Below are 72,089 nucleotides of genomic sequence, written 5' to 3' on the forward strand. Positions count from 1 at the left end.
TGATTAATGAATTTAGTCCATTCATTTTCAAGGTGAATACTGAGATATGGCTTGTATTCCCAGTCACTTTGGTTTATTTCTGACTTTTAATTTCATTTAGTTCCTCTTTGACTATTTCATTAGTATAGTTCTTCCCTTTGCTGCTTTTCACTTTTTTTTTTACATCATCCTCATGGAATATTTTGTTCAGAATGTTGTGTAGTGCAGGTTTTCTAATTGTGAATTATTTTAACTTTTGTTTATAAGGAAAATTTTTATTTCATATTCAAATCTGAAACTTAATTTTTCTGGAAATGAAATTTGGGAGTTGGTTTCCACTTTCTTTCAGAGCTTGAAAAGTGTTATTCCATGAACTCCTAACTTTGAGGGTCTTAGTTTAGTAATCAGTTGAGATCTGAATTGTTTTTTTCCAAAAGTAATTTGCTTTTTTCCTCTCATGGCCTGTATGATCTTATCCTTATTCTTTATTTTTGTTATTTTCATTATAATTTGTCTTAGTGTGGGTCTGCTATAGATTTGTACATTTGGGGGTCTATAAGCTTCCTGTATATAATTTTCCATTTCATTCTTTAGGCTTGGTAAATTTTCAGATATCTTATCTTTGAAAGTATTGTGCATTCCTTTGCCTTGCATCTTTGCTTATTCTTCTATCCCAATAACTCTTAAATTTGGTCTTTTCATGTTACCCCATAATACTTGAATATTTTGCTCATGGATTCTTATCATTTCTCTATATGGTCAAATTTATTTTCAATATTAAAGATTTTGTCTTCATTTTCTGAGTTTCTGTTTTCCAAATGTTCTTGTCTGTTGGTGATGCTTGCAATTGAATTTATAATTTGATATATTAATTCCTTCATTTGGAGGATTTCTGCTTGTTTTTTTTCATGATCTCTATATCTCTATATCTTTATTGAAATGATCTTTCAGTTCCTGTATTGTTCCTTTGATTTCACTCTTTATATCATCCTTTACTTTATAGATCAAATTAACTTGTATATTCAAAACTATTCCGTGAACATTGCTTCAATTGTGATGTCAATGGATTCTCTTCCTGGGTCATCTTGGTTGGTTTGTGACACTTTCTTAATTTTTTTTTTTTCATGTTGCTTGTGTATTTTTCCGTCTAGTTGTATGGATCTGAGACAATACAAATTCTACCCCATAGACCTATATTGTCACTGAATATTTTCAGTATCCTGGTTTCAAAAGGGAGACCAATATCAACAACACCCAGTGCAAACAAATTAATGCCTTAAAACTAATAGTTTCCAGCAAATTCACTGCCTTCTCACTATAAAGAGCAATGATAAATTCAATTACTGTAAACAATAAAAACAGAAAATTTGCCAAACAGGCTTACAATGTCAAGTAATGGATAAAGAAAGAACAGAGGCACTGCAAGACATGGAGTTCATTAGGGAGAAAGAGAAAAGCCAGAAGAAAAATTCAGGAAGAGTGGAAGAGAAATCAACAGAAATTGTCTGTTTACTGGAAAAAATATACAATAGGAATCTAGGGAGACAGAGAAGCAAGAGTAGGAATACGTACAAATAGAAGAAAAAAATTAAAAGTATAAGCCTATACAGACTATTCAGCAGAACTGCAAAACAGCATGCATAAAACAACACTTCAACAAACTAATGAAAAAAAAAAGTTTAAAATATAATGGAGAAATATTCCTGAGAAGAAAAGAATAAAAATAAAATAAATCTCTATGGAACATTGAACAACAATCTCTGCACAGAATGGAATTCAGAGGAGGACAGAATGAAGTCACATACCCTATTGACCCTCTTCAGACATTCCAGAAATTGAATGCTGTTCATCATTTTCTCCTCTTTTGAATCACATCAATAGATTGTGACTGTAAATGTAACAGGATTCAAATGAAACCATCATTTCAGTGAGTGTTTTCAGCAAGAAGTTGGGGTAAGAGTCTCCTGTACATTCCTAATAACCTTGCCATGAAGTAATTTAGACATCCGTCTGTATGGGTTTGCTCTCAGAAACTGATAGGTAACAGCATTCCCATGGAGAACCTGAAGAGGTGTCTTAATCAGTCTGTTGTTGAAGAAAAAAGGAGGCTGTCAAGGTGTGCATGGCATGAAATTTCAAGCAGCAGCTGCACTAGTCTTTGCCAAGAAGTAGCCTTGTGGGGCTGCCCCTGACTGAATGCAAATTAAGTGGTCTTGTACAGGTGGGCAGGGTAGAATTCAACATCAATGTTATATGGGGACACTATGAATGATGTTAAAGGAGAACTGTTCTTGTGCTCTGTATTTTATGCATTTCTTGTGTTTTAACTTGACAAAGTTTTACACTTCTCAGGTGGAAATGTGTGTAGAGGTTGTTAATAAATAACTCGGTTGCTACTGTGACTCAGCAGCAGTAGCAGTTCTCAAAAATCCTGGCTTTCATGTACTTGAGTAATGCCAGTTCCAAGCCTTTTGAATACTTAGAGGCTTTTTGAGCCTTTGATCAATGCTTGACAACCACCATGTGTACAGTTGGATGTAGGAAGCTGTTTTCTCTGCTCCTAAGTTTTCTGTGGACATTTGTGATTGGGTTCCTTAGGTAAAGTTATTAAATATGAATTTGTGTTTTGAAACTTTACATTTAAGGCAATAATAGCAAAGTTGTTGAGAAAGGGTCATGTTCCACATGGACGTAGGCAATTCATTGAGAATAATTGGAGATGTATTCAGGAATGCTTTCAGATATGATTTGGGGGTTTTGTAAATATCACAAGGCTTTTAGTGTTTAGAACAAATTTTCTTTTTCAATTTCTTTTTCAATTTCTTTTTCAATTAAATTTTTAATTTAAAATGTAGAATCTACATTTTGTTCTGCAGTAGAGTTTTTCCTGATTAAGTATTTATGAGCAGGTTGCCCTATTTCTTTTGAGAGATATTATTCTAGTTTGCCTTTCAAAATAGGCATTTGTGTAATTTCAAATGTGTGGGGACCAGTAATGTGGTATAAGGAGTGTGTTTGACTTTAGGGTATGTTCCATCAAATCTAAGTCAGGTGTTATGTAATCTGCAGTTCATTGCAGGCAAGAGGATGGATCCCAGAAGCTGCAGGTGCATTTAGGGCCTTTGAATGTTGAATTGTCCATGGGTCTTCTCTTTGCTGCAACACATCTCTACCCCATTTGTACTTGCTTATGTTTCCTTGGAGTTGAGGAATCTCCTAGTATTATTCAGGAGATATTCTTACCATTTTTTCAAAGTCTTTTAAAAATAATTAACTTTTCATTTTCAAAATCATTCTGTTGGAGCTACTCTAGAGAGAAGGCTTTAGCTTTTCTGCCATTTAATGTAAGGCCTTTGAGTCATCCTAAGTTTCCTGCCCTTCATTGCAATGCAGATATAAATTTGACTTTATGAAATGGATAATTGTGCTGATCACATCACTCTGAGGTTCTTCTTTCTTTGATCTCACAAACATTTTTGGGTTTCTCCTTGCCAGGACCTGTGACACTGTATGCGATCTAATTCCTCCAGGATCAGTACAGGAACCGTTGGCACTCCCATGGAGGGCCCTGTGTCTGAAGACCTAGAGTAAGGCCAAGAGGCTAGATCATCATGATAAGGCAAATTGGCCAGATGTGATTATCAAAAAGTCAGAGGGTGGAACCTTTGGAAATTTCAACATAAACAGTTTCTAGGCATGTTCTGGGTGTAGGTCTGCAGGAGCAGCTGCAGGGAATCCTGGCTTCCTCTGCAGGTTCACAGCCTGGGATGCTGGCTTATTCCCTCTCTATGTCCCTCCCTCACCCATGCTCAGTGACACGGTCCCTCCTTCCCTGGTTTGAAAGCACAGCCTCCACCCACCTCCCCTTAGCTTTTATCCTTCAAAAGTTTCAACTTTCACCTGAATGTGTTTTCCAGGAACAGAAGCGCACCCTGCCATACTGTGCTTGATGTTTTCAACCTCAAGCTTGTGGAAACACACATCCGATACTCCACCACCATTAGATATCGGCAGACAGCACTCCTGTGGCTGCTGGGATCCTAGGACAGTTCCCTGACTTGACCAAACCTTGAGTGGTCCTGGGGCTCCAGGATGGCAATGGCACTGGAGCCAGTACTAAGTTAGGTGATTCTCCTGAAGTGGCACCACTTCTGGCCCTCCAGGATCAATAGAACCTGTGGGGTCCGCATTCCTGAGCTCCATGAGGATTTCAAGGTGCCCCTCATGCCTGGTACTGACAAACACTAGCTGTGACCCTAGCAGCCATGGTGGGTCATGCTGAGTTGTGCTGACAGGTGGGAGTCACTGGGGTCCAAAGCCCTGGGAGGAGTCAGACAGTCCATTGGCCAGATGGGCCAAGCCCCTGACACACCTAAGCTTACTTCCCAAGCTCTAAAAACTTGGGATGGCCTTTGTTGAGAAGCACATGGCCCTAGGTCACAGCTTCGTCGTCTTCCCTCACACCACCACTGCTTATGTGCCTGTTTGAATCTTTTCTGAATCCTCTTGTCCCACAGGTTCTTTGGAATGCCAGAACACAGCAAAGTCATTGTGCTGTCAGTCAGCCTCTCTGTGACGTCAGGGTGGCTGGCTTGTCTTAGCAGGAGCCATGTGGAAACCTTGGCACTCAAGGCCCAGAAAGTCCTGCAGGGAAGCGAGTGCAGTCTCCTACCAGATCCAGGAATTTCCAGGTCTTTGTATCCACTGTAGACTCATGCCAGCCTTTTCCACCTTGAGCATCCTAATTCTCACATGTTTGCCATCCATTCACAGGAGCAGAGTGGCATTTCTTTGGAAAGAATCAAATCCAGGTTAGCAGAATTTTGAGAGGAAGTGGAGGTTGGCATATTCTATGGGGGGGACAATGTAGAAACTAATCTCATTGCCACGATTCCTGAAGGAAATTGCAGAAAACAGCACCAACAGGAAACCTGAATATTTGGCATCTATTTTTCCTATGCTTTATTGTTTTTTTGTCACTTTTCTTTTACACAATATTGATCACTGAGGCACATATCCACTGAGCCATATCATTTACCCATTTTATATTTATATTTATAGACATTGGCTGGCTTAAATGTTAAGTCCTCCATAATTTGCTGAGGTTACATTTGAAATCAGGTTTCTCCTGCCTCAGCATCTGTGTCCATGGGATCACAGGCGAGAACCTCCACACCACTGGGCTTTTCATTCAGGCCAGAAGTTTGCTGGTAATTTTTTTTTAGAGAATATCCAGGAGGAGGATGAGACAGACATCATGGGAGGAGTCAGACAGCCCATTGGCCAGATGGACCACGCCCCTGACACAACCAAGCTTACTTCCCAAGCTCTAAAAACTTGGGATGGCCTTTGTTGAGAAGCACATGGCCCTGGGTCACAGCTTCTCCCATAAATGACCTATTTTTCTGAAGAGCAGTTGTTTAGCATTTGAATCAACCCAAGCATCGTCTTAAGTAGGATGACCTGAGATTTTATTTTATCCAATAGATCCCTGCCTCTCCATCTTCTCCCCCATTCCACCCTGGATCACTGAGACTTTTTGATGGTAAGAGTCCATCCACCACATTTTATTCCCTTCAAAGACAGGGATAAGTCTTTATTTAATCACACATCCCTGGTCTGTCATTCTTCATAGGTCACTGAACTTTTGACAATATGACTTTCACTTTTAAAACAAGAAACTTATTCTGTACTGATGGAGTATTTTCCTGGGAGGTGCTGTGTGTGAGTCTGATGAGAAGAGGAAGCAATCACATACAGTAGTGACCCTCTTCAGAAATTACAGATATTCAATGCTGTTCACCATTTCCTCCTCTTTTGAATCACATCAATAGATTTAGATTGGCAGTGTAACAGGATTCAGATGGAAGCATCATGTCAATGAGTGCTCTCAGCAGAAAGCTGGGGTAAGAGTCTCCAGTACATTCCCAGTAACCTTGCCATGAATTAATTTAGGCATCGGTCTGGGTGGGAGAGCTCTCAGAAACTGATAGGGAGTAGCATTCCCATGAAAGAGCTCAAGAAATTTATTGTTGAAGAAGAAAGGAGATTTTTATCCTTTCATTCAGTCCAGAATGTTGCCAGTTAATTTTTTTGATGGTGAATATCCAGGAGGTGAGTGAGGGTGTCATACATGAATTTATTTTTTCTTTGTCTGAAGGGCAGGTGCTTAGGATTTCAATTTTCCCTATAATCTTCTTAAGTAGGATGAGCTGAGAATTTATTACATTCAAGTAGATCCTGACTCTTCACACACCCCATGTCACCTTGGATCACAAAGACTTATTTTGTAAGAGTTCATCCACAAAATTTAAAGGCAAGGGTAAGTTTTTCTGGAGTCGCTTATCCCAGGACTGTGTCTTAAAAGTTAAGTGAACTCCTGGCAGTATGTCTTTCACCTTAGAAACAATAAATGCATGTTGAAATGATGTGTTTTGACTATGAGGGTTTTCCTGCAAAGCTCTTCAAGGTAGTTAGATGATAAGAGGATGCAATCACATGACATTCTTACCTTCTTCAAACATTCCCCACATTCAATGCTGTTCACCAACTTCTCTGCTTTTGTATCTGCTATAGAATGTGGTTGGCAATGGAGCAGAATTCACATGGAAGCCTGATTTTAATGAGTTCTTTCAGTAGGAAGCTGGGGAAGGAGTGTCTAGTACTTCTCCAGTTACCTTGTCTATCCTAAGCTTAGGCCTCACTCTGGGAGGCACAGGTCTCAGAAAATGATAGGTAATAGCATTCCCATGAAAGAGCTATAGAGGTGTGTTATTCAGCCTATTGGTGAAGATGAAAAGAGAAATCAACGTGTGCATGGCATGAAATTACATGGAGCTGCTGCGCTGCTCTTTGGGACATAGTAGCATTGTGGGACAGGTACCTGACTGTGTGCAATTTACATGGCCTGGTCTAGGTGGGCAGTGTGGAAGTCAAACTCAATATGAACTTGGGAAAATAGTGGAAATGATAAGGCAGAGATTTTTCTTGTAATTGTATTTTCTCCATCTCATGTGCTTCAACTTAGCAAAATTAAACTCTTCCCTGTGAAAATGAGTGGATAGGTTGTGAATTCATATCTCAGTTTGACCTGATGTGTCTCTGCAGCAATAGCAGTTGTTGAAAAACCTGGCTTCCTTGTAACTGTGTATACCACTCAAGTCTTTTGAATATTTAGTGGCATTTTGAGCCTATGGTCAAAATCTTTCAGGCATGAATTTGGAAGTAGGAGGCAATTTTTTCTGCTTCTAAGTGATTCTGTGGAAATTTGAGATTGGGCTACTTGGGTCAAAGCATGAAACATGGATGCATGATTAATAAACTTAACATTTAAATAAACTATATCAATATCTCTCAGGATGGGACACTTTAAGTTGGATGATAATAGTTAAAGTTGCATATACAAATGCTTCAGATCTAATTTTAGGGTAAGTAACTATAAACTTGCTTAGTGTTGAGTAAAACTTTTCTGTTGCAATACATTCAGAATAGAATCTACAAGTTTGACTTGAAGTAAACTTTGATCCTGTTTAAGTATTTAATTATGATGAGGACTATTTATTTTGAGAGGCATCGTTCTATGCTGACTTTCAATATTAGCACTTGTGTATATTCCAATACATGGGGGCTGGTGCCATTCTGTAAAGAGTGTCCTCAATTTTAGGTTATGTGCCATCAAAGCAAAGTAATCCCTTGTGAAATCTGCACTCCACTGCAGACATAAGGATGGAGCCCAGAAGCTGCAAGTGCATTTATGACCTTGGAATATCAAATTATTGTGAGGTCTTCTCTTTGCTTAAATTCATCTTTGTCCCTTTAGTACTTGTTCATGTTACCTTGAGACTGAGGAATCTCATGGTATTTTTCAGGACATGATAAGTTACTATTTTACCCAATGTCTCTAAAAGAAATGAAATTTTCTGTTTCATTCAACAGAATGAAACAGAAACAAAGAATTCAACTTCTTTGTTTGAACTGCTCTAGAGTTGAGGCCTTAGCTCATATGATTCTGATTATTAGGTCTTGAATCATTGTACATGTCCTGCCCTTCAGTGGACTGCAGGTGTAAAGTTGACTAAGAAATTGATGAATGTGCTCATCACTTCACTCTCAGGCACTGGTTTCAATCACCTCCCAAACATCTTTTGAGCAACTCTGTGCCAGAGCCTGTGACACTCCATAGGATCTGTTTCCTCCACTGTCACATACAAGATCCCTTAGCACTGGAACAAAAGGCCCTGTGTCTGAAAGTCTAGAGGCAGGCCAAAGAAACAGATCCTCTTGTTAAGGCAGATTGATGATATGTGTCTGCATCTAATAGAGTAAGAGACAGTTGGAAGTGTCAGTAAACTGAGTTACTGGGCAGGGTCTGGTTGCAGGGCAGAAGCAGAATCTGCAGGGGATCCTGGATTTTTCAGCAGGTTCACAGCATTGGATGCTGGCTGGTCCCCTCTCTCCTTCCCTTCCTCCCCCATGCTCAGTGGCACACTTCCTGTGACACACTCTAGGGAGCAGGACTCTATACATGTACTCTTTGCCACAATTCTTCAAAGTTTCCAGCTATCACCTGTATTTTCTTTCCAGGAGAGGGGCACCACGGAATACTGAGCATGATGTTTTCAATCTCAATCTTCCTCTAACACACATTGGGATGTTCCACACACTCAGATATCAACAGATAGCACTGCTTGTGGTTGCTTGGATCTTAGGCCAATTCTCCAAGTTGGCAACACCTCTAGTGAGCCTGGGACACAAGAAGGAAAAAGCTGTTGGAGGCAGTGCTAAGTTGGGTGATCTTCTGTGCTCCCAGCTCTCTCAAGCTCTCCACAATTCATCAGACCTGTGGGATCCGCAGTGCCTGCAGCTTTCAAGGCACCCTGCAGGCTTGCTGCTGACAAGCACCAGCTGTGCCATCTAGTAGCTGAGGTGGGTAGTGCTGACAAGTGGGAGTCCATTGGGACCAAGGTCAGGAAAGGAATCAGACAGTCCATTGGCCACAGGGGCCACACCTCAATCACATCCACCCTACACTTTCTGAAGTTGAACTATTGGCATGGTCTTTGTTGAAAAGCACACAACCCTGAGTCTCAGTTTCTTCATCTTCCTTCACACTACAACACCTCATATGCCTGTCTTGAATCATTTCTTAATCCCCCTGTTCCAGGAGGTCTTCTGCCTAGCAGCACACAGTTGCCTCACTGTGCTGTCACTCAGCCCCTTTGTGATATCAGAGGACCCAGTTTATCATAGCACCCACTAAGTAGGATCCTTGTCACCAAGACCCAGAATGTCCTCCAGAAAAGTGTAAGCAAGTGCAGTCTCCTAGTTGATCCAGGAATCTCCTAGTATCCAGACTGATGCCAGCCTTTTCTACTTTGAGCACTGAGACTCTAACATATTTGCCATCTGTTCACAGGAGCTTAGGGAACACTGGCATTTCATTTGGAAGAAATAAAACTTGGATAACAGGATTTCACATGAAAGTGAATGTTGGCATATTATATGAAGTGACATTGTGAGATGTAACCTCAGTGCCATGACTCCTCATGACAGTTGCACGAAACAGCACCAACAGGAAGTTTGAATATTTGAGGAGAATTTTTCCATATTTTTTCCATTTCTCTTACTTTCTTTTTGTAAACCACTTTTATACTTGAGGCACTTATCCAGGAGCCATATGGTTTGCCCATATTACATTCATATGTACACACAGTGCCTGGCTAAATTTTTAAGGGCCTCCATATTTGCTGAGAAGGTCTTTGAACTAGATGTTATCCTGCCTCAGTCTTTCAAGTCCCTGAGACGATAGGCAAGAACCTCCACCCAAACTGGCCTTTTTATTCAGGCCCTTTGCTGGGAATTTGGAAATTGTTTTTGGTGGTGAATATCCAGGAGGTGTGAGGGGGTGTCATACATAAAGATTTTTTTTTCTGAAGGGTAGGTGCTTAAGACCTCAATTTTCCCAACAGTCTTCTTAAGTAGGGTGAGATAAAAATTTATTACATCTATGTGTATTCTGACTCTTCACCCACCCTGTACCATGCTGGATCATAAAGGTTTATTGTCGGGGTCTTAAGCCCCCTTGCTCTTCTCAACCAGTGACAAGGGAAGGGGACACTCCCCAACAAGGTCAGACCAGGATAGGTAGGGCCGACTGACTGCTGGCTCCCAGCCCTCTGGGCGGAGGACAATCAGATGCATCAGGGAGACCAGTCACAGCAGGAATTCATTTATTGAGGAAATCACACAGCTCTTATGTAGGGTGGGGGGCTAGGTGGGAACCAATCAGCTTAAAGGTCAGCAAGGCATGGAGGATACACACAGGTGAGAGTCCCATAGGACTATATGGCAAGCACGAGCTGATCACGTTCATGGAACTGTTGTTAACCAATCTCTGATGGTGGTCCAATTTGTCATCATTAACTATTGAAACTGCCTTTGAGACCTTGATCTTGCTCACCCACCAGGGAGTAAGGAGTCAGCCTGAGACAGTTAACGTGTCATTAGTCCCAACAGTTTATTTTGTAAGAGTTCATCCACAAATCCTTATTTTCCTTAAAGGCAGGGATAAGTTTTCCTGTAGGTGCACATCCCAGGAATATGTGTCTTCAAAGTTAACTAAGCTTCTGGCAGTATGTCTTTCACATAACAAACAATAAATTCATATTGAATTGATGGGTTTTGACTATAAGGGGTTTTCCTGCAAAGTACTGCAAGGAAGCCAGATGAGAAGAAGATGCAATCACATGCAGTTCTGAACTTCTTCAGATATTCCTATCATTGAATGCTGTTCACCAATTTTTCCACATTCACATCTGGTATTAGAATGTGGTTGGCAATGGAACAGAATTAAAATGGAGGCATGATTTCAATGAGTGTTTTCAGCAGGAGGCTTGGATAGGAATCTCTAGTACTTCTCTGATTCCCTTGTCTTCCCTAAACTTAGGCATCCCTCTGGAGGCACAGCTCTTAGAAACTGATATGTAAGAGCATTCCCATGAAAGAGCAGAAGAGGTGTGCTATTCAGCCTATTGGTGAAGAAGACAGGAGGTTTTAAATCTGTGTGTGACATGAAATTTCATGGTGCAGCTGCACTGTTCTTTGGCAAGTAGTAGAATTGTGGGGAAAGCTCCTGATGATACACAATTATGTGGCCTTGTCCAGGTGGGTAGTGTGGAAGTCAAACTCAATATGAGCTTGGAAAATAGTGAAGATGACAAGGCAGAGATTTTTCTTGACACTGTATTTTCCCCATGTCATGTACTTCATCTTAGCAAGATTAAACCCTTTCCTGTGGAAATGAGTGAGTAGGCTGTGAATCCATATCTTGGTTTGACCTGATGTGTCTCTGCAACAATAGCTGTTGTTGAAAAACTTGACTTCCATGTCACTGTGTATGATCACTCAAAAGCCTTTTGAATATTTAGTGGCACTTTGAGCAATTGTTCTAAGCTTGACATGCATGATGTGTACTTTTTGAAGTAGGAGGCAGGAATTTCTTATTCTAACTGATTCCTAGGAAATGTGAGATTGGGTATCAAACATGAATGCATGATTAAAATACTTAACAATTACATCAACTGTATCAAAGTCTCTAGGGATGCAGCACCTTGTACTAGGATCTAAGCAATTCATTGATAATAAAGTTGCATATACAAATGCTTTCTGATATGATAATGCAGGTGAGTACCGCAAAATGCTTATTGTGGAGTAAAACTTTTTTTCAACATTTTCAGATAGGTTCTACACTTTTGCCTTGAAGTAGACTTTTATCCTGTTAAGTATGTATTAAAGGGGAGGTTTATTTATTTTCAGAGGCATCATTCTATGATGCCCTTCAAAATTGGCACTTGTGTAAATTCCAATGCCTGGGGGCTGGTGCTATTGGGTAAGGATTGCCTTCAATTATAGGATATGTGCCATAAAAGCACATATTTTGAAATAGAGGAATCTTCTGGTATTATTCAGGACATGGTGAATCTTACTATTTTTATTTAATGTGTTCAAAGAAATGAGTTTTCCTGTTTCAAAACCTTTCTGTTGGTATTGCTCTAGAGTTAAGGATTTAGCTCTTCTGCTTTGAATATTAGGCCTTGAATCATCATAAATGTCCTGCCTTTCAGTGAATTGCAGAATTAAACTTGAGTTTATGAAATGGATAAATGTGCTCATCACTTCACTCTTAGACACTGGTTTCAATCACCTCACAAAATTTTTGAGCATCTCTGTGCCAGGGCCTGTGACACTTCATGAGATCTCTTTCCTCCACAGTTGCCTACAGTATCCTATGGCACTAGAACAGAGGAAACTTTGTCTCAAAGTCTAGAGTCAGGCCAAGGGTTAGATCAGCATGTTAAGACAGAATGGTGAGATGTGTCTTCTTCTAATAGAGTAAGGGGATGTTGGAAACATCAGCTAAAACAGTTACTGGGCATTGCCAGATGTAGGGTAGAAGCAGCATCTGCAGGGAATCCTGGCTTTTGCAGCAAGTTCACAGCATGGGATGCTGGCTTGTTCCCTCCCACCTTCCTTCCTCAATCATGCTGAATGACACACTCCTTCAGACTCTCTCTAGGAAGCATAAACCAACTCCCCTTTGCCTCCATACTTCAGAAGTTCCAGCTGTCACCTGAATATGCTTTCCAGGAAAGGAGGACACCACAACATACTGTGCACTATGTTTTCAGTTTCAAGCTTCCCCTAACACACACAGAATGATCCACACAATCAGATATCAACAGGCAGCAATGATTGTGGCTGTTGGGGTCCTAGGCCAGTTCTGTTAGTGGGCAAAACTTCGAGTGAGCCTGGGCCAGGAGGGGCAGTGCCAGAGGGCAATGCAATGGAGCCAGTGCTCAGTTTGGTGATCTTCTAGTGTGCCCGAAGCCCTCAGGCCCTTTGGGATCCATAGGACCTGTAGGGTATGCAGTGCCTGCAGTTCCTTGCAGGTTTCATGGCACCCTTTGTGCCTGGTGCTGACAAGCATAGGCTGTGCTACCTAATGGCCAAGGTGGGTTGTGCTGATAGTCAGAAGTTTGTGGGGTCCAAGGCCCCGGAAAAAGCCAGGCAGCCCATTGATATGATGGGCCATGCCCTCAACACACCCATTCCCTACTTCCTGCTGTTGAAATTCTGGTATATTCTTGTTGAAAAGCAAATGAAGGGGATCTCAGTTCCTTCGTCTTCCCTCACACCACCACATCTCCTGTGCCTGTCTTGAATCATTTCTGAATCCCCCTGTCTCAGAGGCTCTTCTGCCTGGCAGTGCACAGTGATGTCATCCTGCTGTCAATGAGCCCCTCTGTGACATCAGAGTGCACAGCTTGTCATAGAAGCTGCTAGGTAGGATCATCATCTCCCAAAGCCCAGAATATCCTGCAGGGAAGAGTGAACAAGTGCAGTCTCCAATTAATGCCGGAATCTCCAGACTTTGTATCCAAAGTAGACTGACGCCAGCCCTTTTATTTTAAGCATCCTAACTCATGTGTTTACCATTTCTTCACAGGACCATAGGGAACCCTGGCATCTCATTGGAAATAATCAAAACCAGGATAAGAGGATTTTAAGTGGAAGTAGATGTTGGCATATTGCATGAAATGACATTCTAGAAGCTAATCTCAGTGCCATCTCCTTCTTAGGAGTTTCAGGAAACCCCATCAGGAAGACTGAGTATTTGGGGAGAATTTTTTTTTTCTTTTTTCTCCCTTTTTTATTTTTTGTAAACCACTTTCATCCCTGTGACACTTATACAGGATCCATGTCATTTACCCATTTTATATTCATATTTATAGACAGTGTGTGGCTAAATTTTTCAGGGCCTCCAAAATTTGTTGAGACTACCTTTGAACTTGAGGTTCTCCTGCCTCAGCCTCTCCAGTCCCTGAGATGACAGGCAAAAACCTCAAGCCAAATTAGCCTTTTTATTCAGGTCAGAACGTTGCTGGTAAATGTTTTTGATGGTGAATATCCAGAAGGTGGGAGAGGGTGTTATACATGATTATTTTGTGTCTGAAGGGTAGGTATTTAGGATTTCAATTATCCCAAATGTCTTCTTAAGAAGGAATGGGCTGAGAATTTATTACAAGCAAGAGAACCCTGCCTCTCCACCTGCCCCATGCCACTCTGGATCACTAAAACATTTTCTTTCATTTAAAGAAAGGGATAAGTTCTTCTGTAGCCACACATCCAAGGACTGCCTGTCTTCAAAGATAACTAAACTTCTGGCAATATGGCTTTCACCTTAGAAACAATCAATTCATATTGAATTGATGGGTTTTGACTATGAAGGGGTTTTGCTGCAAAGCTGTGCAAGGAAGTCAGATGAGAAAGGGTGTAATCACATGCCATTCTGACCCTCTTCAGACATTCCCAACATTCAATGTTGTTCACCATTTTCTCCTTTTTTGAATCATGTGAATAGAATGTGGTTGGCAATGGAACAGGATTCAAATGGAGGCATATTTCAATGAGTGCTTTAAGCAGGAAACTAGGGTAGGAGTCTTTAGTACTTCTCTAGTACCCTTGTCTTTCCTAAGCTTAGACATCACTCTGGGAGGCACCTCTTTCAGAAACTGATAGGTAACAACATTCCAATGATAGTGCTAAAGAGGTGGGTTATTCAACCTACTGGTGAACAAAAAAGGAGAATTTTAAGATGTGTGTGGCATTAAATTTCATGGAGCAACTGCGTTGGTCTTTGGCGAAGAGTGAGGGTCAGGTCCCTGACTTGATGAACATTAGGTGACATGCTCCAGGTGGCAGGGTATAAGTGAACCTCAATGTCATCTGGGTAACATAGGGGTGATAATAAGGCAGAGATTTTCCTTGACACTCTATTTTCTCCATCTCTTGTGCTTCAACTTACCAAGATTAAAACCTTCCCTGTGGAAATGATTGATTAGGTTTTGAATCCATATCTCAGTTTGCCCTGATTATCTCTGCAGCAATAGTAGTTGTGGACAAACCTGACTTCCATGTACCTATGTACTGCCAGTCACAAGCATTTTGAATATTTAGTGGCATTTGGATTTTTGATCAAAGTTTGACAGACATGATGTGTACATGTGGATGTAGGAGGCTGTTTATTCAGTTTCAGAGGAATTCTGTGGAAATTTGAGATTGGGCTCTTTAGGTAAAGGCATCAAACATGAGTGCATGATTAAAAAACCTCACATTTAAGTCAACTGTATCAAAGTCCATAGGGATGGGGCACCTTTCAGTTAGATGTAGGAAATTCATTGATAATAGTTGAAGTCACATATACAAGTGCTTTCTGATATGATTTGAGGGGTGAGTAGCTATCCCAACATGTTTAGTGATGAGTAAAACTTTTCCAACATGATCAGGGTAGAATATACACTTTTGCCTTGAAGTAGACTTTTATTCTGTTTAAGTGTTTACTATGGGGAGCCCTATTTATTTTGAGAGGCACTATTTTATGCTGCCTTTCAAAACTGGCACTTGTGTAATTTCAAATGCCTTGGGGTCAGTGCCCTTTTGTAAGGAGAGTCTTCAATTTTAGGTTATGTGCCACCAAAGAAAAGTCAGCCCTTTGGGTTCTGCAGTCCATTGCAGCCAAAAGATGCAGCCCAGAAGGTGCAAGTACATTTAGTAACTTTGAATAGAGAATTATTGTCAGGTCTTATCTTTGCTTAAATTCATTCTTGCCCCCTTAGTACTTGCTTATGATACCTTGAAGCTGAGGAATCTCCTGGTATTATTCAGAACATGTTAAATCTTACTATTTTTGTTCAATATCTGTTAAAATTAATTAGCTTTTCAGTTTCAAAACCTTTCTGTTGGGACTGCTGTAAAGATGAGGCTTTAGTTCTCCTGCTTTTGAATATTAGGCCTTGAGTCATTGTGTATATCTTGCCTTTCAGTGCAGTGCAGGTGTAAAGTTGACTTTAAGAAATGCATGAATGTGCTTATCACTTCACTCTCAGGCATTTTTTTCAATTACCTCACAAATATTTTTTGATCATCTCTGTGCCAGGACCTGTGACACTCCATGAGATCTCTTTCCCTCCAGTGTTGGCTACAGGGTCCCTTGTCAGTGGCACAGAGGGCCCTGTGTCTGAAAGTCTAGAGTCAGGCTAAGAGGATAGAACATCATGTTGGTGAGTTATGTCAGCTTCTAACAGTCAGAGCAAGGGACAGTTGGAAATGTCAGCAAACAGTCACTGGGCAGGGTGTGGTTGCAGGGTAGAAGCAGCATCTGCAGGGGATCCTGGCTTTTGCAGCAGGTTCACAGCATGGGATGCTCTCTTGCTCCCTCTCTCCTTCCCTTCCTCCCCCATGCTCAGTGACACACTCCTTCCTACCCTGGCTAGGGAGCACAGCCTCCACACTTCTCCCCTTTGCCTCCATTCTTCAAAGTTTCCAGCTGTCACCTGAATGTGTTTTCCAGGAATGGAGGGCCACCACACCATATTGTGCACTATGTTCTCAATCTCAAGCTTCCCCCAACACACATGGGATGCTCCACACACTCAGGCATCAACACACAGCACTGCTTGTGACTGCTGGGGTCCTAGTACTATTACCTGACTCGGCAAACCTTTAGTGAGCCTGTGCTTGGAGGAGCAGTGCCAGAAGCAATGCTGCTGGAGCCAGTGCTAAGTTGAGTGATCCTCCCATGCTCCTGCTGCCCTCAGCCCTGCAGGATCCATAGGACCTGTGGGGTCCACAGTGCCTTCAGCTTCTTGCAGGTTTCAAGGCACCCTGCATACCTGGAGCTGACAAGCATGGGCTGCACCACCTAGTAGCCAAGGAGGATCAGGTTGACAGGGGGGAATTGGTGGGTTCCAAGGCCCAGGAGGGAGAGAGAGAGCCCATTGGCCAGATGGGTCATGTCCCCAACACACCCAACCCCCCAGTTCTGTTTGAAAGATTGGCATGTCCTTTGTTTAAAAGCACAAAACCCTCTGATCTCAGTTCCTTCATCTTCCCTCACAGCACCACAGCTCATGGACCTGTCTTGAATCTTTCTGAATCCCCCTCTCCCAGAGACTCTTCTGCCTGCCAGCACACAGCTACGTGAGGGAGGGCAATTCGACTGGGGCCTGTGCTTAGCTGGGTATTCCTCATATCCTCTCACTCTCCTCAGTACCTCCTGGATCCACTGGACCTCTGGTTCCCCAGGGCCTGCAGCAGGATTAGGTCTTCAAGACATCTAGCATGCCCTTAACTATGGACTGCTCCTCCTAGTGGCCATCAAGGGTAGTGCTCACAGATGGGTGTCAGAGGAGTCCCAGGCACCACCGGAATGAGGGAGATTGCCCATAGGCCAGATTGTCTGCCCCAACACACCCATGCTCCACTTTCAGTGTGTTAAGAAATTGCACATTCCCCTTGGACTCTGTCCCTTCGTTTTCCTTCACAGTATCACAGCAAATGTGCCTGTCTTGTGTCTTTTCTGTAATGGTCAGTTCTGAGAGACGTCTCTGCTTGCCCAGGCTTGGTGACTTCATAGTGCTTTCATCAGCCTGTCTGTGACATCAGGAGGTATCTGGAGAGCAGTTAGCATGTCATATGATGCACTGAGTGGATGATTGGCACCCAGTGCTCAGAAAGACCTGCAGTGAAGAGAAAGCAAGAACAATTTCCTACCAGAACTGGGAATATCCAGGACTTTGAATCCAAATTAGAGGGATGCCAGCCTTTCCCACTTTGCATGTTGTAGTTGTCACGTGTTTTCTGTCACTGCACAGTAGCATAGTGAACACAGGCATTTCATTGAAAATTATCAGAACTAGCTTAGCAGAATTTTGATAGGAAGTGGATGTTGGAATGTTCAATGAAAGTGACATTCTGGAAGCTTGTCTTGATTCCCGATGGGAAAGTGCCATGATTCCAGATGGGAATTTCAGAAAACAGGACTATCAGGAGGGCTGAAAATTTGCTGAGGTTTTCTTTTCAAATTCTTTTTTTCTTTTTCCTTTGGTACCACATATTGATCCCCAGGTCATTTACCCACTGAGTCATATCCTTTGCCTATTTTATATTTATATTTAAGACAGGGTCTGGATAAGTTGCTTAGGGTTGTGCTAATTTGCTGAGACTGGCTTCAAACTGGAGTTCCTCCTGCCTCGGCATCCCCAGTCCCTGAGATGACAAATGAGAACCTCTACCCACTCTGACTTCTCCTTTAGGTCAGATCTCCTTTTTGTTATGCCCAGAAGTGTTTCAAGATGTCAAAAATTCCTAAAAGAATCTGAACATATCTTGTCCTCCTCAGTCTTCTTAAATGAGTCTCCTCTATGGAGACCTGTGTTTTGGGGGAGGTGGAGAGGCACTGAATGGGACAAGGATCATCCTCTGGATTTCAGGAAGCATAAGTGCCCAGCATGAGAGAGTCAAGGTCATTCACAGGTCCTGTCATCCCATAATCAACTTCAGAAAGCTTTTGGCTCACCAAGACAGCAGGGACATGAGCACTAGAGCATAGCACCATCCCACCCCCAGAGCCATGCTATACAGCTTTTCAGTAGTATCTAGTTATACTCCAACACAAGGTTTTTCAAATACTGTTCATTAACAGGAACCTGCTTTTTGAAAGGCATCCAAAAGGCAAGAGATCTCATTCACCAATTGGTCTAACACAAGATTATGGAAGTATTCACCTGCTTTAATTTCCTTATGCTTAAGACTTTAAAATTTTATAGTTTAATTTTCCATTATTGGGAATGAACCCAGGGGTGCTTCACCACTGAACTGTATCCCTAGTCCTTTTTATATTTTGGGATGGAATTTCCCTAAGTTGTCTAGGCTGGCTTCAAACTTGTGAGCCTCCTACCTCATCCTCCCAAGTTGCTGTGATTACAAGTGTGTTCTACCACACCAGGTATGTGTCAATTTTTTAAATTGGTACATTACAGTTATACAAAAGTGGAATTCATTATGATATAGCCACACATGAACATAGCATATTTCATGTGTGGAACATTTTTATAAAAGAAAAATATAAATTATTATGTAAATAAGGCATTAGCAAATACATTTAATAAATTTCATTAATTATACCAGTGTCAATAATTTAATCCCAAATGCTGGATGTAGTCATGTTCACCTGCAATCCCAACAATTTGGGAGGCTGACACAGTAGAGTTGCAAGTTTCAGGCCAGCCTCATCAACTTAGGTCCCAAGCAACTTAGTGAGTCCCTGTCTCAAAATTAATAATAATAATAATAATAATAATAATAATATGGGCTGGGTATCTGGATCAATGGTAAAATGTCTCTGGGTTCAATACCTAGCATACACACACACACATATACACACACACATGGACATAAAAATCACACTTATCTTAATGAAAAACTGGACCATGTGCCTCCATATGAAGATTTACCCTTATAAACATGTTAATGTCCCCCAAAATATGGCATAAATTTAACATAATCTCAAAACAAACCTCAGTGGCTGTGTGACAGCTGAGAAAACTGATTCTAAATTTTTTTCAGAATATAAATTAAGTGATAAATATATGCAAATAATCAAGATTTTGTAGTGAAAACTTTTAACACACATATGTCTTATGAGATACAAAAATATGGTATAAATACCACTTTAGGATGTGTTACTGATAAAGAAATAATTAAGTAGACTAAAAAATAGAGCAGGAGATTTAGAAATAAACCAGGTTTATGGTGTCAGCTCACAGTGATCTTGATCAGATGAACCGATTCCAAACAATAGTAACAAACACACACACCTGAAGAAGCACACATTGTGCAGAATAGTTAGGTTACCAGTGGGTGCCTCCTGCTGTTGTGCTGGGTCCCCCTGCTCATCAGCCACTTTCACAGGACACAGTATTCAGCTGTGGAGATGGAAAAGCTTCCTTTAAGAGCTTCATAGTCCAGGGGGAAAACCCTTGGTTTCTTGGAGAAATGCTGGGGAGGTCCTGCATGCCATGGTCATGGACTTGGTAGCTGGGTTCCCACTAAACTGCCAGTTCTTGGTGGAATTCCTCTTCAAGATTTGCTAGTCCAGTGCACTGGACTGGTCAAAACCCATATGTCCTATTCCTTAAGAGAGGAGAGGCAATCTTTCCTGGGCAGGGCTGCCTGCACTAGGCACTAGGCAGTTTGGGGATAGCTTTATCACCACATGCAGGTTGCTCCCTCAACAAAGGAGGAACCAAAGTAGGGATGATGGAGTTTTGCCTCTTTTCTGCTAGTCACTCAGAGGCACAGTGACCTTGGCCTCCTCCAAGAAGCTGTCTATCAAAGAAGGCACCTCTTAGTGTGTTGGATAGTGCAATAAGAATGCTTTGTTAAAATATCATGTTGGCATAGACGTATTTTCAGACTGAGAGCTTGCTCTCCTAGGACTGGTGGAGAAGGTGTTAGTAAGCATTTTGAAACAGTTCAGTGACTTTCTTCACAGAGAACAGAAATGATGGCACCCAAATAAGTGGGCACATTCATGGTTTGTCTCCACTCTCTCTCCCATGGCTGAATGCCACTGGTCCAAACATTGAGGCAAAACACAATTGTTTTTACTGCACCTGACAAGATAATTCTGGTGAACACAAAGTTTGAAAATTTGGTTGAAAACTCTCAAAGAGAGTGTGAGGGAATGACATTCCCTTATGACTGCTGGAAAAGCCTGGTCTATGTATGGGCCTGTGGTGGGAAGAAGTGATTTGGGAAGATTCTACGTCAGCAACATGATAAGTAGCCCAATTTAAAATGGGAAAGTGAGAAGGGGGAACAAAGGTGTAAGTCCTGAAGGATGTGGGGGCAGAATTCTTGAGGACTGGCCCCACTGGGCTTGTTCACAGAGGGAACCATAGGACCTGGGTCCCTGCCAAATACCTTATATATCTCCTCTCAGTCATTCCTGAGCTGAATGTCACTATCCCCACTTCATAGATGAGACTGATGGGGCCTGACCCACTGCCAGGGGCTGTCAGGTGGCAGAGGTGGGATTTGATCCTTTCTGAACCACTCTATCTTGCCTCTATAAAAAAAAGCCAATTGAAAAATATTGATTGGAGAGATGGATGGATGATGCATGTTGGGATGGAGGAAACTGGTAATAGAAAGTGGAACTGATCGCAAAAGAAGAAGATTTTCATTTAGTATTCTTTGTTACCTTTTAAATATTAAAATAATTGTATGTTACTTTTCAAATGTACAATACATTACAATAAAGAGACCTAATAACCCCCAAACTGAATATGAAGTCACTTTTGAGGGATCTACAATCACCATAGTTCCTGTTTTCATTTTTTCAGAAATGAATAATTCTAACTCCATCATAATGCTTTGACTGCTGTTCCATTCTCATGCCCTAGAAAGAGTTGAGGCAAAAATGGTAGAAAATTATTTACAGGAAGAGTTGTAGAAAATGGTTAATACTACACTTTCATTTCATTATTAAAATTAAAAATAAAAATTTAGATTTTAGTTGGCAGATAAAAATGTTTCCACTTCTGTTGCACAGCATGTTTTCATATATGCATACATTGTGAAATGACTAAATCAAACTAATTAACGTACCCATTGCCTTATATACTTATTTTTGTGACCTGAACATTTAAAATCTACTCTTTAAGCAATTTTCTATTGTACAATGCATCATTATTAACTATGCTCACCATGCATACAAGAGATCTCTGAAATTTATTCCTCCTGTCTAACTGAAATCTTGTGTCTTTTGAAAGACATCTTCCCAATCCAACACCCTCAACAGATAACCCCTGGTATCCATCATTCTTCTATTTACTTCTATGGGTTCAACTACTTTAGATTCTAACTAATAAGTGAGATCATGCAGTAATTTTTCATGCTAAGTTCATTTCACTTAGTGTAATGTTCTTTGAGTTCATTCATGTTATCTCAAATGACAGGATTTCCTTGTTTTTTAAGGTTGCATAGTGTTCCACAGTGTATGTACTCCATTTTCTGTATCTGTTTGTCCATTGATGGACACTCATTTGATTTTGTGTCTTGGCTTCTGTGAATGGTGCTGCAATAAACACAGTAATGCAGGTGTCTCTATGACATACTGATTTCTTTTCTTTTGAACATATATGCAGAAGTATGATGGATCTTATCTTATCTTATGATGGATTATAAGATAGCTCTATAATTTTTTGAGAAACATCCATAATGTTTTCCATACTGCCTGTACTAATTTACATACCCACCAAGAATGTACAAGACTTTCCTTTCCTCCACATCCTCACCAACACTTATTTCTTGTCTTTTTGATAATAATATCTTAACAGATAGGAGACAATATCTCATTGTGGTTTTAAATTGCAATATTATACTTTAATAAAAGTTTTTTTTCTCCTCACCCCTCTGCACTGTCCTTGCAGGGAGTTAAGCTAGGGAACTCAGATTGATCTCCAAGATGACCCCAAAACTTTAGCAAGACTGAATGATATGAAAGAAAAACCTATATGTGTGGAAAAAGGACAGAAATTAGCAAAAGAGAGAGGAGCATGCTGCTATGTGGAATGTTCAGCTTTAACCCAGAAGGGACTGAAGACTGTTTTCGATAAGGCTATCATAGCCATTTTAACTCCAAAGAAACACGTGGTTAAAAAAAGAATAGGATGAAGATGTATAAACTGTTGTTTGATTATGTGAGAAACATCTTCAGTGGCCAAGGAAACTGTCAACTTCTCTCAGAAAGTGTGTGAAAATGGTACAGCTATATGAGACCTCTCTTAGATAATGAAGCAATTTAAAACTTGAAAGAAAAAAAAAAAAACTCCTCAGAATTCTATGAAGTTCATTAAGAATGTTTCTTAAAGATCTAAGAAGCAGCAAACAGCATCTGAAACCACAATCTATTATAAATACTTTATTTCAACTATAAGATACAATCTCTCAGGGGGTTCATAATTTAAAAAGTTACAATCACATCATGTCGGAACTACATAAAAAACAGTGCTGTAAATGGAACTGCTTGGCTTTGACCACACACATTTCTGCACAGGACTTGTGGAATCTGCACAAAGAAATATCTTCTCCCTTTGCTCTAATTAATTGTTCTTGTACATATAAGTTGCTTTCTATTCCACTATATCCAGAATGGTGAAATAACAAGCCCAGCCACGTAGCGAAAGGTCACTCCAAGTGTACAGGAGATGGGCCATACCTAAGGAGAGAATATGTGAGATCAAAAAAGAACAAACATTTTATTATTATTGAGCACAAGTTAAGTGTAACCTAAATATTTCTATATTAAAGCTTAATGTGCTTTCTTAAAGGAAAAAAAATGTTTTTACTATTTTGATTGAAGACTTGTAATAAAACCCTTAATAGATAATTGAGTAATCCTCATAAAAACAATATACTGAAAAGAAAATACATTTAGAACATTCAGAATTCAAAATATCTGTAGAAATCATGCAAAGGTAATTAAAACAAAAGTGAGGCAATATTTTCAATCACAAAATATTTTAAATGTATTCTGTCATATATAACTAATTAGAAAAAAACTTAAAAAGAACCTTAAACACTGTATGTTAACTATGTTATAAAAGTAAAATCTTAAAAAAATAAATAGATGTCTTAGTTTTGTTTTAAAAAAGCTGAATACCCAATTCTGAAACAAAGTATGGTTTTGGAGCAGCTTTGAATTGTTACAATATGTATTTGTAAAAATACATGTACACAAACACAAACACACACATACACACACACACATATGATGTGTATCAATTGTCCTAAAATATTGATATCCTAAGTTTGACAAATCTCAAGTTAGAATAATTTGTCATAGGATATTATCCCAATGAAGCTTAAACAAATATATAAAATATTATTACCCCAACATTAATAATGTTAATAAAATTTAATGTAATTGCTGTATAGAACTTACTGGAATATTATATGGTCTTTGAAAACAAACAATTTTTCCAAATAAGGCAAAAATCTAATTGGGTATTCCTTAATCATTGTTTATGATAACAGAATTCACAATATGGGATTCTAAATATTTATTTAAATTGGTGCTGTAGAGTTTGTTAACATGCAGATGTGAATACTTCAAAATTTTTGAATTGAAAATTTACAAGGAGTACTAAAGTTAAAATCACACTTCTCAATTTCAAAACTTACTACAAAGCTACAGTCATGACAAGTTGATACTGACATAAGAATAGATTTATCAAACACTGGAATTGAATTGAGAACCAGGATAAATACATATCTGTGGTCAATTTATTTTAACAAAGGTGTCAAAGCCCTTTGATGAGAAAAGAATCTTTTCAACAAATGGTGCTATACAACTAGATATTCACATGCAAAGGAGGGAAGTCGAACACTTAATCTCAGGTCACACACAAAAATTAACTCAAAAAATTAAAATGTAAATATGAGAACTAAAACTTTAAAACCCTTGAGAGAAAACAAAGACATGTATTTTTATGATTTTGAAGTAAATACCACTTCTTAGATATGACATTGAAAATACAAATGATCAAAAAAAAAAAAAACAAACAAACAAATAACCATAACCTGGACTTCATCAAAAGTGAAACTATTTTGTGGGGTGGGCATCAAAGGATATTATTCAGAGAGTAAAAAGACAACCTACAGAAAGGGAAAAAAATTTGCTCATAATTTACCTGATGAGAGTCTTTAATGAGAGTATATAAATTATTCTTGCAATTCAATAGAGATTAAGTGACTAAAAGTGGGCAAAGAACTTTGAGAGACATTTCTGTAAAGAAAATGTACAGGGGCTGGGGAGATAGCTCAGTTGGTAGAGTACTTGCCTTGTAAGCACAAAGCCCTGGGTTCAATCCCCAGCACCGCCAAAAAAAAAATGTATAAATGGTCAATATCATGAAAAGATGCTCACTAGTCATTAGGGAAATGCAAATTAAAAAAAAAGAGAGATACCACTTCACTAGACACACACCCTACTAAAAAATGAAAAAAAAATATTACAAAAAAATTTGGAGAAATTAGAGTGCTTACACTTTTGTGGTAGGAATGTAAAATCATGTAATTACTAACCAAGATCTCATGATCCACAAATCCCATTCTTGCATACATGTCCAGAAAAACTGAAAAAGATGTGTCCATGCAAAAATGTGTATATGAACATTTAACATACTATTTATAATTATCAAAAAGTGGACAAAATCCAAATGTCCATCAGGTGATGAATGTATGTACAAAATATGGCCTGTGCATACACTGGATTTTTATTCAGCTATGAAAATAAATGAATTATTGATTCATACTACACACATGAACCTCAAAAACATGCTAAATATAAGAAGTTGATCACAAGGGATTGCATACTATGATTCTATTTATTTAAATTCCAGGATATTAAAGAAGAATAAAACTATGACATTTGCAGGTAAATTGGATGGACCTGGAGAATATCATGCTAATCAAAATAAGCCAAACCCAAGAAAACAAAGGCCAAATGTTTTCTCTCATAAGTGAATGCTGATCCATGATGGGGGAGGGAAGAATAAAGGAACTTTGGATTGTACAGAGGGGAGTGAGGGGAGGGGAGGAGATGTGGGAGGGACAGGATGGTGGAAAGAGATGAACATTATTACCCTATATACATATATGTTTACACTACAGCTCTGACTCTGCATCATGTACAGTCAGAGTGCATTCTACTGTCATATATAACTAATTAGAACAATTTTTAAAAATATACAGAATAGAGAAATCCACAGACAGAAAGTAGATGGTTGCTTTCCTCATGCTTTGAAGATGGCAGGCAATGGGATATGACTAACAATGGGTATGGGGTTTCTTTTTATTGTGAATGAAAATGTTCTAAAATTGATGTTGGTGTGATTGTACATTATAAGTAAACAAAAATTCTCTGAATGGTAATCTCAAACTATGACTTTTATTATATGAATTGTGTATCAACTTTAAAATTTTAAAAAAGAAGATTCCAATCCAAATGTACTTAGGTATCTGGTTGGTGGAATTACATATATATTTTTAGTTTCTTCAGAATTCAATTCATTATCTAAGATATCCAATCAACATAATTTTTTAAATTTTTTTTAGTCATAGATGGACACAATACCTTTGTTTATTTATTTATTTATTATTTTTTAATGTGGTACTGAGTATCCAAGCCCATTTCTCACACATGCTGGGCAAGTGCTCTACCACTGAGTCACATCCTAGCCCTAACAATTGTAATTTGTAAAATAAGGAAAAATTTGAAATTCTAATATAAATATGGACAATTTTAATATTCACTTATAAAAGAAAGGATATAAAATAGTTGCACATTCTGCAGGTATGCAACATAAATAATACTAGTAATGGAAAATAGAATAAAATTAAAATAAGTATGCAAAAGTGATAAAAATCTACATGAATTTTAAAAACTTAACCTTTTGTGAATGGTAATGTTTATCTTTACAAGTATGGGAAATGACCACATTTGCCTCAAAAATTGAATTGGGGTTTTATTTGATGTTGAAAATCCTTCATTCTTCAAATCTTCACTGGATACATTTCCCCTATTTCTTCCTGGAACTTTCCCTTCTCCTAATTTTTCCCTGTTGTTCAATCTGAGTTTTCTTTTTCCAGTTGTGTTACTTTACCAAAATTGTTCATTTCCTATAATGTCCTAAAGTTTGAAAGTTTTAACTTTGAATAATATTTCTTAATAATTTAAACTTTTTATTAAGTTTTTGAATTTGTTTTGAATCTTTAATTGATTATATTATTGGTTTATAAATATCACATTTATTCATATCTCATTTTTGCATATTAAACATTCTCTTTTCTAATTTATTTCACTTTATTTTCATTGCTTGTCTATTTTAAACTTTATATATATGTAAGTTAGGTATAACTCTCATTTTTCTTTTTCATTCTTGTTACCATGGAGTGAAAGATAAAAGTTCCTCTGATTCAGCTTTATCTGATGTATATATGTATATATGTGTGTATATATATATATATATAAAACAGATATAAATACAACAGATATATATGTATATAAAGGTGACATCCTTCTGGGTGGCGAACAACCCCAAGGGCCCAGGGCTGGAGTGCCCCTCGGTAGAAGTGGGGAACCTTCTGGACAGGAAGGCGTCTCAGGGACCCTCAGGGACCGCCTTCACTGAAGCGGGCAGTGACAGCGAGTTGTCCCTGGGCCAGGCCTGAGAAGCACTGCGGCCTCTGACCCACCACTTCGCCCAGCCCAGCAGCGCGTGCCAGCAAACTCCACCTCTCGCTCCTCTGCACGCGCGGCTCTTGGCTCCACCCAGCGGACGCGGCTCTAGAGGTCGGTTCAGCACCCAGAAAAAAATTCTCAGCAAATGCAGGACGGCTAAGGGACCGACTTCCAACTTCCGAGAAGCAAGGGTGAGTCAGTGCCCCCACTTCCCCAGGCAAGCCGCCCGAGGCCACTGGGCCTGGTCTCCCAGTGTGTCAGGACGCTTCATTCAGCACCTAAGGCAGTGATCCTAGGCGAGGGTCCTCCGCCTCTGGCGGCTTTCCCTGGCCCTGGCGCCACGCCTGGCCGCCCACAGCCTCTGCTCCTAATGCTGGTGGCCCCAGCTGGCATTCGTTCCCTGGCTGCCAGGCAAAAAACCCCAGCAGAGCAGGCACGTGGGAGGCAGGAAATCAAGGCACCAGCAGTGCAACCGGTCATGCACAGAAGCCAGGCAGGTGTGGGTCTGAAAACAGGCAGTTTGTGCATTTACACCTGTGCTACCAGCGCTAGGAGGAGGAGGGGAAGGAGGAAGTCTGGGAGGAAGGAGAGGAGGAGCGGGCCAGAAGCCAGGACTGCCACCACCAGTTAGAGGAAGAGGTCTTGGGGTGGGACAGGCCCTCCTACCACTTAGAGTATCTTCTGTCCCCTTTTTAAAAGGGAATACAAAATAAAGGAAACAAGGATTAGAGGAAAAAAGGAAGAGAGTAGAATGTGGGCAGGGGGAAGTGTGAACAGAAAGGACCAGCGCATGCAGGGAAACCAGGGTCATGGGGGCAGCTCTTCCCAGCAAAGAGCGCTGCCATTTGGGCAGGTGCCATAGCTGCTGCCTGTGGCCGCATATGACACAGCTGCCCATGGGTGGGGCTCTCTCAGCGCTGGGAGCACATACCAAGAGTCAAGTCTGTGCCATCCGGATCCCATGCTCTTCCTGGGTCCCCAAAGGTGGCAGCAGCACTTCTGTGAAGACGAGTTGAATTGAAGTGCAGTTTCAGTCAGGGACTTGAGAGCCTAAGGACAGGGGCTTTCTGAACGTCGTGAAGACTACCAATAGATGGTGACCCACACTACCCCAGCATTTTGGAGAGGCACAGAGGACCAGCGTGGGGCGGCCACCTGTAGTTCAACTGTCAGATGAGGACTGCACTTGCCACCCAGCACTTAGCAAAGCCAGTTGCAGTAGTGGATGACCTGGTTTATTGGCTTATTGCCTTACTAAAGAGTAAAATATTTTTGACTCTAGTAGGAAATGTTTTTGCTAGAGGTGTTAAAAGAAGGAGCTATGGAGGGAACAAAAGATGTTCTTCTGTCAATTAGGGGCTGGGGTGGGACTGGAACCTCTGGAAGGTGGTCTGCTGCAGATTTGGAGCTCCAGGACTGAGATTGGGATTGAGTTCCTGTAATGGGACCATGAGTAAGGCAAGAGGTGGACAAAAAGAGAGACACGGTCACCCCACCCAGCTTACTTTGGCTTTGATTTTTCTCCCCGTCTGATGTGGGTTCCAAGGCACCAAGCTTCAGGACTGGTGGAGCTGCTGGGTTGAGTGTGTGTGTGTTTGTAACCGTGCCTGTGCACCCTTCACTCACCTTAAAATGTTTTATTGTTTTCATAAATACACGTTTGCTAAGTGGCAAGAGAGGGCAGAGAGACAGTATAGAACTTGTATATACTCAGGGCTCAATGCCAGAAATAAGGATGCACAGAGTCTGCCCAGTAGGGCAGGCCAGACAGCATTCTGGGCCCTGGAACACTTGGTTGATGGGTGTGAGGTGACAGGGGATCTGGTCCAGGCCTGGTGGGTCCTGGGCATGCCAGAGACTTCCCAGTCTAGTCTGAGATCCTGGGTGGCATTGCAGTGTCACCTGGGTTCAGCACACTTTGTTCAGGGCCTTGTGGGCAAATTCAGACAGCACAAAGGCTGCAAGGTGCACATCCGTGTTGTAGTATTTCAGCTTCATGTGCTTCACCTATGTCTGTATCAGCCATTGCTGGGACTCCTGGAAATTGGTGCTCTGGGTTTTGCTGCATAGCATGAAGCTGATTTGGCCACTGTGGTAGGTGGGAATGGTACAGCAGGCATAGGCCACCGTCAGGAAGAACTGCCACATCTCCTTGATGAGGTCCAGGTGCCGCTTGTGGCAGTTGCCCCTGGCAGCAGAGGATTGTAGCTCAGTGGTAGAGTCTTAGCTAGCATGGGTGAGAAACTGGGTTGGATCTTCAGTACCACATTAAAAATAAATAAATAAATGTTAAATTCTTTAAAAAGAGTACATTACATAGAATTATGGAATAATGTCACAACTAAGTTACTGACTTTGACAAAATATACTTGTCTTAGTTTCCTTAATTTTAACAGCACACATTTGTGAACATGTCTATGTAAATGTGTAAACTTAGTTTTGTTTCCCACTTGTCTTTGTTGTGCTACTACTACAGATACCATACTGAGCAGTTTCACCACAAGAATCCCTTTTGCTGTCATTTTATAACCTCAATCACCTCCCTCCCAGCTCCCTTTGCACTCAACCTCCAATTATCAGTAATCTGTTGTCTATTTCAAAAATGTTTCTATCTCAAAATATTACATCATTGGAATTATACAGTATATAAGTTTTTGAGTTTTAATTTATAAAAAATATAATTCTACTGATGAATATGTATGTATTGATGGAGTGTTTCTTTTTATTATTATCCATAAAATGAAGGTATCACAATTTGCCTTATAATTTATCTTTCAAAAATACCTGATTCTTTTCTGGGTTTTGCTATTATAAATAAAACTGTTATGAACATTTGTAGATAGTACTGGCATTTCAATGACTAAACTGAATCTGTAGATTAATTTGGGTAGTGTAACCATTTTAATAATATTAATTATACCAATCCATGAACATTTGAGGTCTTTCTACCTTGAATTGTTTTCTTTGGATCATTTCTTCAGTGTTTTGTAATTTTCATTGTAAAGGTTTTTCTCATCCTCAGTTAATTCATTTTCATGAAGGATATTGGCCCGTAGTCTTCTTTATTGTTGTGACCTTGTCAGATTTTAGTACCACATGATACTGTCTTCATAAAATGAGTTGGAAAGTGATACTTCCCTTTCAATTTTATACAATAGATTGAGAATTAGTGCTTTTTACCCCCCCCAAATCTGTTCAAATTCAGCAGTGAATCTAACTGAACTTGGATTTTCTTGCTCAGTCTTTCTATTCTTATTTCAATATTATAAATTATTACTGATGTATAAGATTTTCTATGTCCTTTTATTCCAATTTCGGTGGTTTTGTCTCCAAAACTTGCCTATTTTTTAAGATTTTAAAATTTATTGGCATATAGTCTTTAAAAGTATTTCTTAGTGATCTTTTAAATTTCATTCATGTCTGTTCTAATGTCATCTTCTCCATCTTTAATTTAGTTGAGTTTTCACCTTTTCTTTCAGCTGTTTAGCTAAGGCCTTTTGTTCATCTTTTCAAAGGACCAACTCTCAGTTTTACTAATCACTTGTATTGTTCATTTACTCACTACTCGTTTATACTCTGAGCCTTTCTATTTATTCCCATTAATTTGGGCATTTGATTCATTTTTTTTAGTAAGAATTTTAGGTGCATATCATGAGGGTATTTATGTAAGAGCTCTCTACTTTTTTAATGTAATCATTCATTCTGTAAATTTTTTCTTTTAGGCTACTTTAGGTATATCTCACAGATTGAAGTGTGTTTTGTTTCTATTTTCATTTAATTCAAGGAAACTTTAAATTTCCCCACTGTTTTTTTTTCAATGACCACTGTTCATTAAATAATGTGTTGCTAAATTTCCATGTATTTGTATAATTTCTGCTTTTTCTCTTGTTGATTTCTAGTTTTATTCCATTTGTGATGAGATAAGATGTAATAAACTATTTCACTTCAAAAAATTAGAAGTACTTGTGGAATATATGTGGTAGATTTTGGAAAAAGATCCACGTGTTGATGAAAAGAATGTGTAATCTGCATATGGCAGATGGAATATTCTGTGGACATTTGAGAAATCCACTTGATGTTATTAATATAACTATTTATTCATTGATTTTTGTCTGGATTTTCTATCTGTTGGTGAGAGTGTGGCATTAAAGATATTCACCATTTTATATCAAGGCCTATATCACCCTTTATGTATGGTACTGAAAGGCCCCAGCTCCATGCCTCAAACCCTGAGTCGAGGCTGAACCCCGCTCCCGTCCTTGGCGGATAAGGTTTCCAGGCTACCGCACATTCCTCAGACAAATATCCCTCTTAAGCACAGGGGCCCAGCAGTCCTGTTTGTCCTTGAGACAGTTAGCAGCACAGTTACATTGATTAGCAGGAACCATGAAAAAAAAAAATAACCTTACCCTTAGATGGCCAATAAGAAACCTGTTACTTACCCCGCGCGAAACCTGCCCCTTCACCCTATAAAAACCCTGTACCCCAAAGCCCAGTGTGCCACTTCACCGAAGCTCCGGCTGAGGTTTTGCTGCGCACCCGCAGGCGCCTGTGTACCTAATAAATAGCCTCTTGCTTTTGCAGCCAGTGTTCGCGTGATTTTCCTTGGACAGGGGGACGGAGGGTCTTTCATTTGGAGGTTCCACCGAGATTTCTTGCTGCCCCGAATCCCTGCCCGAGGAAATTCTGGAAGAACTACTGGGAGGTAAAGTGGCCAGCTCGTTGTCGTGTTTGTTTCGTGTTTCGTGTTTGTTTCTACGTCACTTGAGCGCAGCGTTTGTAAGATCACGCGTGGTCACTTTGTACTTTGGGCAGCCTGAGAAGCTCAGACTTCTCCCCTGCCACCCTGGGAGACGTCCTAGGGGTTTTGGTGCCCGATTCGTCGGGACTTGCTTGGTGCCCGATTCGTCGGGACTTGGTGCCCGATTCGTCGGGACTTGCTTGGTGCCCGATTCGTCGGGACTTGTTTGGTGCCCGATTCGTCGGGACTTGTTTGGTGCCCGATTCGTCGGGACTTGTTTTTGGCCGGAGGGGCTTGCACTCTCCGACCAAGACGCGCAGCGCTTGTAATCTGTTGTCTTGTCTGTGTTTTCTTGTGTCCTGTGCCTGTTTCTTAAATTCCTTTTTTACCAGCAAGACTGAAATGGGGCAATCCATGGTAACCCCCCTGAGTCTCACCCTCGACCATTGGCAAGACGTCCGGAACTGTGCCGGCAACCTGTCGGTCGAGGTCAAAAAGAAGAAGTGAGTAACCCTCTGCACTCTAAATGGCCAACCTTCAACGTAGGCTGGCCCAAAGAAGGGTCTTTGTGACTCTGTCGCATTTGAGTGACTCTCACATCTGAGCAGCTTTTGTGCTGCATTCTGGCAACTTGTTGCTTCTGGTTAACTCTTGGCCCCATTTGGGCATTGTGTTGCGCCTGGGCAACTCTTTGATATAATTGGAAATTGTTTGTTTTTATTGACAAAATACCAGCTAGCCAATTTTTGATTTAGCATGCTATGTGTCTGTCTGTTTGTGTATTGTACTATATGGTCTTTACTCTTGCCTTCTATTAAATTCTTCATTGTGTTAATCCAATCTTAGGCTTAGGGATACTCATTGCAGGGTACTTTGCAGTCCTTCTCCTTGTTCCTGAGAGATTTATTTACTCCAATCCCCCTAGGCAGAGAGCTCAGCAGCTCCATTCCTCAAAAGTAGTAAGAAATAATGTTTTGTGATCTTCTGCATTCAAACCTAACCTGATTTCTCAACCAGGAAGAAAAAGGGTTAAAAAGTCCTGGGTGATCCCCCCTCCCCTCTGCCTGGCCTTGTCAAAGCCTGCTCAGCGGGAAGGGGGGGGTAACCTGAAGAAAAGAAAAAAAAAGGTGTCCATTTTAAACTTCTGGGCTGGTGCACAGAACTAACTTATTTTCTAGGATTCTTGTTTTGTTTTGTTTTTCTTTAATGCTGTATTTTTGAGCTCATAATTTTGATCTTGCATACCTAGGTTAATGATTTTTTTTCTTTTTGATCAGTTCTATTTTTTATTCAACTAAAGTTTTTGAACATCTGTTACATTGCAATGGAGATTCACCTATAAATTACAAGGCCTTTGATTTTGTGTTATTTGTATGTCGTACTGTCTGGTGTTATGTCTTATCTGCATCAAAACTGAGCGCTCCTAAAATTAAAATTTAAAAATGGATCCAAATACTTTTATTCACGTGATTTAAAAAGGTTCAATTTAAATTGGGTAAACTAATAAAAGTAAAATATCTTTAGAAATAACTTGCAAGTCTCCAGGTGGTCAAACTAATGAAATGTTAATGTTAAACAATGTCTAATATCAATTGTTTCTAGGACTTTTCCTCAACAGGAAAGAGACAGCAAATACTGTTCAGGACACCTGCCTGCTTTCTTGGTTTTTACAGAATAAGAAAATTAGAGTTAACATGTATGGGATTACTCAAATGTGTATGTTGGTGACATTTGATTAATTTGCAAAATTAAAATGCTCATTGTTAAATAACATCAGGTACTCTTAACTCCTCAAATTCCATGGGGTATCATACTTAAACATTATTGGTGTTTTCATAGGTTAGTAAATTAAAAAGAGTTTAAAATTGCTTTGTGTCATTACTAAAAACAAGGTTATTAAGAGTTATGTTCTAACAGATAAAACCTCAACTTGGAGAGTGAGTGTTCCATCTGCTCCCTTACCACTTCCCCCTGCTCCCCCTCCAGTTCTGCAAAGCTCCAAGGAGCTCTTAGACTTGGATTTAGAGCTACCATCTCCCCTTTCACTGTGTTTCAGTTAGAGTTGTTTCAGAATGTGAACAGAAAGGGGTCAACAGGTAGGAAAGAGAGAATAAAAGGTTCTGGGTTTGAAAATATATTTAATAAAAAGAAAAAAAAATGTTTCTGGGTAAGAAAGTGCCTGTGTGATGGAATACATGAGGGTCTAAGTAAGTGCTAAGAAAGTCTGTGTGTAAGTAAAGGGCAAGTTTCAACAAGTCTGTGTGTAACTAAGTTGGTTGTGTGTATGTGAGACAGCTAAAGCTATTTAAGATTTTTCCTAAGGTGAAATACTAATGTTCTGATATAAGCCAAATTTTAAAATATATGGTAAAATAACAAGGATTTCTTAGAAAAACTAATTTACTCTTAACTTTGTGTCTATTAAGTTTTATTTTTTAAAACAATTAGTCTTAAAAATTGGGGTTTATACAATTATGGTTAAACAACTGTTAAGAGTATTGTACTATGTTACAGAGTCTAAATTTTTCTTTAAAAACTAAATTTAGTAAGATTAAAGTGTCAAGGTAACTGTGAAATGGTCACTCCTTATATATTAAATGTATTCATATTTTCCAGGTATACAAGTTTTTAAAGCAGGAAATTTGTCAAGCTGCTATTCTCCAGAATAAACTTGTCTGTACTGGTAATATTAAACTTAAAGAGTAAATTTTATTGGGGATTTATTTCTATCGTTTAATGTTCTATTATGGGACATATTATCAGTAAGGTATATGTAAAATTGGTTACTTATTTCACTGAGATAAAAATTTAAATATAAATATATATCTAAGAGTTAGTGACAGCCTGATTTGTTTAAAGGTTCATATTGTAAAAGGTAAAAATATTTTGCTACACAAAAGAAAAGCTAAAAGCTCTCTCAGCCTTTCTTTGATTGATTCCTGTTTCGGATATAATGTTAGACTGTGTTAACTAATGTTCATATGGACCTAGAAATCAATATATATAAACTTCTTAAATTGACATTTAAGAAAGAGTATAATACATTATAGCAAAAATGGGACAACAATGACTGAGATTGGGGTCCCTGACTTCATGACTGTAACATGCCTAGTGCCTGGAAGTGTTCCTGTGTAGGAGCACAAGATGCCTAACTGCTGTGGCAGTAACCTCCCTGGGGAGGCTCTGTACAGGAGTCCTATCAGCTCTTACATTGATATCAGGCACACAGCTCTTGGGCAGAAAAAAATTATTTTGCTAGATAACCAGTGTTTCATCAGTTCCCTTCTCTAGTTCCTGCCCACCTTACAGTAACTTTGGACAGTGAACTTATTTGAGAGCTACACAGAGTTCCTAACATTGCACTTTGCAGTTGTGGGAAAAAGTTACATAGATGGTCTAGTCTCTGTAACTCTCCTAAAAACAAAGAATAGTGCTTACATAGTCTCTAAAATAATAAGACATGTATAAATGTTGCTAACATAACTCTTTAGGTCTGCATTTCCATCAGAGAATAGAGCTCCATCTGATCTCAGCTTAATCTTCAAAATCTGTGTTTATAAACCTTTATTTTCTAATACTCCTTTGACCCTCACTGAACTTGAAAATTTGGTCATGCTGGTCATGACAAAAGGGGCAAAAATTAGTTGTAGGATTAAAACACTTAAAATCTGTAAAGAGTCACGCCTTACCTGAGATAAGGCTCTGCCTCCCCCCTTACTACATGTTAGAGTGACTCCAAGATAAGTCAGACTTCAGCTTATTTAAAGTTATAATCAAAAGATTGGTTTTTTTTGTTGTAAAATTACTATGATCTCAAATAGGAAATATAATGTGGTTCTCAGTCAAAATTCAAGATAGCTATTATACAAGCAGAATATATTTTTACTCTTGCTAATTTCATTTTGTAAAACTGTTACCTGTTAATGTTTTGCAGAAGTAGCTGCTTCAAGAACACGCAACCTAGGTAACTTGTGATAATAAGCCCAGTACTCTTACTTTATGACTGGTAAAACTGACTTGCTGGATGATTAAGATCAAACTTAGAGATTGGAATTAAATACAAAAGGCAAGATAGGCCGGTATTTGGATCTTTTGTCCTCAGTCAGCCTGAACCCATGAACAAGAGAACTTCTCTAAGGAGCTTTGCAACTCTGTGTCACACAACCTCCTGATCAAGGAGATTGTTGAGACTAGAGGATGAAAATCACTCAGTGCATCTGCTGCAGAGGAGGGTCATGGAAAAAGGGAGACACCCCTTAATGCTTCCAAAGGAAGTCACCTCATCAAGGAGACCCTGCCTAACCAGTGGCACTGGTGGAGCTAAGAAGCTGCTCTTAAGTTCTCTACGAGTGGCCCCTGTGGGAACTCAGCTGACTCTTTAACAAGACAGGAACCAGGTCAATTTGACCAACTTGATGTTAGACACCCAGCAAAACAGTTAAAACCAAAATATAACCATTCTTGGGCATTTAAAAAAATAACAGTTAAATGTAACTTAAGATATACACTTGTGTTAGTCCACTAGAATAAAAACTGGAAGCTACAAATGAAAGAAAGATTCTTCAGCAAATGTGCCTGATAACTATCAAGAGAAACTGCCAGAGTCAGAAGTTTTTAGTCAGTTTAAGGCCTACAGACCTTCCTAAGCTATACAGGTAGACTTGATCTATGTTTGCTCGTATGATTACCTAGCCCTAAGTAACAGAAGTATAGAGCTCTCTACTAAACACAGGTTATACCAATAAAGGGATATTTTACAAAATCAGATGACTTAAGTAGCTTAACTATATTTTTTGGGATATCTATGACATTAAGAGTTAAATGTTGTGTTTACATTCCTGATAACCTGGACAATGTTAAAGTTCCCAAATAAAGGCCTTGTCCTTTCCAGCCTTTGCTAGGTCTAGTTATGGGAACAATTTCTCAGTTCTTCCACCTCCTGGTGAGAGATTGACTTCTGTCATTTTCATGATACTCAGTGGCATGCTCCAGATGCTGCAATATTTACTTTGTACTAATTTCATTTCAGTACTCATGTCTTTTTGTTCTTCTATCATAAAAGCACCCACCCCCAGATAACTTTACAACCTGCTCTTCCCCAACCAGACTTCTACCTTGGACCCCTCAATTGACCCGATTTTTAAAAAAGGAACTCCAAACTGCTTGCCCCTCACTGCCCCCTTTCAGCTTCGAAGCAGCCAGAACGACCGACGCCCCCTTTTCCTTAAAGCAGTTGGGAGCTCCTATAGCTAAAGGGGGGGAAAGAACTGAAGAACAAAGGAGGCTTTAACCTGTGAAAGATGTGGGGTGCGCTCACTTCTTGGGACTTTTGGAATATCAGCCATGGCCCCCTTCTCCCTGCCGGGAGAAGTCTGTATTATTCCCTTTAAACAATCCAAACTATGGTCCTTACTCAACAGTACCAAATGATTAAGCAAACTGATAACCGAGGCAGGATGGACAAATGGATATAAGATTCTATCCATGATAAAGAAAAAGGGGGGGATGAAGGGCCCCAGCTCCATGCCTCAAACCCTGAGTCGAGGCTGAGCCCCGCTCCCGTCCTTGGCGGATAAGGTTTCCAGGCTACCGCACATTCCTCAGACAAATATCCCTCTTAAGCACAGGGGCCCAGCAGTCCTGTTTGTCCTTGAGACAGTTAGCAGCACAGTTACATTGATAAGCAGGAACCATGAAAAAAAAAATAACCTTACCCTTAGATGGCCAATAAGAAACCTGTTACTTACCCCGCGCGAAACCTGCCCCTTCACCCTATAAAAACCCTGTACCCCAAAGCCCGGTGTGCCACTTCACCGAAGCTCCGGCTGAGGTTTTGCTGTGCACCCACAGGCGCCTGTGTACCTAATAAATAGCCTCTTGCTTTTGCAGCCAGTGTTCGTGTGATTTTCCTTGGACAGGGGGACGGAGGGTCTTTCAGTACTATTCATTTTATGAAATTGGGGGCTCCAAATTTCAGGACATTTACATGTGTAATTGTTATAGCTTCTTGATGTATTATTCACTTGATCAATATATAGTGAAATTACTTGTTTCACAGATCTTGTTGAAAAGTCTATTTTGTGGAATATAATTACTGCTATCCATGTTTTAGAATTCCATTTGTTTTTAATACTTTTTCCATCTTTTCACTTTCAGTCTGTCTACATTTTAGATAAGTTTCTTATATGTAGCACACTGTTAAGTCTTATTTATTTTTTCATGTATTTAGTCAGCCTGTTGTTTAATCAGAGAATTAAGACTATTTAATTTCATAATTATTATTAAAATGTATGTGTTCCTGCCATTTCAGTGATTTTCTTCTGGTTATTTTGAATATTCATTGTTCATTTATTCTTCCTTTATACTTTCTAAGTTTGATGGCCTACTACACAAATATTTGATTCCTTCCTATATCACTTTAGCATGCTACCCTTTGACTGTGATTTATTCTTTCACATAGTCTCATAATCACAATTGTCTTTATTTCTATTGAGTGTAGATAGGGTTCTCTTAAATATCATCTATAATGCTGTCCTGGTGATTATGAATTCCCTCTGCTTATGCTTATTTTGTCATGTCTTTGATTATTCTTCAATTCTGAATGATAGCCTTGCTCTTATATTAATGTTCTTTGACAGTATTTTCTTTCAGGACTTGAAGCAACATTATTTCATGCCCTTATGGCCTCTAGAGATTTGGCTGTATAATCTGTTGTTTGTCTAATGGGTTTTCATTTATTGTAGCATGACTCACCTTCTTTTGCAAATTTAATATTCTTTTCTTCTGCATTTTTGGCAATTTACCTATAGCATATTATTTAGTTGTTCATCTCTGATTATTTCTACATTGGGGCTCTAAATATCCCTGAAACATGGATTTCCATGTCTTTCCTAATATTTGAGAAATTTGTGGCTCTTATTTCAATTTATATTTTTCCTATGCACTCTGAATGTAGCTTTTCACCTTCTGGTATGCTAATTATATGAATGTTTGATATTTTAATGGTGTTTTGGAGGTTTCTTCTTTTTATTTATTTGTCTGAATATAATATTTTGGCAAAATCATCTTTGAATTCAGATATTCTCTGTTCCTTTTGATCTAGTCTAGTATTTTGGTATTCAACTGAGTTTTTATCTAAAAAAGTTATTGAGTATTTCATTTCTAAGATTTGTGTTTGGTTCTTTTCCCCTGAATTTTCTCTTTATTTGATTTCTCATTTATATTCTGTATCTTTTTCCTTAAGTCTCTGGATTGTTTATTTGTATTCTCTCAGATTTTACTAAGTTTATTTGAATCGTCCTTTGAATTCTTTGTCTGGTATTTCATCCACATTGGTATTTTTGGAATGATAGTATGTAACTATAAATTTTAGAAGATGACACATTACCTTGCTTTTCTATATTGCTTGTGTTGCTATGGTAAGATTTGCTCATCTGCTGGGATGGATGTTTCTTGAATTTCATGTGGTGCCATCATAGTGCAATTTTCTTCTGTCAATGTGACATAGGTTTGTTGTATAAAGTGAGTTTATTTCAAACTTGACTCCACAGTGTAATCTTCTTCTATGTTCTTGTTTGCAATTTATGGATATATGTACAGAGTGTACTACATCATGGTCACAGAGACCTCTGTCTCTTTAAGACATGTAAAAATTGAATAACTCTAATACTCAGGCAGGTGTATTATAGGCAGTAGAGCATGTCATAGAACACAGAGAGAAAGGCAGAGAAAGAAAAGAAAATCAAGAATTCATCTTAGCCAAAGGGCTTAGAATATTTCTCAATAAGTTCTCTAAGGCTTAGGTTTATTTTGGGGGGTTTGTGGAGTCTAAAGTATATTCAAATCATAAACATTTCTTTGTGTATGTTATTTAATATTGTTATTAGCATAGCTATCTCCTTTTAAATCATTATTTGAATAAAGTGGAATGGTATTTTGGTTATGGGTAGTTCTTGTGAAATTTCTATGAATTTTCTCATTATATTGAATGATAGTATTTCCAACTATGTTCTTATCAAATTTCATAAATTTCAGCTTTTCAAGAAAATTAGAGATTTGGTACATAGCTAATTTTATTTTATAGAGTTCAATAGGAACTTACTTATAAATTTATAACAGTATAAAATATACAATATAATGGTATATTGAATACATTATATTTTTTCAGATTTAAATATATTAGTATTTATTTAGCTTTCACATACACATTTGTAATATAACATTCACTTTATATTTTATGCATGGTTAATAATATGTGCATTGTTCAATTTAATGCACATATTAAATGCACATATAATAATATGTGCATTGTTATATTAAAATTTACATACATTGATATAGTATTCATGTATACACACATATACCGATTCCACCATAATAATTTATTCAAGCCAGTTAATGTTGGCTTTTTTTGGTGCCATCCCTTTTTTGTATATTCTATAGAGACAGGTTCACATGCCCATCCTAGTGTTGGCTATTATCCTGATTAAATCACTCTTCTTCCTTCTCTTTACTTCATCAAATATTACCTCTTCAGAAAGAGTGCACAGAGAATTTAACAGACAGGTTTGTAAATATACAACTCTAACCTCCTCAGCACAAAACTTTATGATAGCTTACCTATATTTAATTTAATGTATAAAATAAAGCTAACTACATTGTGGAGGCACCTGTGTGAGACAATAAATATGAGAAATAAGTATCTATCTTTTTTTGACTTCTATTGCATTAGTTACTTTAAGAAATACACCTTTAGTTAAATTTTCCTTTTTGGTTACTAGATTTTTTAATCTGAAATATCTATTATACAAACATAGTTTTTTTGTGATAAAAACTATATGATGTTTTAAAACATCTTTTGGGATATTAATATATTTTTCCATTTCTTATTGCATGGTCTTAGTATCTTTTTGAAATTGCATTTCTTTCCTGCTTGGTTTTATTTTGTTCTATTTTAATGCAAGCTATTTCCAGCAAATATTTTAGAGTAGTATTGAAAATTTTATTGGAATGCAAGTGGAGCAGCAGTATATTTTAATTAGTGGACATTACTAAGGTGACTTTTTCCCTCCTGATGGAATAACAGCGGTGCTCAACATTTATAGCTCCTTTTTCTTGAATTGATCATTTCCTCTACAAAGAAAATTTTCAATATCTTAACTTTTGCACTGAAATCTAATAACCATTCTTCTTAGAACTGAGAATGTCCTGTTTTCTCATTCTTTAGCTCATGGAATTTTATTGCATGTATTAAGTAGAATTATCAATAATTCTTTAGTAGGAGCAGGGAGGGTGTTCACCAGGGGAGAGGTGTTGGTGGTGAGGCAAGGGAAGATTCAAGTGGAAGATTGCCCACTGGCTGGTGCATCCTGGAAGTTGCAATAGGAGCACCTGCCCCTACCCCAGCTTCCCAGGCCTTGGACTGGCACATCTTCATGGATGCATATGAACTGCAAGAGGTTACCTGCAATGGAGCTACTACTGTGGTTCAGGCTTCCCTATGCAAACCCATGCAAGAACATGTAACAATAAAGTGTATCAACCTGGAAAAATTCCAGACCATAATGTACGAACCATTAAAACAAATTCATGTCATGAGTCAGTGCAGCCATCCCAATGTAGTGACCTATTACAACTCTTTTGTGGTAAAAGTTGAATTTGGCCTGGTCATGAAATTGCCAAGTGGAGGCTCAGTTTTAGACATCATCAGTACATTGTCAACAGAGGAGAGCACACGAAAGGAGTGGAAGAGGCAGTAATAGCAACAATTCTTAAAGAGGTTTTGGGGGGTTTAGGCAACCTACACAGAAATGGTCAGATTCATAGAGATTCAAAAGCTGGTAATATTCTTCTGGTTGAGGATGGTTTTGTAAAAATTTCAGATTTTGGGGTAAGTGCATTCTTAGCAACAGGGGTGATGTTACAAGCAATAGAGTAAGAAAAGCAGTGTTTTCACCCCATTTTGGATGGCATTTGAAATTGTGGAACAGGTGAGAGCCCATGACTGCAAGGCTGACATGTGGACTTTTGGAATATTGTCCATTGAAATAGCAACAGGAACAGCATCTTATCACAAATACCCTCCCATGCACATGTTAATATGGACTCTGGAAAATGACCCACTCACTTAAGCAACCTAAAGAGAAGATAAATGATGAAAAAAGATGGCATGTCTGTTAGAAAATTACTTTCACCATGTTTTCAAATGCATTCTTCCAAAAGACTCATAGCAGCAGAACTTTTAAATGCAACTACTTCCAGAAAACCAAGAACAGAGAATAACTGATTGAGAAGCTGCTTACCAGAATGGCCAGATAGCCCAAAGAGAAGTTCCAGGGTCAAGAAGTCACCTCAAGAAAAACAAAGAAAAGGACTGGGAGTGGAGTGATGAGGAAATGGATGAGAAAAGTGAAGAGGGGAAAGCAGCTGCTTCTCAGGAAAAGTTACGAAGTGTAAAGAAGAAAATCTAGAGCTCTCAGTGAACACCACCAGCAGCCCAGAGCAAATACAGTCCTTCTTTGTTCATGATTCTCAGGGCCAACCCAATGTGAGTGAAGACTACAGAGAAGCTTCTTATACCACAAACTTCATATTAAGATTGAGAAGCTTCAGCAAGAAACTTAATGATATATAATTTGAGTTTATTCCAGGAAGAGATACAGCAGATGGTGTATCTTAGGAGCTCTTCCCTATTGACCGGGTTTATGGTCATCATGTAGTTATAGTGGCTGCTAACTTACAGAAGATTGTAAATGATCCCAAAGCTTTAAAATATTGACATTTAAGTTGGATTTTGGCTGTTATGGGTCAGAGATTTCTGATGAAGTGAAACTGATTGGGTTTGCTCAACTGAGAATGAGCTGATATTGGTCCTTGCTATTACGTTGATCTGTTGTGCCCCCCGTTCATACCCTCTCCCTGTCCATTTGCACATACCCCCCATTCCCAGCCCCAGCAAAATCAGAAGATTGAAGAGACTCACTTCGATGAAATGAAATAAAATTATTTTTAAAACATTTCAGCACTCTGAATTCTGTTTTATTATCTAGCAATCCACTGTATGAAAATGAGCAAATGCTACAGCTGCCTGATCCTGATTTTTCAGAGAGTTCTTTAATATTCTTAGCATTCAATTTAGATAGCCCATAAATGAAAATAATCTGAAATATACTCATGTGGTCCTATTTACTGGCAACAAAATGAATTTTCTATCAGAAACCTATTTCTCCTTTCATTGTTGTTATTTCTGTTATAATTCAATTGTACATCTAACAATACTGCTCCTTTTATGTTGTACTTAGAAGTTAATATTCTTATAAAAAGATTTACTAACCAAATTCTAGTTTTAAAAACTGTATATTTTATTTTTTATATATTTATGCATTACACATATTAGCTATAAGTAAAAAGGTTTTGATTATATGCTTCTTACAGTTGATCTCTTGTTATTTAAGAAAAATTTCAGGTCTATCCTTACAATATTTATAAATTTTAATTTTTGAAATGACTGAATTATGAACTAGGATGCTTATTATTTTTGCCTAAAAAGCAATTCACAATCTGATTGTCTCTTGGGAAAGGAAAGTGTCTTGCAAACTTTCACATGAAGAATGTGCCTGAGGCTGATATCCTTGGGAATAATTTCAGATCTAAAATTTCCTCTACATCGGGTGGCATATGGAAGATCTGCTTCATTAGAACAGTTAGAATGCTATAAAAGTTTTGCTATTCTGTTAGGTTGCTAACTCTATATCCCTCTATGATTTGGCTCTCTTTAAGAGATAGGATTTGTTATTCTTAAAGTAATAAACTTGAACATCCCAGAGTCTGTTTACTTTAAATTCTGAAAAAACATAGATGGAGTGAAAATAATAAGAAAGGGATTTGTACAATGACTAATAGATAAATTCCTGTTAAGTTTCAAGAATAAATACTTTTAACCCAAGTAGCCTTGTGCTAGACTATATGTTCTGGAACTAGTATACCTAAGGATTTTCACAGTTGGCATCTAAATTTTCAGGGAGGTGAGCTCCTAGGATGTCACTATGGTTCTTTCCTAATTAACACTAGATACATCCACTCTTTAATATACTTTAAAAAGCAAATATATATTAGCAATAAAGAAAAGTTTTTTAATAATTGCCTTGACATAATTGTTAAGGTATTCTAGAGCCATTTTCCATTCCCTTTTATTGTTTACACAATTATTCCTCCACGATGACCTCAAAGACAAAAGAAAAGTGAAATTGTATTGCACAACAAAAAAATTATTGATTAGATATCATAGAGCCATAGTCTGAAATAGGACAGATGCTTTGTACTTACTGAGAGATTTTTGTTCTCTTAGGGAGAAACTTGCACTGAAGTGAAAAAAGGCAAATAACGAAGAATATATATGATCTCTGATAAATAATCTGATCTATGGAAGAGCAGTGTATGATCTAGAACATCTTATTATATGATGCCCCTGTACTTCCTTTAATTTTTATCAGTGATTTATTGCCACATGTCTTCATAGAACTGGTGGTATGTACATGATTCTCATTCATTTCTGGGTAAGCAAAGAGAAATTTTCCAGGTCTAATAATAGATCTAAGTTGCTACTCACTGTCACTGTGGGAGGAAAGCTCTCATTAGAAAATAGATCTTGCTGGGTGAAGTACTGTTAATGGTCTTGATGTTTGTGTCTACCTCAAATTCACATGTTGAGATCCTAACCCACAGGGTGTTGATATTAGAAGGGGTTTGGAAGTGATTATGTCACCTATAGGATTTTTGTCCTCCCAAAACAGGCTTACAACTGCACGCTTGGAATACTTACACCATGTAGGACCCACTGAGAAGGCCCTGGAAACCAGGAAACTTGCCCTCAGCAAAGTCTGGACATTCTGGTATCTGGATCTTGGTCTACCCAGTCTCAGAAAAGGTAAGAAACTGAATTTCTACTGTTTGTAAACTAATTAGAATATGGTATTTTGTTTTAGCATCCCAAATTGTCTAAGACTGGTATCCAAATGTCAATATTCTAATGTTCAAATTCTGTTTCAACAGCTCCACAGAGTAAACTGGTTGGTAAATAATGTTCTAAGATTTTAATTATGTGATATATATTTTTAAACCAATAGTCTTAGTTTTTGAACCAACAGCATCTACACTTTTAAAAGAATCTAATAATCTATCTATTCATTTAAGTTCTTGACTCTTTAAGTGATTTTTAAGTATCATGATTCATTTTGTATGTGAAATTTCCCCTCTTGCTGGTTTAAGGCCTAATTCTTTTTGCTTTACTAAGTCACTTATGATTTTTTTTTCATTTCCAGTTGTAAAAGTGTTGTTGCTCTAATTTTCTTTATTATTTTAAGTTTTAATAACTTAACATTCTTATGTGTCCATTTAACCTTCAGAATTGATTCAGGAGGGATAGATTGTAAACATGATTTGAATTTTTATTGTTTGTTATATTTAGTTATACATGATAGCAGGATGCATTTTGATTTCTTATACATAATTGGAGTACAATTTTTCACTTCTCTGACAGAATATTTGTATTTGAGAAGAGTAACCTAGGGAACATGGAAAAATAATAGTAAAAATCAAGATAATGCAATATTAATAATTAAAATATACTGAATGTTAAACATCATTTAACAATTTTGCAAAGGTCAGTTTATTAAATCCTGACAGCATTTTCAAGTAATAGTTGTGTTTACTCTGAGATATTATTAATATTACTATTCAGTTGAATGTTCTGTATAGTTGAGATAATAAAAGTAGCAAGGAAATAAGTTCTTGTGGATATGAAATTCATAATTATACTCTGAAATATGTGAATTTTGCCCAATAAAATTTATATGAATTTATAAATTAAACTAAATATAGTACATAAAAAGATATAGAATAGCACCTGGATCATTTGCATTTGTAGGAGGTATAAAATCATTACCCTTTCAAAGATGTTCCCATCCTAATCCCCAAAATTAGAGAAGATTCAATGTTATATGATCAGAGGAAATTTAGGTTGTAGGGAGAATTAAGATTTCAATCAGATGATAAATAGATCACCCTAGAACAGCCAGGTTAACTCAATGAAATCGCAAGGGATTTTCAAACTTGAAAGATTTTAGAAGATACAAGAGAAAACATGATAGAAAGCAAATTTGGAATCATGCAAAGTGAAGCCTTATTCTGGTTCTCCTAGTGTAAAAGATCATCAGAAACCCCAGGGCAAGAATGCCACAAACTCCTAAAAGATAGAAATAGCAAAGCATGGGATTCTTTCTTCAGTCTCCAGGCTTTATTTTAATCTAATAAGTAAGTAATAATTTTTGCAACAGCAATCGGAAACACTTGAATGCTCAACAAGTATTAACTTTCATAAATCCCATAAATTTAAAGATGAATAAAATGAGCAAAACAGGAATAAGAAACATTCCTAAGATCATTTTATAAATGTTAGAATTAGAATATAATTGCAGATTGTCTAAATTAATGAATATCCTTAGTTGTAATCATAGTGCTAAAGTATTTGATGCATGTAATACTACCAGAAAAACTTAAAGAGAAACAGAACCTCATGTATACAGCTTTTATTAAATTTTCATTAATATAAATAAATCATTCAAAAATTAAACATTTCTAATTATCAGAGGTCGAAAGACATGTAGGTTAACTTCTAAACTCTCATTAGATTTTATAAAACCAATTTATGGTAAATTATAAAATATATACAGTATATTTTTGTACATTTTATGGTACTCAGTAATAAATTTTTTATCATTTAATAATTAATAAGAATATTTGCATTTTAATTCCTGAATAGCTTAAGTAACATTATGTCACATATAACTACAACAAAATCAAGTTGTATACATTGAAATAACCACTTTTTAGTGAGAGTTATATAAATACAAGTAGGTTTAGATTTCTAAATTCATATGGTAATTCACTGTACATAGTGTATACCAAATTTAGACTATTTTAGGAATCTTTTTTTTTTTGTAATGTGGGGAAGACAAAATTTGACGTTCCTATTTATATAACACTGATTCACTACAATATAGTCAAGGATAACAAAACTTTATATACATAGGAAATACAATATTCCAGAGAAAATATTTTTTAAAGTATCCTTCATAGGTATTTTTTAAACATTTATTGAATAAAATAAAAAATTATTCCTTTATATTTCAAGTTCCACATACACAAAACTGTGCATTAGAGGCGGCCATTTTATGAGTAGAATTATTTTATAAAATAATATTAAGTAAATATACTGTGCACTAGTAAAACAAATTTTATGTGTATATTTTTGTTGATTATATTTTATCATAACTAAAATAAAGATAAACCAATAGAATTGAATATATGGAAATACAGTAAAATTATTTCTAGACAAATACCAAAGGGACATGTCATCAATGTTTTAAATTTAAATATTTGATGTGAACCAAGCCTAAGAATTCTTTTCTTTCCTAACTGTGATAATTATAAGTTTAAGTAATAATTTTTCATGTTCTTGAACAATTTGAGAGAACTGTATGTATTCTTCTTTTCCCCAGAAAAAAAAGCATGAAACAAAATTTGTAAAATAACTTAATTTAAAATATGGGTATTTAAATACATAAGTATGTACTCAAACTGTAATTAAATAATTATTTGCTAAAATTAATTAAAATTGTTCTTATTTGCTGAATTGTTTAAAATTCTTATCTTTCATATAGTAACATAATGATCTTCTGCATCCTAGTAGGAATAAAATTTAAAATAATTTCTAACTCAGTTGCATGGTCTACTTCATTGCATTAACTTTGAAACATTTTATTGCATTTCTTTTTCAATGAGTCCTGGTATTAGACCACAATCTTTGTTAGCTTTCTTATGGTCAAATGTATATTATTTATGATAAACTTTAATAGATAACCGAATAGTAAAATAGTATTTTGTGGACTTGGTGACAAAATGGAAAAAAGATTTAAATTTGTGTTAAAACGCTAGTGATCAATGATTTCACTGTAGAATAAGAGATTAGACTGGACCCAGTGGTACATGCCTGTAATCCCAGTGGCTAGGGAGGCTGAGACAGGAGGATCATGAGTTCAAAACCAGCCTCAGCTAAAGCAAGATGCTCAGCAACCCAGTGAGAATTTGTCTCCAAATAAAATATAAAATAGGACTGTGGATGTGCCTCTGTGCCCCAATATCCACTCCCCACCAAATAAAAGAACTTAGGAAAAGGAATTTTTTTATTAAATTTAGTATGATTTGTCAAGTATTTCTGAAGGCAAAGTGAATACAATATTAGGGGGATCTTTAGGGTGGAAAGATTTGTTACAGATGGGTTAGTATCCCACTATCTCAGAGAAATACTTTGTACTGAAAATATTTCATTTAAAATGCCAAACTCTTGAACTACCATAAGTTTTCAGATGAGAAACAAGATACTAGGGAGAGGAGAGTGAGGTGTGCAGCTAGTGGGAGATGGGCCCAGCCTGCTTAGCATTTGAGAATTTACTCAACAACAGCCCACACCTGTGAGGCCACTGAGAAGTCACTGGGCAGAAAGGGGTGTACCCATGAGGTAAACATGATTGTGGCATAGACTAGCTCTGAGTGATACCCTGAATCCTGGGGGTCCAGTCCTGCAACAGGCATCTGGAAGAGAAGCCATCTTCACAAGATGAGGAGAAGGAAGTATACTTAGCAAATTAGCTGAACACAATAACCTCTTCCAGATTCCCGAAACCCAAGGCTGCAATTCTAAGCCTTTGCTCTTTCCAGTTTCACAGTTAAGAAGTGCTGCCAGTGCACATCAACACACATGAGCATGAAACACGACTTCTTCATAAATAACTGCTGGCCATGATTGGTATGGTGGTAGCCTATGCAGGAGGACCTTCCACTCCAGTGTAAGGTAATTCACTGATGATGTGCAGATTTCTCAGGGGGATTCACTGGGTTTCCCCCAGACTCCTCAGTTACCTTTGGAGAGTCAGAGTCATTGAAGCATAACCCCCACTTCCCAGGAAGAGCACCCTAGTCATCATACTGAATTTCAGCCCACAGCACTTTGGTGACATAGTTCACCAGCATCACCATTAGCTGCCCATAACCAGAGTAGTCAGTTGCACAGCGTCTGTCCAATCCAAGTGCCTGACACTAGCAGTGGCTTCATTAAAGAGCTTCTGCTGCTCAGCGGGAGGCAGCTCTGTTAAGGTCTGTGGAATTGGCTTAAACTGTCCACTTGTCATCCAGGCACCTAATAGACCTCCATCAGCCCCCCCACAGTGAGGAGGGCCTGCCACACATGCCTCTGAGGTCAAGGACCTCTGCGTGCCCTTGAGGGACTGACGCCTGCTGGAGCCCAGGGCAGCTGGGGCCCCACATTGTCCTCCCTGCCCCGCCCGGGACACCACCCAGCTCAGGCTCTGGCATGCTCACCAGAGGCTTCCCCAGGTCACCACATAGACCCCCCCTGTAAAGGAATTATTTAAGAGCAAATTGAATATTCATTATGGTTAACTGATTCTATGTGGTACATCTAAATTTGAGGTAAAATAAAATATATAACTACTGCTGAAAGAAAAGATAAATTGAAAGGGAGAATAATTCAATCTTATTAAATCAAATTTAATTTTTTAAAAATTTGAGTAATAAGTAAACATCATCTTTCTTTTGAAAACTTTTCAAAAGTCAAAAATCTTTTATTTCATACAGTTGATTTCGATTTTTACCTTTGTTCATATTTTATACCATTCTGATATGTACATGTTTATTTATTTTTGTACCAGGACCTGAACTCAGGGGTACTTAACACTGAAACATATCCCCAGCCTAATTTTTAAATTTTCATTTTGAGACAAGGTTTTGCTAAGTTGCTTGGGGTCTCACCAAGTTGCTGATGCTGTCCTCTAACTTGTGATCCTCCTGCTTCTGTCTCCTGAGTCACTGAGATTACAGGAATTCGCCATTGCACCCAGCCCCAATCTCATTGTTTAAATTGTGTTTAATCTACAGGATATTTTCTAGATAATTAATTTTTAATATGTGACTCCTTATCAGTTTCCTTTTCTTTCATGTTGCTTTATAAAAATAGTCACTATGACTTTTTGACTCCTTAATAACCCTTTAGTTCTCAGTTTAAATTTCTAATCCTCATAAAGAAAGATCAGTCTTTTCCAGTGCTGTGTCAAACCTGGTCTTCATAAATTTTGTGCAACTCATATTTCTACAGTGCTTTTTTTAAAGCAAATATTTCCTGTTTCCTTTACCAAATTTTAAACTTCTTGGGAGCAGGAACCATATACAGTTTTCTACTCTCAGGCTTTTGTGTGTGCCAGACACATAAAAGGTATGGTGGTACATATTTGGTAAATGCACGAATAAGTTGGGATGTGATACCATTTTATTTTGAAGGCAGGAATAGATCATTTGACAAGCAATTTTAGGAGAGGAAAGATTATTTGGCACTCAGTTTCAGGGTCTCAGTCCTTAGATGAAGGGCTCTATTGCTCTGGGCCAGAGGTGAGGCAGGAACAGCCTAGTGGAAGAGTGTGGCAGAGAAAAGCAGCTCAGGATGTGGCAGTTAGGAAGGAGAGAGCAAGCTCCAAACACCAGGTAAAAAAGCTTTTCCCCAGTGACCTAACTCCTCTAACCACACTCTACCTGCCTAAGTTGCCACCCAGTTACTTTGTACCAGTGAAATAATGCACTGAATTAGGTTAATGTACTCATAATGCAGTCAGTTCACCTCTAAATGGTCTTGCATTTTCTAACATGAGCTTTTAGGGGACATCACATATCTAAACCATAACATACAGTAAGTTATAAAAAATAGAAAAAACAAATATTTTAAAGCTCAAATAGAAAAGGTTTATGTTGTCAGTCTTTCCATCTTCTATATGTTATTACAATGATGATTTTATCAGGGTCAGGACTAGAATCAATTTACATGTGTGTATAAAATAAAACATTGATTACTTATTTATCCTATCTTCTAAACATGGGTTATTATAAAATTAAAATTAATTTACAAATACCTAAAACAGATTAAACTGTTTCTAAATTCAGGCATTTTATCTTTTATTCTTTCATTATTTTCAGTTAGTTTTGTTTATGGCTAAATTTCATATTTTGTACTAACATAGAAGGACATTCATACTTTAAAAAATGTGTCTATTCGTTCCTGTTACAGAACATAGGTAATCAATTAATCCTTATATTCGCATTAGAATTTTCAGTGTTTGAAAGATAGTCATTCTTATTACCTCCTCATGAACAAAGGATGGTAAAAACATGTTAACTAATAAGAAATAACAGGCTTTCTCTCAACTGTCCAATTTTATGCTAAATAATAACTATTTGAAAAATGAAAGAGAAAACATTTTGCCAAAGAGTGAGAATAAAATCCCTGAATTATAAAATTAATTCTGAAAACAACTGAGGCTCTTATCTTACATATTCCAACTACATAAAGAAATGTTATATAGTTTTTAAAGAAATTATTTAAATATATTTTTAAATAATCAAATTAATCACATAAGCAATTTGACTAAAAATGGTACATTAATTGCTGATTTTAATGGATAAGATTAAATTATTGATCCTCACCTGAGGAAAACCCTAAGGAACTAATGTGTTCTTTGAGTTTGCAACTTTGACTTCTTAGCTTTGAAATCAGACTCACAGTCTAATATTTTTTGGGGGTGGATTTAGTCATAGAATATATTTGCAGAGCTATGTTTCACCTTTCTTGATATGGAAATATGAAAGAATAACTGTTTGAGATATTCCTGCTTATGATATTCTATATCCACAAAAAGAATTTAACAAATAGGCTTCTATGTAGATATTTTATAACACTTTGATCAAAAAATTATATATTGCTGAAGAATGTTACAGAAATTTCACAGTATGAATTGTGAAAATCAAGAAAATATATGTAAACAATAATTTTTTTTATTTTCTGAAGTTTATTATTAGAAGGGATGACAGAAAGAGAAAAAGATCCACAGTCTCCCACCTTCCCCACATGTGTTCTCCAGCCAGCTGCCAGCCTGCCCCAGTTATCCCATCCTTCCCCCTGTCATCCCATGAATAGAATGAGGCACTGAGGACCTAGGAACTGGCCACTTCTCTTCCTCCTCTGTCATCAGGTTCTGTCAGTCAGATGAGTACAGTTGGTCTTGAATGCATCCTTTTCCCCAAAGCAGAAGCCCCATCCAGTGGGGCTCATTGAAACCTCTTATTTATAGTTTTCTAAAAGGTTTTGCATTTCATAGTTAATTTAATCTCATTTAATCCTCACAACCTTGAGGGGTGTATATTTTCCCCATTTTTGCAGCTAAGTCACCTGAGGCTCAGAGAAGGATGACACAGTTAGGGCCTTTGTTTCCTGACCATGTGGCTAGTTAGTTGCAGAGTGAGGCTCAGCCTGGGTTTTCTACCCCAGGAACCAAACAAGACCCTGTCTGGGGCCATTTCCAATCTCAGAGAACAGTGCAGGGTTGGGGCAGCTCTACTATCCTCCTTACTGCTGAGCCCCTACTGGAAAGCCCCTGGATAGAGAAGCAGCAAGCCCAGAGGAGAGCAAGGGAGAGACAGGTGGCTCCCTGTTCTTATACAGAGGGGTCTGCACTGGGTGCAGACTGAGGGTCCTGAGGGCCTGCAATCCTCTGTCCAGGCCTTATTTAGCTCCCCCTCTTTGCAGATGGGGCTCTGCATTAAATATGAACAATGATTTCTGGTTTCCAGAAGCACTTGATTGGTGAAATTCCAATAATCTATGGGCAATTTTCAGTTGAATTTGTGAAAACTATTAAATTGAGACCCAGAATCTGACAACTTTTCAGTTACATTCTTCAGACCTCCTGAAAAACTATTCCCATGCATGCAATAGCTGATTACCTGAGACATTGTACCATCATAAGGGGAAACTGCCCAGTTCCTTTTTTATTGTTTCTTTTGATTTCTAAGTCTTATAGAGTTCTAAAATCTCTTCATTTGCAGCATCTTCATGGTGTTTGCCTTATGGAGAGCTCCAAGTTAATGCCTTCCCTAATGGACCAAATCAGGTGTCCCCTCTCATGAGGTCTGAGTTGGTACACAGGTGCAGGATCCATTGGAGTTGCTCTGAGTTGTGTCTGCAGCCTCTGGTAGTGGGGGAAACACTTCATCTGGAAAATATCCCAGGGCTCTTCTGGCTTTCAGAGAAGAGGGGGTTGCAGATGAGCATCGTCCTGTCTCCTGCACTGGTATCCCACAGTGAGGTTTGGTCAAAGCTGAGCAAGTCCAGGTGATGTGCATGAATGCTTCAGTGTAAAGCTGCTAGTTTCTCATTTTGCAGAGTGATTTTGCAGTTTAGTGAATTACTTGGGGTTATGTCACCATGTCTGGTGTGCTAGGCCCTGGTGAGTTGGGTGAGTGGTTCAACCTCCTGAACACAGTAGATGCACATAGAAGCTGGGCAGGCCAGTTACCACATCTGTCTGGTGGAGTATTGTTTTGTTTTTTATAGTGCTAGGGATTGAATCCAGGGCTACACACACGCTCAGCAAGTGCTCTGCCACTGAGGTATACCTTTGTTCCTTTGTAAATTTTATTTTGAGAGAGGACCTGAGTTGCCTAGGCTGGCCTTGAACTTGTGATCCTCCTGCCTCAGCCTCCCAAGTAGCTGGTATTGCAGGTGGGCACCATGCATTTGGTTGTCTAGTGGGTTCTTACCTCTTCTTCATAATGCCAGGCAGGTGTCCTAGGTGCTGAGCTACAGCAGGAACCAAGAAAAGTCCCTGCTATCACTGAAAGTCACCTTCTATGGTGGCTCAACCCAGGCAGTTTACTTCTGACTCACACCCAGACCTGGCAGGGGCATTGACACTGAAGAACCAACCTGGCAGCTTGTTCAAGGTTAAAACAACCACTGTTCTCCTGGTCTTCTCTCAAGGACTATTTTCTTTCACTATTTTCTTTCTTTCCTTTCTGTGAGGTGTTTAAAAATATGACTTGCAGGGCATGGTGGTGTATGCCTGTAATCCCAGCAACTTGGGAAGCAGGAGGATTGCAAGTTGAAGGTCAACCGTAGCAATTCAGCAAAGCCCTAAGCAACTTAGTGATATTGTGTTGTAAAATAAATAAAAAGAGTTAGGGATGTAGCTTAATAATAAAATACCTCTGGGTTCAATTCCCAGTCCCCCCAAAAAATAAAATAATAAAAATGTGAGTTATTTTCAATAATATTTTTGTTACCCAAATGACAATTTAGAGAGAAAACTCTATTTTTAAACTTTGAGTTTGCATTTTGAAATACATATTTTATGATCTTGAACCTGAATGTCCCTTTTATTAGGCTCTGACCTGACTTGATTCCTTTCCAGCAGCTGGAATTGACCAGCCAATGTGCTCAGAGGCAGCACCCACCCCTGACCTAGACCAGAGGGAAGCCCTGCTTTCTGTGTGCAGCATACTTTGGAGCCCCCATGCCGTCTTCCAGCTGCTCTGTACAGAAAGCAGAATAATGACTGCAGAGTGACACTGAGAATGGTTTAGTGATGAATAAAATAAGTGACTGCCTGCACATTGGACTTCCACAAGACCCCAGAGACTGCTGGTGTCCTGAAACCAAGAAGTTTGCTGTGGGTTAGTGACCCAGATTCCAGCTGCCTATCTGAAGGCCATTAAAATGAGGGCAGTCTCATTTAAATCTTTGACTCATAATATTATAGGTTTGCAACCCCACTGAGGTACGTCAAAGTCTCAGACTTACAGGGACACAGAGTGGACTAGAACATGTCATCGCATCAACAACATCAGCAGAGGCAGGCTGTATCCTATTCCGCATTCAGGAGAACACTGCATGAAGGCATGGGAAGATGGGAAGAAGTGTTATCATGACTTCTGTGCTTGACTGTCAGGAAAAGCTTTTCCAGCCAGATAATGGGACAAAATGTTTGTCAGTAGTCTCCATTTGTAAAGCTAAGGGGTTCACATCTGGGAGGGTGGCCAGGTTGAGTTTCCATTTGTTTCTGTATCTGCCTCCCTGCAAACCTGTCTGCTACTATAGCCATTGCCTGAGCTCTTCTTGGGTCTTCTCTGAGTGTCCTGGAAACTCTGCTACTAACATGGCATTTGAAGGGAGCTCTTGTCCTCATTCCCTCTCTAGCTGTGCTTTTAGCACTCTTTAACTACCCCTAAACCAAAGTCATCTGCCAGGACTTGTTGAGGGGGTGGAATTATCTGTCTTCTCTGTATCTTTAAACTTTTCTATATGGTTTCAGTTTTAAGTTAGCTGAATAAATGGACTGAATAGAAGATAAGGCAAAAATTTGCCATGGTCTTGGCCTCTCCCTCTGGGCTAATGGAAACGTGGAAGAGACCCAGAACCAGGTGAGCAGAACCCCAACCCCAGTGGAGTTCATTTCCAGAAGTGTCAAAGAGATAGCAGAGATTGCCAGAGATGCTGACCTCATGCCCTAGGTCGATGTACAAGATTCCCAGTCTATGCCTTCTTGGAGATGTTGAAACTTCACACAGGTAAGAAGACCCTTGCTCACTCATATGATAGGTGTCTCAATCATTTCTTTGGAATTCCTGAATTATATACTCCTGCTCCTCATTAAACTTTAATATGAAATTATATTCTTTATAACAGAAGTAAAACAAGAATTCATGATTATTGGATTTAATATCTTTGTAAGTTTCCAGTTATAGCAACACATATACTTGACTCTCTCCTATGGTAAGTCCATCCTTCTGCTTGTATACATTTGAAGAGCAGTTTCTTGTCATGCAGCTCTGAAGAGTAGAAAGATCTGTATAGTTATGGCTTCCTCTGTTACGTATTAGGTGGAGAAAGATGACTGTTTCTAAGGTCACACACTCACCCCCTTAGCCTGCATGTGACCCCTGTGCATATGGTACTAGGCAAAGGGGAGGAAGGAGGACAAGTCAATCAAGACTCCTCCTGGGTGCCCACAGCACTGAGAAGGTGCCATAATCTCCTGGGATGTTAAGGCACTTTACTGTACTTTTAAAATATTAAAGGGAATTTAAAGAATTAACTCTGATTTACTGACTGCAAAAATTAAAATGTATATTGATATATTGATATATTGATTTACTATTTTCAGAATACTTTTACCCACTGACTGTTTTTCTTCAAAATACCCTATGTAGTCAAATGATGATTACTGCCTTCACAGAGAGGGAGCACTAAGGCACTGAGTCTTGCCAAGTCACAGGGCAGCTCAGTGGCACATTCCTTGCTCAGTTTTGTCCTAGTCTAAGGCTCTCAATCTTAGAATGCTCTTCTTTCACTTTGGAGAAACAGCAGGACAGGATCTCCATCAGGAATGCCAGTTGTCTGGTCCTCAAGGTGCCCATGCAGTGGGCATGGCCAGTCCTCAAGGAGTAGTCCATTCCAGTGTGCAAGGCTGTCCTCAAGGGATCCATATGAGTGGACATGGGTCCATGGAGAGCTTTTACAGTAAAGTCCTGACCCTGGGGAGGGTGATGGGTAATTAGCAACTGAACCATCTGCAAAGGCTGCCACCCTCCTGAGAGTGTGGCCCCCTCTTCCTTTCCCTGGTATTGTCCTTCTCCAGAGTGCCTCCACTACATGGGCACATTCCCATCCTCTGCACCCATCTGCCTGGGGACATGAAGAGAACCTTTTTTTTTTTTTTTTTTAATCAGAGTTAGCACGTTTTTGGTTACAGAAGCTATAATTTACTGGGGGTGATATGACACTTCAAGTCCACAAAGACCTACCTGGAAATAAAGATTCTTTTCAGGCCTTTTAAAAATATATTTAAGTTGTGTACCACAATATAAGCAAAGGTCTGTATTCTGTAAGAGCTGACACTGACTTCTGGGAAATGGATGACATTCTTCCTCCTGTTTACAGCTTTATAGGGCACCAGCCTTGCTCAAAACCATCCAGCAGTAGGTGTAGCTGAGCACCAACTACAAACTCTTCCTCTTCAAACTGAAGATTTGTCCTACCAGTCATTGCAGCGGGTGGCCATCAGCCTTGGTGAGAGCAATCGGTGTATGCCCAGTGTCCCCAAGTGTTTGACTGCTCTGATGAGGTATGATTTGCTGTCACAAAAGATTTTGAAGGCACAATTAGCAGTGAATGAACACTCATCCATTTATTTGACAAAGATTAATAGAGCATCTACAGAAGCTGAATGCCAGCCCTGGGGATAACAATTAAGATGCTCTCAGACTGTTGAATCATCTAAGTCTCTGAGTCCAGTACCAGGTGATTGGTACTAAGGTAGAGAACTCTGGTGCTGGAAACTATCGTAGTCTGGGAGTCACAGCAGGTGTCCCTTACCCTCATGTTTCCTCCTTCTACCACCCGGCTCAAGCCTCTGACTAAGGGGAAGCACCTGAGAAGACTCAGGCTTCTACTTTTTCTCCAGTCACACAGCCTTCCAGTGAGTGCACCCTCTGGGCCTGTCCTCTGGGCTGTGACTTTCATGGTTGGGAATTGTTCTACCAGGCCTGCATGACCCAGGGCACTGGAGCAGCCTGCAGCTCCCCTCACCCAGGCCTTAACTGTCTGCTTCTAGCTTCTCTGTCACCTGCCTTTTACCAGAAGATATTCAATGAAACTAGCGAAGTCTTTGAAGTTGAATGTTAAGGACTTTTCAGTAACCTGTCCTTTCCTATATGTAGAGGAGCACTCAAGTTTCCCCTTGAGAAATTAAATATCCTCATTGCCTTGGGTTATAATTTATTATTTATTATAATCACAGTGTTAAGTTTGTCCAACACTTTGGGACTGATTTTCCAACATGCACAGAAACTGTCCCTTTTTTTCCAGTTAATAACTTAATATAGGAGACATGTGCATTCACTCACATAAATCAACACTTTGTGCTGATGCCTGAACAGGAGCAGCAAGGCATTCTTGATGTGCCACCACAGCTGTGGCATCTGCCTCTACATGCTCTCTCTGTGGGTTCTCCCTGGTTCTAGTAATTCTTCCATGTTTGTATTTACCATGAGATCCAGTCCTTTCCATTATGTTGCCTCACTTACAAATAAGTCTGTCTGGAAGGTATGGGGCTTTACATTTTTTTGAGCTTCCAATTCAGTATATCAGCTTCTAAGGGGGTGGGATTAGAAGTTGGATTGAAAGACTGGGAAAAATCTTGAAAGAGAGAAGCAATTTTAAAGCAATAGAGACCTCAGAGGTTTAAACCCTTTGGCCAGAGGGTCTAGAAGAGAGAAGATATGAGGAAAGCATGTTGGAGCACAGTGTGGAATGAAGTGTCAGACTTAATGTTAACAGAGCCACTTGTGGAACTTTGCTGGAAGGAGGGACAGCTTAGATGGGAAAAGGAAAAGAAGAGAGACAAGGAAATAATTGACAAGTGTAAATAGAGGAGGTCTGTCCACTGGGATGAGCCTACAGGAAGAAGCAAGGAATTGCTCATAATAAAACAATAAAACAAGTATAAAAAAGATCTTGTCATTTGCTACCTATTGCATGTGAAATATGAAGACCAACATAGACCCACATTCCTTGGTAAGCTCCTATTGTAAAAAACAGAATCGAGCTTGGTAGACTATTTGTATGACTTCTGTGTTACAAATGCAACCCTTCTGATAAAGGAAAGATGGAAACTTGTAGGAGCTGGTTAAGTAGGCCTACATGGAGATTTTCCTGGAAAATGAATGTAGAAGATAATGGAGCACAGGAATAAATCACTGCATTTTTAATGGACAGAAAATGTGAAAGTCCTCTCTAGGGTTATCCATAGAGCTTCTCTACCTATACTGTGGGTATTAGAAGAATAAAGACTGCTTATTTCAAAGAGAAAAGCTCTTTCTGTCTGTGGTTGTTATGTCTTGGGGAAATGATTTGACAGGTGGCATATCCAGATCCCTGTAATAATAAGCCATGTGTAATGAGGCTCCTATTATTTCCTCTTTCATTCCTCTTTGCTCTTAATGAAGCTCCAAAGCTTTCACTGGGGGCCCTAATCCAATCAGCATGGACCAGCATTTTTCAGGGCTGAGACAAGTTTATTATCTCTTGAGAATATGCCCAGTGTTTATTACCAGAAAACTAGCAGGGATGGCTTCAGTTTCATAGAGACATCATTTTTTGTGCATTTATTCCATTAATGACCACTGACCAGTTAGTCTTATTTTAATAAGGTATTTTTATTTGACCTTTATACTCTGTATTTATTTTTATTTGCTTTTGTGATATGAAAGGTCTTTGTGACAGTTTCCACATGGCTAATTATATGTGTGTTCAAAACATATAATAGTACCTGGGCACATTCATGCACAGATCCTGAAAGGAGAACTTCCTTAGCTGGTGATTCTGAAAAGCATGAGTTTGGAAATGTATAGGGAGTAGCTAGTTATCCAGGAGTTTCTGAATGTATCATCAGAAGCAAAGGTGACATCTTGATTCCCTTGCTTCAGGCACCACCTGTGATGGCAAAAGGCATGGAAAAGGCACTGACCTGAGTTTAGAAGGCCCTGGGGTGCTCTTCAAAGAAGTCATGTGGCATTGGCACTCCCATGCCCTGCCCTTCTTCTTTCTCTCCAGCCTCTCTCTTTCTCTCCATCACCTCCAGTGAAGTTGGTTGTGCCTGTCTCGTTTCAAGAATTCTGAAGTTCCAGAAACACTACCTGGGTGACAGCATGGTGGAAAACTCTAGTGATTTTGAGTTCAAGAGCAGTGCAGTGCTTCCAGCAGCAACCAACTTGGCCATGGAGCAGCATGTTGCCAGTGAGAGAGGCCCTGTGGGTAGAGTCTTACTACTCAAGGTGGAAGCACAGTGTCCCAGGCCATTTTCAGATATCTCTCAGGGCCTCTCATTTATAAGCCACCTGTTTGAACTAGTATCAGAAATTTGTGAAAAATTGTACTTTTGTGCACCATCTATGCACAGTTGCTATGGCAGAAACAAGTACCTCTGGTGTGCAAACACTGTGGGCTGTCTTGATTCATTTTGGTAATTTCCCTTCAGATGGGAAGGGCCTCACCAAGATGGCCACTCCATAAGCAGGGTGTGTAGACTGCTTAGACATAAATATGACTTTGTACATAGCAGGCCAGCTAATTAAAATGAGACTGGTTTGGGTTATAAACAGATTATAATGAGTGAGTTTGGACTATAGTTGATGATCTAATTGAGAGCATAATTTAACATCAGTAAGGGATTTGTGCACAAATCTGGATGTTGAGGCACTGAGGAGAAGGGGGCTGAACTCCAAATATCAAAAATAGAGAAGGCAAGTGCTTTCTGCAAAGCTTGTAAAGGTATAAGTTTATGGGAACATTTTATCATAATGATTGACTGTTGAACATATGGAAGATAGTTCTGCAGACACCCTGTGTCTAGGTTATAGCACCAGAAGAGGGTGCATGGTACCATGTTATCATGTACCTAGCTTTCCCAGGCACCTTGGTCCTCCAGGCATGATCACCCAGCGTCCAGTAGTTCTCATGGTAGAGAATCTGTTCTGTTCATTGTGTCAGGTCCCAAGAATAAACATCTGCTTGTCTCCCCAGTTATGCCATTTTTAGTTGTCAAAGTTCTGAATTGTCTCCATGATTGGTCCCTGTAGAGATGCTTTGCCCAGACACTGTGTGTGTGGTGGTCATTTCCAGAAGTCAAACTAGTCTGCGGGGTGCTTATGAAGTTGAGGGAGCCCTTGGGTGAGATAAGCATTGCATGTAATATCAAGAGCAGAAGGGGCCAAAGTGGTCATCTGGTCCAGCCCCTCATTTAACAGAATCCAGTACTGAACTAGGACTCACTGGCAACCTTGCAGGGTTGGAGCCTATATCAGAACAGTCAAGATCTGACCTAGAATTTCAGGCCAGGGCATTTTCTGTTTTTAATTATCAAAATTAGTATCATATTTTAAGAAAATAACCAAGGCATATAAGAATGTCATTTTATAGCTTCTGTTTTAATTAAGTATAAATAGATATCCACATGCACACACAGTTTTCTTATTTCTCCTGACTACTGGACATTCTAGAGTGCCCTGTTCTTAATCCCAGGTAGTGGCTCAGTGATAAAATGCCCCTGGCTTCAGTCCCCAGTAGGAAAGGGAGGGAGGGAAGGAAAGGAAAGGAAAGGGAAAAGGAAAAGGAAGAAAGGAAATAAGGAAACCACAATGAGATGCCATCTCACCCAGGAGAATGACAACTCTCAAAAACCTAAAATAAATAAATAAACAAACAAAAATCAGAGTTGGTGAGTATGTGCAGAAATAGGAACCCACGAGCATGGTTTGTTGGAATATAAAATAGTGCAACCACAATGGAAAACAGTATGGAGATTCCTAGGAAAAAATCAAAATAGAATTAATATATGATCCAGCTATTCCACTTCTAGGTGTATCTCCAAAACAATTGAAAACATGACCTCAAAGAGATACATGCATACTCATGTATCATATGTATCATGTGACCAGTGATGCATACTCATGCATCATTGGTCACAGTAGCCAAGAGGTAGAAGTAATCTAAATGTTCACCTATAGATATGTAGGTAAAGAAAATGTGGTATAGACCTACCATGGAATATTATTCAGACTTGAAAAAGAAGATCCTCTCACATGCTATAACATGAATGAACCTGGAGGACATTATGCCCAGGAAATAAGTCAGACACAAAAAGACACATGCTATGTGATTCCTCTTAGTATTGAAAGGAGCTTAACTCTTAGAAAGTAGAGGGAGTGTTGTTCATTGGTGGCTGGTAGAGAGAGGTAAAGGAAGCTTTCAATGACTCTGTAGTTTCAGTTTCTTGAGACGAACAAGTTCTAGCAATGTTCATACAGCAAGGTACATAGTGTTAACATTACTGTCTACAAAAAATGGTTAAGATAGTAAATCTCATGTGCTTTTTACTACAGTCACCTATTAAAATGCATTTTTAGTCCTTCCATCTCTGCCCCCGTGACTGCCAGCATGGTACAGGTTGCTGTTTCCTGCCACTGAGCCACTGCCACACCCTCTTCTCTGGCCTTCCTCCTTGTTCCCCACTCATGAACCTCCTGTTTCCTTTAGCCAGACTGTTCTTTCCCAGGTATGTTTGGGTCTCTGTTTTCTTCCCCTTCCACACATCACAAAGCCCTGAAAACATACTCAAGTTCCCTGAGGGTTCTGTTGGCCTTTAGTCTCCAGTTCATGTTGCTTACCCCAACCTGTGCACCTGTGGGATCAGCATCTGCCTGCCTTCAACAGCCCTGAGTCCCTGTGCACCTGGCATCTCCCGATGGGGCCTGACCTCACTTCCTCTCCTGGGATGCACCAGGGGCATTCTCACCCTAAACTTCTGTACATGTTTTTCTTCCCTCCATAAAGTTCTGCCTGCTGCTCTTTGGTTGTTTCTTTTCACTCTCCAAATTCTGCAGAAATGGTAACATCCCAGGCCTTTCAGAAGCGGTCATCTGTTTCATCCACTTCTGTGCTCCTGGTCCTGGGCAGCCCTGGAGCACAGGAGGTGCCTGGTCAGTGTTGGAGTGCACAGCTGACCTATTTTGAATGAGTGGACCCATCTCCCTTCTGTGTGAGTTGTCCTTCATCTTTTCCTGTACACATTCTAACCACCCTTTAGGGCCTTGTTCAACTCTCATACTATTTCCTTTGGAACTATCCTGATCCTCACTAGTCCAAATCAGTTTCTTACTCCCCTATGTGGTGCCTAATATTAATACTTCCTTGGTTCTTCTTTTACCATAATCTCATGGTTTGCCATCCCAAGCAGATGGCAGCACCCTGGGGAGAAGGTGTTCTGTCCCATCCTGAATTCTCATTTGGGCAGTGTCTAGCTCATCATGGGACATAAGTGATTTGAAATTTAGTCACCAGAAGATGTGCTGTGAGCAGACTCCCTTTGTACTGGGCTGAGTTACTGCTTCTCTAGTGGTTGTAAAATCTACCATGCCCCTAAAAATTGAGCCCCTGAGCCTTGGAGAATACCTTCATTCAATTACCCACTACTCACCTGTCATGTCCTTGTTATTCTACAGTCAGTTTTGCTCTCCTGAATGACATCTTGCTGCTGAAAGGAAGTAAAATGCTACAAAGGAATTTCGGAAAATGGATTTTTTTAGTAAGTGTTTAATAGGAACTTCTAGTCCCTTTCACTCTGATCCAAGGAGGCAGGGATGAAAACCTCCCATGAGGAAGACGGCATGAACTTCTAAACATATTTTCAGTTTTTAACTCTTATTTGTTACCAGACTCTAGCAGCATGGAAGCTGCTCTCTGGGCACCTGGAACAATGCAGTGGCACTTCGGAGACCCTATGATTGCTTAGCACATGGCAGAACTGTGTTCAGTATCAGACAAGTTGTAGAAGAAGTGTTCCCATGGGGCTTTAAGTAAATTGCAATTGTGGATTTCCTTTTAATGGGAAAATGTTCCTGCATTGTGAAGGAACATTGTGAAGGAAGGTTAAACATGGTAAACTGTAAACTATCACTGTAATTTTTTTCTCATGTTTGCAACTTTTCTATAGTCAGAGTTGTTTTTGCAATCAGGCATTTTCTTATTTCAATACACTGGTCTATTTCAATTCCACTGCTTCAAATATGCTGACAACTTCTGTTGGTTCTACACTGAGAATAAGTGGCAGATATTAACAAGTCTGATTACATAAGCACTGGAGGGGATACAGGAGGCAATGGGGCCTACAGACTCTCTTACCATGTGGCTGGGGGGAGAGTGAGTCGTCACAACCACATCAGTAGAAGTTTGGCCTTACCCTCTAGAGGTAAAGGATCATATAACCTTTCCATCTTAGGTGGAAAAGCACCTAAGAGGCCTAAAAAGCAGTGCTTTGCCGGTGGGACAGAATGATCAGAGCTGTGCTATGAATAGTAACAACATTCTGGAATCAACCCAAATGCCATCAGCAATGGCCAATGAGCAAATGGTGGTAAAGTCCCCAAATGGAATATTAGGCAGCTTTCAAATACAAATTAGCCATATTGAACCAAAAGATACTGCTTTATATATCTCAGAAATATTAAATGAAAAGTGAGCCCCCCAGATTACCTACAGCCTTGTGTATTCTTAATAAAGATAAAAGTAAAAATGTACTATTAGAAGTAAAGATGCATGCCTTGAACTTTTGCTGGTACTGATATTAGAGATGGCCCTACTGAGGCTGGGAGGCTAGGGAATGGTAGGGGGTCACTGATAATTGATGTATTTCATTCTCAAGACCCTGATTTTGGATGGTGGTTTTGTGGGTGCTTATGACATTATTAAAAATTACCAAATAAATGAAAAAAAGGCCATGTATGAGGGAAAGAAGGAACAAACCAAAGATTAAGATTAGTGCAATTCCAAAAAGATCCCCACCTCAAAAAGAGAAAATCAAGGGTTCTTAAGCAACTCAATTGCAAGAACAAGATTGCAATTATAATATAATGGAATCTATCCATAGACTTATTTAAATTACTTGATCTGTTCTTTAGTGTAGGAACCCAAATACTGACCTATGTCAATGCTACCTCATTAACCCCATTCAAGATGAAAGTTCAAACACATCTTTACAGTTAAATTTTCTAATTGTGGCTTTTTGTTAATCAAGACCCCCCCAATTAATCCAAACTGGTAAGATTTCACTTTATAAGACAAATTTTTTTTCTTACTCCAAATCCTTTTAAGAATCAGTGGAGAAAAAGTAGATATACTGTATTTTGCATTTATATTGACACTTAAAGAGTTTCCAATTTCACTGTGGATTGGGTAGTATCCCTTTGAAAAGTTTTATGAGCATGTAGTGTATGCTAGGCCGATGCCGAGCCTGGAGTGTGAACTTGGTGGCAGCTGGAATTCTCAATCTTCCAGAAGCTCACAGCATGCAATGTGCAGCAAACTGTGAATTATAAATCTGCCACGTGAGAAGAGCTGAGATGAAGGTAGGAACACAGAGACACTCACTATACCTAATTGGGAGCAAGGGAACAGTTTGAGGAGTGTCAGAGGTGACATAGGAGGGGAGAATGTGTATTCTAATCAGGAGATCCTCACAAGGGAAGTGCATGGAAGGAGCTGGGGAGGGGCTCTCCAGATGTTGAGTGGCCTCTGCAAGAGGAATGTGATCTGCCCTTTGCTGCATGAGTCATGCATAGCCTTCCCCATCACATTCCCTCAGCTTCTACCTCCTGGGACTCACCTCTTTCTTGCAAGATCCACCGGGTCCCCCTTGCATGGGCAGGTTTGCCTGGCTCATCCTTCTTGTGGTGGTCCTTCCTTCCAATGTGGCTGGAATACAAAGGGCAGGCATAGCCTTACCCATCAAGTGAGCATTATAGGCAGAGTTACAGGAATGCATGGCCCATGCAGACTCTGGTCTTAGACCCCTGATTCTCCCACTGGTTTCTTCCCAAAGTCTGGGAGCAGGTGGAGTTCTAAAGGCTCAGGAAGCTCAGTGTAGCAAGGAGCATAAGTGTAGCTGGTTTTCTCCTGTGACCTCTGATTCAGCCTGCATGGAGTTCCCTTATGTGTTTCTCCTGACCTTTTTTGTAAGTAGAGATGTGCATACCTGGTTGGTGTCACCCTTGATTTTTCAGTGTGTTCCCTCCCCCAACAGACTTCCACCATCTCAGCACATCCAGAACCAGACCTCTGAGTATACCTGTCAGGTATGTTTTGGTTCATTTTGTTCATGTGCTTTAAGCCCTCCATCTTTCTTTCCAAGTTTCTTGGTTTTTCTTAGTTTTGAGGCTTTTGCAACATTTGTCCCTAAATATCCCTTTCCTTTATTTCCATCTCTGTCAATAACCAGCCTCTTCCTGACCTTGCCCTTCTGTGCCTAGGATCATCCCTTGTCTCCTGCTGCAGGCAGGGCTCTAACAAGAACCCTTGAACATGGTAGTCTTCCTGCCTCCTGCTCCATGGGTGTTTCTGGCCCTTTGCTGCCCAAGGGCTTTTCTGAGAGCTCACTGTCATTCATCTACTGTCATGGAGCAGCCACACAGAAGTGGTGACTGAGGGATGCCATTAGGACCCATCATTCCATATGATTTGGTCCCAACTAAGCTCCTGGTGCCAGTCCTCTGTTCCAACTGAATCAGCTTCCTCTGTACCCTCTGCCCCATGCATTTTCCAATGAGCTTGCATTGTCTATTTGTTTTGATCTTCTTCCAGAGTTGGGTCCTCTAGGACCACATCCCCTAGGGTCTAGCCCTTTTTAGTAGTCTTCTGCACACAGTGAAGTCAAGATTTGCTCACACAGTTGGGGAGGAGCACAACATGGCTGAACTGGATGAAGAAGGGGTTGTCTACAGGGGGACTCAGGCACCTGTGCTTTGTCCCTCTCTCCCAACCAGGATGTCGAGAGGTATGCACATAGTATGTGGAAATCTGATGAACACTGTTAGCTAACTAGAATTTGATAATACAGATAGGCAGATAAGTCCTGTCCCAGTGATCACTGCCCTCAATGCCAGAGTGAGGGCTGACTGGTGATTATCTGGTCTCTACATGACCAGTGCCTGACAGTTTGTAGGCCAAAAGAGGACTTGTGGAATTCTGACAGAATGAGTGGACAAGTGGGGGATGAACCAGGCCTTCCCCTGAACACAGTCAACATAGCATCATCACCATGTGGTTAGCATGTTGTCAATGTGACAAAATGTGGCACAAGTGATAACATGTATTTCGTAGTCACCTCCTTTCTCTAACCTTCTACCCACAAGGAATGTCACGAAGGCATGATCTCACCCCAGATGCTCAGGGAAGTGCACTTACCCAAGTCAGACAGTGAGGGGCAGACCTCCACCTCCATCTGCAGTGCAGCTTCACTTCCAGGGCCAGTACCTGTGATGCCTCTGATTTGGAGTAGCATATTAGATCAGGACTTGTTGAGGTGTCACAAGTGATAGTGTCCTTTCCTGGCTTTCAAAAGACTTATGTTAATGCAGTGAGGAATTGCTGCCAATAAGCAGGGAGAAACAGAATTGAAGTAAGGATCTGTCACTTTGAAAAACATTCAGGCTGATGGAGACCAAGTTATCATCATAAGTTCATCTTTTTCTTAATAACTATGCACTCCCTGCTAATTAAGAGACATTGTGAGACAACACTTCATTTTCTGGTCTTCCTAATCAAAGCCTCATTTGTTAGAAAGCACTGAGTATCCTACACTTCTCAGTTCATACTGGGCTGCAGCATGCAATTTTTAAAATTTTCAGGTTCCAACACTAGGGTCTCCTTAAGCTGTCACCTGCTGGGGACTTCAGCTTTCTTTCTAAATCCTCACCTCCTACCTCTTAGGTGGACCAAGGAACAGTGATGCTCCCATGGAAAACCAAGTATTAGGTTGACAGTTGTCCACAGAATAATCTAGTCAGGAGATGACTTGCAGGTCAGGCTGTAGGCAAATGTATATATATTTCTTAATTTAGACTGATGAGGGTGATGTGTTAATCATCACCTCAAGGCTGAAGAAAGCCTTTCCTTGATGATTAAATGGGAAGATTGAGTGACACAATATTGATTTCCTTGCCTTTAGCTCTCCACTTGAAACAATCCCTCTATCCTCTAGACTTGCTTCTTAATAATATTTTGGATTTCCCATCCTTGTAGGGAGCTTAAGAAATCTCTATGGGGTTGTTTCAAAATAAGCTCTGACAGGTGTGGGCAATTTGCTGTTAAGGGTTCCCCCATTTTCTTCCTTTTGAGAACCCTTGGTTTCCCTTTGACCAACCCTAATCACAGAGCTGTATTATTTATTTGTGGGGTTCACCACATAATGGATATCTCTCCCATTGGGCTTCAGACCACTGAGGATGGGATCAGGCCTGTCCAATTCATCATAGATCAGTGCAGTACCTGGAACAGAGTTGACTCTAAGGGAAAATTCTTTGATGACAAAATGAGCCACCCTGTATATACACTATTTGTCATTCTGTTTAATCTGAATCTAGGAATGTCTCTGATTAATGTTAGGATGTGTCTGGTTATGTGTGAGGACAACCATTATTTCTGCAGAAGGAGACAGAAAGAGTCAACTGAGCTAACACCAGGGTAAAATGAAAAAGAACAGGGAACTTTTATGTGTGTATGTCTGTGTGTATAGACATCTTTTCAATCTACTGTAGGCTAATGTTTTTATTGTATTTTTCTTCTTATCTGCTTCCTCCAACTTTGGTTGTATATAAACTCAGAAGAGTTTACAGCGAGTAAGGACCTTGGAATACAGTGTATTTAAATGTTAAAAGTGGCAATGGTTAAAGAGATGGAGAATTGTAGTTGAAAAAAGTCATACAGAGGAAAAAATCTATTTGTCTAATATCTTTGGAAGTGAGTCAAGAGGCCAGAGATAACAATGGTTCATACTAAGTCATTTCATGAAAGACATAATTCAGCAATCCTTGAGAATTTACCTGTTTTCCATTCAAACATTTAAGCGATCATTTAAACTTAAACACAATTCCCTGAACTCCCCCTAAATAATTGCCTTGGTGATTTTAGCTCAACCTTGAAATAAACTTGTATTTGTAGCATATATGACCTCATTTGAAAGAGAGAAGCAGTTTTAAAGTAATAGAGACCTCAGAAGTTTAGACCCTTCACCCATGGGGACTAGAAGAGAAGGAAGCTGCAGGAGCCCAGAATGGAATTAGGTATCAGCTCCACCAGTAACAGTGCCACCTGCCATACAGATACTTGAACAATACCTGCAAGGCAGCTTCAGAAAGAGTGCCTCAATTACAGTGGAATAGCCCTTGACATAGGGGGGGAAATTATTACGATCCCTCTTCTTTGAGATAGGGAAATTGAGCCTCAAACACTGACTAATGTATCCAAAGTAACACCACAAAAGGCCAGACTCAGAATTTGAGGCCAGGTCTCTAGCTCTCCAGACTCCAGTCTTTCGATGAGGCCATTTGTCTCTCTCATAGATGGCCCTCACATAGATACACTCTTGTTAGAAAGATGTACACATGAGAAGTCTTTAATCATGGAGGAGTTTTACTGTGTTTGTGAGAGCTGGCTATTTCCTGGGCCTTTTATCATTATTTATAGAAATGGAATCTGAGCTATAATACTGAGTTATTCACTGCTGTAGCTAAGTTTTAGTCAGTAGTGTATGAATAACTGGTATACTAAGCCTCTATACAGTGTGAGTATGCAGGTTCCAGGAGACATCAGAAGTTATCTAAATCAAAGTCAGGTAAGAGGCAGGTAGCAAGAGGAGATAAATAAGATGTCCTTGTGATGTAACTCTGCTTCAAAGAACAGCCAGGAAGTGTTTGGGATTAAACAGTGAAGATAATTTTAAATGCATTTTTTATTTTTATTGTTTTCTTTTTTGGTACTAGGGATTGAACCCAGGTGCTCTTTACCATTGAACTATGTCACCAGCCCTTCTTAATTTTTATATGAGAAAAGATCTTCCTAAGTTACTTAGGGCCTGACTAGGTTACTGAGCCCATCTGACCTATGATCCATTTGCCTCAACCTCCAGTTGCTGGGGTTACAGGTGTGCACTGCTGTGTTTGATGAATGCATTTTTTTCAAGTGAACCAATCTTGTGTCCACATAGAGCTTGAAATAGAGTATGCATTTGTCCTTTTATCCATCTTTTCACTCAGACAGTATTTACTGGAGAACCACCTCTGCCAGGTGCTGTTCTGCCATGTGCCCCAAAGATTTAGAGAAAAAAAAAATACAGTCCCTGTTTGTAAACAGTAGCTTTGCAGGTCTCACAGGTAGAGGCCCTCACAAACACAGATGAGAGCTTCATGACAATCTAGAAACTTGGCAGGCACCAAATTTACCTGCCCCCAAATTTTCTGAATCTTTTATTTTCCTATTTATATTACAAAACATATTGCAATCAGTCAAACTTGTGATGAATATGATTACTGAAACTTTTACTCATTGGGCAAACATTTGCCAAATGTATACCTTGTTCTGGTTCCTCTTCTGTGTATCCAGGTTACAGACATGAAGTTGGTTTATTCCCTGCTATAAGGAACCCTCAGTTTAATATGAGAGAAAAAAAGTAAATGTACCAATCTGGACTCTGCCACTTACTAATGCATAGCCTTTAGCAAGCAATCCAATCTCATGGAGTTATTTTTTTTTAGCAATAATGTATATGCAGAGAGATGAATATGGATACAGAGATCCTACAAAGCAGAAGAGTAGAACCCAGCACATAGGCACCTTTATGCAGTTGGACTGTGGCTTGTTATGAGAGGAGAGATCGGATTCTCAAAGGTGCATAAGTGGGAGGGGCACCAGGACCTTGGGTTGGCTTGAGAGCAGGACATGGTACATGATATACAACTGGAGACATCGGGTTTTGCCAGGTTGAGCCCAGGTGGAGGGGTAACCTGAGGCAGAGGCTGCATGGCAGCCACACATAGAGAAATACAGGAGGGCAGATCCAGAATGAAAAGTTCAGAAATAACTTAAACTTGTGGAAAACAGGCTAAGTTGGTGCATGGGACCAGGTGTTGGGCAGTCACAAAAGGGCATGCACCTTGCAGCCAAGCATGTGTTTATAAAGGTAGGTTTGCATTTGAGAGAGACTACCTGGTCCCAAATTGTCCAATGAGAACTCAGACCATTTTTCTGTGTTCTCTTTTGGTGTTGTAGGTTAAGTATTCCACATGATCTGTTATTTTAAGGGAAAATAATTTTTTAATCTGCTATATGAGCTCACATGTATGTGGGATCTAAAACAGTTGAACTCATAGAAGCAGAGACTAATGAATGATGGGGTTGGGAAGTGGGAAGATGTTAGTCAAAGGGCACACACTTCAAGCTGTATAATATGATAAGTAAGTCTAGAGATCTATGAAATGTACCATATTGTGAACACAGTAAATGTTACTGTGTTTTATACTTAATATTTCTTAACATAGTAGATCTTAAGGGTCTACTTAAGTGTATACCCTCACATATACATGCTACTTGTAACTAGTTGAGTCATTGGGTGCATTGGTCAATTTGATTATGAGATGGGCATGGTGGTGCACATCTGTAATCCCAGCAGCTTGGGAGGCTGAGACCAGAGAATTCCAAATTCAAGGTAATCCTCAGCAACTTAGCTAGGTTCTGCATCAAAATAAAAATAAAAATGACTGGGGATATAGCTCAGTGGTAGAACACCCCTGTGTTCAATGCCCTGTACTGCAAACAAACCAACCAACCTAAAAACTTGATTTTGGTAAGCATTTCACAAGGAATACATATATTAAATTATCCCATGTACCTTGAACATATGCATTTTTATTTATCAATTTCTGCCTTAATAAAATTGAAAACAAAACAAATATTTCTATTAAAAATCATGGTGCTGGGGTTCAATTCCCCAGCACCATGGGATTGAAAAGAAAAAAGAAAAAAATTGTAGTGGACAGTTAAAAATCATATTGTCTCACTTTTAAGAAGAAATATGGGGTGGGTGGGGGAAAAAAGAGGAAATACTATGCATACAAGTGGGAGACTCAATTTCTAGTTCTAGAGAAAACCAGAAAATTAATAATCTGACTTACTCCAGCAAATAATAAATCAAGTAAAAAAATACATATTTCTTAGTAATGTCTCATTGTGTTGGCAGAAAATTCCTGGGATAAATGTTTTGGAAGACAGCAAATTTTCTTTAGCCGGGCACAGTCCAAAACCTAACCCCTGCCCTCTGCACCTACCTGGCATAGCTGCGAATCAAAATCTCTTCACCCAGTTTCTTTTATAATTAAAGTTTAATACCTTTGCCATGATGTGGTTCAAAATAAATAGAAATAATACAAAGAAATGGTCGCCCTTTCTGAAAGGCAGACAAGGCTCTGCCATGTTCCCATCTTGGAGCTGTGTTGGCAGAGCTATCAGAGCCACTTGATGACCCTCAGCTTAGCCACAGAAACATGTTTGCTACACTTATCTTGGCCTTATAGGTAATTTTCTTAAAAGAAAAATGAATGCAGTTATCATGTCTGACCCTTATTGTCCTCACCATTTTATGAAAAATAATAATGTTGTTATGGCAGAACAGTCTGGAAAGAATCTAAGCTCATTCAGGTTAAAGATGCTCAGTGACTTCAGAGTCTGTACTACTGGGGAAGGAAAAGCCAAGGACCAAGTGCAGGCTGAACCATGGTGCAGCATCCAGTAATTTCTTTTGCATTCATGGGCTTTCATTTCCTTCTTTGGAAGAATCTCTTCATGGTGGGAAGTATAATTATCCTTGCTTAGACCAGGTGGGA

General features: G+C 39.2%; 2 pseudogenes; one reads left to right on the forward strand and one right to left on the reverse strand.

The window, feature by feature from the left end:
- Positions 1-12,901: 12,901 nt before the first annotated feature.
- LOC124975718 (STE20/SPS1-related proline-alanine-rich protein kinase-like) lies at positions 12,902-42,731 on the forward strand (annotated as a pseudogene).
- A 6,168-nt stretch (positions 42,732-48,899) lies between these two features.
- Positions 48,900-49,114, reverse strand: LOC124975717 (protein C19orf12 homolog; annotated as a pseudogene).
- Between the last annotated feature and the right edge of the window lie 22,975 nt (positions 49,115-72,089).

Source organism: Sciurus carolinensis, unplaced genomic scaffold, assembly GCF_902686445.1.
Source record: "Sciurus carolinensis unplaced genomic scaffold, mSciCar1.2, whole genome shotgun sequence".
Lineage (NCBI taxonomy): Eukaryota > Metazoa > Chordata > Mammalia > Rodentia > Sciuridae > Sciurus > Sciurus carolinensis.